We start from the raw sequence: 72089 nt of genomic DNA, 5'->3' as shown, positions 1-72089 counted from the left end.
TAGAAAGAGTGTCATTCTATCACTATCTATGAGTTGCAGGAGTAAAGGCACTGTGGGTCTACCTTGTCTACGAATCCCAGGAGCATGTAAGATGTCAGCTACCCTTCCTGGCTAGCATTCAGGCAAGACACAGAGAGTTGAAGAAGCATGGCATGCTCTGGGGCCAAAAAAAAAAAAAAAAAAAAAAATCTGGAATACAAAATTTAATCACATGGAAAATTAGTAAAAGAGAGTAGAAATTTTAACATAGAAGAGGGAGAGAATGAATAATCTTGAAAATAATTTTTAAAAATTGACATAAGATAAAAAAATATTTCTTTTCATTTTATAATTGATGGGAGATGAAGATAACGTGTTTATTTGAAAGAGAGATCCAGGGCTCGGATTATGAAAACTTCAGTGTATGTAACCCAATCTTGATTTTTTTTTCTTAATTTTTTTTTTTTTTAATGTTTAGTCTTGAGAAAGAGCATGAGTGGGGGAGGGGCAGAGGAAGAGGGAATCACAGAAGCAAAAGCAGGCTCCAGGTTCTGAGCTGTCAGCACAGAGCCGGAAGTGGGGCTCTAACTCACAAACAGTGAGATCAAGACCTGAACCGAAGTTGGAAGCTTAACCTACTGAGCCACCCAGGCGCCCCACCCAATCTTGATTTCTTAAAGCAATTGTCATTAAAGAGGTATAAAGTCTACATTTTATATTCAATATTAATCAACAAAATAAGTGAGGTATAAGTGAAAAGAAAGATAATTCTCAAGTCTTACCTTGATTTTTTTCTTTTAAAACTAACATATGCACACTATTGGAATCAATGTGGATAAGATTAAAGAAATAGCATTCACCCATAGTTACCTTACCTAAAGAGACCTATAATTAACATTTTAGTGTATTTATAATCTGCTATTTCTAAGCATTTTTTACATAGTTGAGTAGGCATTGTATGTACACATTGCTGCCCTGTTTTTTGCACTTAATAAATTTTGCACTCAATAAATAAATCTTAGATAAATAAAATAAATCAATCTTTGGTACGCTTTTATTGATACCAAGTGTCTACAACACAAAAGCACTTATGTTTAGAGGATACCTCTAATTTGTAAGTTTATTTAGATTTTTAGTTCATTTCGTATTAACAACACCCCCTTAAAATAGAGAAAGCAGAAATTATCTTCTTACTTTTCAGAACTGAGACCTTGGGAATCTGACCACTGCAGTGGTTGGAATCTAAGTCTCCTGAATCTTCATTGTGTGCTTTTTCCTCAACATTATGAGATATTTCACTGGTCATTAAATTATTAAAACTCTCTCGATGGGATCCAGATGGAACGTACCTCATATCAAAAAAATATATAATGCCAGAGTTTCGAATATGGATTTATACATTTGAATAGAAACAGTATAATGAGAAGGGAAAGGATTTTGGCTTAACATATAATTATTTGTTTCCAAAGTCTATAAATCCTGAGTGAATTTTGGTGTGTTTCAAAAACACCGATCAAATACTAATAAAATGTTTTGAACAACAGCAGCCAAAAAAGTTATTGACAGCTTTTCAGTGTTGACATCTTTCCAAGCAATTTACTCTCCTTGGCAGAACTCAGGAGGCAGTTCCACTCTTTGGTGACTAGCTAATGTTTTAAACATACATCTCAACCTTTTTCTTAACCCAGATGAAAATGAAAATAACTGCAATTTTGAAAAAGGGACAAAGTGCAGAAGAGCTAATTAAACTTTGGACAGAAAGCTCATAAAATGGTTGTTTCAAAGAGAAGAAGCAGGTTATCCACATTTAGCACACATTTTCATATTAAAAGAAAACTCTTTAAAGAAGCGTACCATCTGTCATGATGCCACAGATACAGTTGATAGGGACTTTAGGCACTGAAAAAAAAGTAGGACTGTTGCAATATGTTTTTGTATTATTTTAAAGTGATTCATTGATAATGTAATTGTAATGTGCTAAAATTATTGATACCTTTTATTAAAAAAAAGAGAAATCTTAATGATTTAATTGTTAAGACCATGATGTTAAATTTATTATTGCTTTGTTCCTACAAATGTTATTATGTCCTGCTTGTTCTAGGCCATAAAACACAAGAGTGTTAGCACAGAGCTGCATTGAGAAATAAGAATAATTGTCAGAAAATAAAGGGAAAACTATTGGCAGGATAATGGGAGGAAAAACATACAATGTTTAGTTTACTAAACTACGCAGGATTATGTCTTTTTCAGGGAGGAGTTACAATATCTATTACAGGTCTAACTCTCAATAAACATTGGTTAGAATGAATGAATGCATGTATTGATAATTCTGCATCCCAAGAATTTCTGGGATCCTGAATTGGTAGCGCTTACTATTGCTTTTCATCTTCATCAGGCATTTTTGTTTGTTTGATGTTCATGGAAGAAGCTAATGTTAGAGAGTAACCTAAATGAATCAGGAGAAATTCTTCCGATAAGGAAATGGAAGGGAAAGTTAGAGTTGAAAAGGGGAAATGAATGTGTGCGCAGTGGGGGAAAGTCTACTCTGAAAGCACGTGGAGACAAGTTACTAGACTAATCCACTTCCTATGTGTATCTTGTTCTGTTTTTCAAAATTAGTGTGGTTTACCAAAATTTATCTATGTGCTAAGCCACTGACACTACTCAGGGTATGGCTTTTTTCTTAAAATGTCTAAAAAGTATGCTATCATTTTTTATAGTAGGGATCTGTATGTCTAAATATAATTTATAGGTGTTGAATGCCAAAGATTTCTTTCAAGATTCTGTTAAAATGCAGGTGCAGTCTGTAGTGTTGAGAGAGAAAAAAAATCATATTGCTCATTCCTTGCATTCAAGCTGACTATGGTTCTTGTTGGTGGTGACACTGACTATTCCAAACAAGCAAACAAAAAACACTGAGTGTAAAAGATCAAGTGAGAATTCAGCCTTCCTGTCCATGATGTATTTTAATATCGAATTCCTTGAAGAAATCTTTGATGTATGAATGCCGTCTATTATCTTTTTTTAAAAACCCTGCCAACTTTATTAGCTTTTCTAGTAATAATGTTTCCTACAATGGTTCTATGTGAAGCAGTTTATAGAATTTTATCAAGCCAAAGGAGCTTATCACATAGAAGACTGAAAAGAAAAGATTACAATATGTGACTCCATGTATTAAGTGAAAACATGATCTGCTACTGAAGCACACCACCTAGGGAGACTTCTATTTCTCTGTCTGAATACAAGTGTCCATCATATTATTTAAAGATTTTGTATTTACCGTAGAGCATCATAAGTACTTTTCCAACATTTTAAGTCATTCTTAGCCATGATTTTGAGATAAGCCATGATTTTGAGTAATCAATTGCCACATTTCACATTGTAAAGCTCTACAAGTTTAATTATTAAGTATTTAAAAACAAAATGTAAAGGGGCGCCTGGGTGGCTCAGTTGGTTAAGCGTCCGACTTCAGCCTGGGTCACGATCTCGCGGTCTGTGAGTTCGAGCCCCGCGTCGGGCTCTGGGCTGATGGCTCAGAGCCTGGAGCCTGCTTCCGATTCTGTGTCTCCCTCTCTCTCTGCCCCTCCCCCATTCATGCTCTCTCTCTGTCTCAAAAATAAATAAACGTTAAAAAAAATTTAAAAACAAAATGTAAGATCTGGGGATAAGGAGAGGCATGAAGATCCGGGTAACAAAAAACAAGGTAATATTGCTCTAACCATGGAGTCCTGAACTACCCCAAATTCTAAGAATCATTGCTCTTATTTCATATTCTGGATATTTTTGAAATTTGGGACTAATCAAAGGGAGATACAGTGTTTTCAAAAAATTGAAAAAACAAAACAAAACAGTATTCTTGTGTTCAAATTCTAGTTCCACTACTAACTACATGAAACTTTGTAGTTGTGTTGGTCTACTGAATTGACTTATCTAAGTAAATATAATGGTATGACTTATACTATTTATCTCTTTGTTTTTTGTGAGTATTAAGTGAGATAATCTATATGAAGGAATTACTATAATATTTGGTCTAGAGTAAGAAATGAATTAATCTATAACAGCAGCCATTAATGTTGAAGGGAGAGAGGAGGATAATGATTAGAGAATTTCCCAAAGCACATTTCTTCTTGGAGGATATTTGATATAGAACAACAGGGCTGTCCTATCTGAAGACCAGGGCTCTTATGGTTATATTTCTGGAAGACCAATGCTGTACCAGGCAAAGTAAAAGCAGTAACCGATGTCAAAAATACATCATCAATTATTTTCTCTCTCTACTCAAGAAATTTGAATCAAAGTCCACATCACTGTACTTAATGTGACTGTATCTGGATGGCAGTCCCATTAGTGGTTACAAAGTTTTCACAAGAAGCTTAATGTAATTCTAAAAGACACATTATTTTGACTCATACTTGAATTTGAGAGATTACTGCAGCCAGAGAAATAAATGATATTTTAACCTTTGCATCACTGTCCTTTGCTGAGAGAGAAAACATAGATTATAACCATTATTTCACTATAATTCAATAGATGGAGTAAATAAAAGTCCACATCCTTTCTATGGCTCTGAATTGTTCTAGGCACTGGAACAATATCTATCCTGAAGAAAATTGGAATCAAGTAAGGGATTCCAAGAGTTAAATACATTATTAACACATATTATGAAATGTCAATTTAGTTTGTCCTTAGATAATCTGAAAAGCACATTAATTTTTATTTTTTAAAGTCTTAGTACTTTATTGGAAAACATTTGATGTTCCTTAGTCAAAAGGGTGCTCATTTCTCTATTTATCAAAATGAATGACTGGTCGAATGTAACTTTGATGAACAGTAAGCGTCATCTATGTATAAAACACTATGTTAAACAAAATTCTTTCCTTTGAGCACTTTAGAGTCTATTGAGGAAATAGATAAAAATAAAGCATTTGCTTTTCTTATAGAGATGAATATGCTATAGGAGTCTGTGGAGATTGATTTTTTTAGTGGTAGATTGGATTATGTATCTTAGGATACAAGAGATAGTTTTTAAAGGTTATTTACTTATTTTGAGAGAGGGAGAGAAAGAAAGAGAGAGAGAGGGAGGGAGGGAGAGAGAGAGAGAGAGAGAGCGAGCACGAGTGGGAGAGGAGCAGAGAGAGAGAGAGAGAGACTATGAGATCATGACCTGAGCCAAAAGCAAGAGTCAGATGCTTAACTGACTGAGCCATCCAGGCACCCCAGGATATGGGAGATTTTTCACTGTGACTTCAAGGAAGAATAGGAGTTCAACTCCTATATAGATCAGGTAGGACAATGGAGACTTGTAAATAGAGAACAGAGGCAATAAATGGCCAGAGATGTAAGAATACAGAATTAAAAATTTTTCTTTGTACCCACTAGCATGGTTAAAATAAAAAGGGACAGACAATAGTAAGTGTTGGTGAGAATGTGGAGATGTTGGAACCCTTCTCCATTACCAGTGGGATGGTAAAATGGTGTTTCCCCTTTGGAAAATAGTTTGGGAATTCCTCAAAATGTTAAGCACGGAGTTACCATGCCTTACTATTCTAGTCCTAGGTATATACCCCCAAAATATAAAATAAATGTGCACACAAAAACTTGTACATTAATTTATGGCAACATTATTCATAATAGTTTAGACTGGAAAGAACCAAGATGTTCATCAAGAGGTGAATGAAACTTATTTGACCATAAAAAGGCACCTAGTATTCACACTTGCTAAACCATGGATACACCTTGAAAACATTATGTTAAATGAAAGAAACACACACAGAAGACCAGATATTGGATGATTCCGTTTATATAAAAATGTTCATAAAGGCAAATCCAGAGAAACAGAAATTAGATTAAGAGTTGCTAAGGGCTGTTGGGCGCTAGTGAGTGGGAAGCAGAATGACTGCGAGTATGAGGTGTTTTTTTTTTTTTTTTTAATAGGATGATGAAAATGTTCCCAAATTAGGTCATTGTGATGGTTATTTAAATTTGTGAACATACTAAAAATTGCTACATTGTGCACTCTTAAATGTTAATTTTATGGTACGTGAATTCTGTTTCAATAAAACTGTATAGAAAATATAAACTGGTATTATAGTAAGAATATAGTATGTATAGTATTTATGTATAGTATGTATACTATGTAGTCTATACTTTAACATTTTTATTGAAATGTAGTTTGAGACCAATTTATGGAGATTCCATTCAGGAATCTCTGATTTATTCTCTATCCAGGAAAGAACAATTTCAGATTTTTAAGATATGATGCTAACACTAACAACTAACATTTTCTGAATGCTCAAAAATTGCCAGGCTCTTATATAAGCGTCTCATATGAACTAGCTCTTAATCTCAACTGTCCTGTGGGATAGCTCCATTATTATTCCCAATCATTAAGAGGGAAATTGAACCGTAGTTGGTTTCAAACACATTGGTAATAGGAAGAAACATCAAGATCTGAACTCCCCATCTTACTACCTATATTACAATGCCTTTTGACATTATCAGAGTTGCATTTTATAAAGAAGGCTCTATTTGGAGTGCTTTGGCTGACTTTAAGGAAGAAGAGACCAGAGGCCAGGCAGCTCTTACAAGAGTCCAAATGAAAGATATCATCCATACTATCACAATGATAGTAGAAGAGTTCTTTCAAATAGTTGAATTTGGGTCCAATTTTTTGGTGAAGCAAAAACATTGATCCCAAACAGACCTACTATTCACAGACACAGATATGCTTGAAATGTAAAAATAAGTCCAGAGGAACCGTATGATTTAAATTCGTTTGTCTCATAAGTAACAAAAAATTTTTACAGTGTCAAGATTTCTAGAGCATGGCTAATTTAGAAAAAAACTGACTACTGGTGGCTAACTATTAAAGAAAATATGTTTTGCCATTAACTATTCATAGACAAAGGAGCGATCCTATTTTGCATCCTGAACCGTAGTGCTCCTAGTAATTACAGATCCACCCATTTTTGCGCTACCCTGTCCTCTGTGGATTGTTTTAAATGCTTTTCTTAGTAGGGTGGAAAGCTCATAAGCTTTAAACTATGGCTTTGTAATGACACAAATGTTTTCTGAGTCTTTAAAATGCTTTGGGGAACTCTTAAAATTGCATCATTGCCTGTTTGAAAAACCAACCTGGTGCTAATTGTGAATGTGCTATTTCACATTGCGGCTTCATGTAATACTGCCCTTAAATAAACACCCCCAATTACTAATCAAGTTGGATTATGGATATACTGTGCCTTTTTCTGTAAAGCATCACAATACTAGAAAGCTTCAAATATCTTAGGTATGTGTCCCAGTTTTCAAGCTGAGATGGTATCAATACCAAAGAATCCTCTGAGTAAGATCATTGCAATACCATTTTTTACTGCAAACATTACTGCCTTACTGGATTAGTTTCTGTTGTGAGGGAGATCTTAGGAGAATAAAGACTCATCTCTCCATTAATGGTTTATGGCTTTTACCTTTTTATTTCTTGATATAATATCCTCTCTTCCTAATACATAAGTCCAAAATGCCTCTTAATTTGATAAACAAAACAGGGCATTGGACATTGTTTTAGTAAGATATTAGAGTAGAATGTAAGATATTTGGAAGTAAAATGAAGACTAATTTATGCTTTGGCAGGATGATTATTTCTGCCATTTTAGTGCAGTGACAACCTTTTACCCCATTAAATCCCAGGTGACTGCCTGGTCTGGGGTGTGCCTGGATGGCTTTTAGTTTTTATTCCTCCTTGTAGAAATATTAAAAATATACTTGATTTAGAATTTTTTGAAATTACTGGTAATTACTGTTTAAACAAAGTTGGTAAGGTAAGTCAGAAGTGGGGAACCAATTTCAAAGTAATACAAAGAAAAAGTTTATTTCATATTTAAAACAATAGGTTAAATAATTGTGGTATTCTGAAATTCTCAGTATTTTCCTGTTTATTGGATGGAAAACTTTGGAAAATACAATCAATTTATTAATTTGTGTTGGCATGTTAATAGACATTCCTATTTAATGAAGTTTATATTTTATGTAGCTATGCTCAATTTCTCTTTTAGAAAAAGTTACACTTTGCACTTTAATCACTTCAGTAATTAAGTACTCTACATTTGAAGTGTCTTTAGTGTCCCATTAAAGACATTCTGTAAGTTTCCAACGAGTCACTTAACCTCGTAAAGCTTCATTTTCTTTATCTGAAGTGTAACTGAGATCTTATAAGTCTTTGGTAAAGATTAGAGGCAATGTATGTATGTCACATAGCCTAATGCTCACCATGTAATAATTTGTACAATAAATATGTATGTGGAATATTATTAAAATAAGTGTATTATTATTATAGCTTAAGGAAAAATAAAATAATATTATATGTCTTGAAAAGTCTAAAGAGGTGCTGGGGAATAAGATATTTTGGTCGGCTATCATAGTAAGTTTTGTTTTTCTACCCAAAGATGGCTAAAACAACATAGTGGTAAGCATAATGACGAAAAACTCTTACATAAAAGATGAATCAATTGACTTTATGTTTGCTTTACCTTACTTTTTCGTGATTTATTATTTACTTCCTGTTTTTTTTTTCCTGAGTAAGATAAATTACTTATCTGCCTGCCTGCACTTACCCAGTGACTCCTTTGATCAACAGCACATATGTCTAAGATAATAGACAAAAGTGAGTTCTTTGTGAGTTAGGCATTGAAAAGAGCAAAGAAGATATAAGGCTAGGTATGAGAAGGGCCTCCCTTTAGCACATGTAGAAGGCAGTAGAAGCTGAATCATGTGGAACATGATTGAGTTTATTAGTAGTCCTGTGATTTAACCAGGTTATTTTATGACAAAGTACTGTTATCTTGGCTGTATTTCACAGTCTTCCTTGAGCATGGCACGTTCAAAGACAATCAGAAGGAGAAATCCTGCAGTTCACGGCAACGTGTATTATATTATTAGGAATGCCTCCGTGTAACGCAATTAAATATGGCATATCTAAGGGGTCTGCCTGATAAATCCAGAATAAGTACAGATTCCGAAGCAGAAGAACCTCCAGGGGACATAACAAAAAGTAATAGCAGTTATTTCCCACTTTACATGAGCATAACATCCATCACAAGGAGAGAAAACAGCCACCAAGGCCTTTTTAATGAACTGTCTCCAAGAAAAATGTCTGATACATAGTTACAAAGCAAAAAAGTCACAACAAAACATTCTGGGTTTCTTCTGGGCTCCCATCACAAGATAATGTCACAAGGGTGTAGCTTTGAGAATCTTTAGCTGATATCATTGTCTCTTAAACACAAAAACTAAATTTGGGAATACTAAGAGCTTGTCTAAGCAATGAGATGTTTTTTTACAGTCATGTCGTAAAGTTATTCCGTAGTCGCTCTGACAGCATGAAATACCACATTTTTTAAAAAAGCAAAATCAAATAAAGGAAAAATGAGAGCATATAACAAAGATCCAAATTCCCAGAGAAATAAAAGAATAAAAATATAAAATTATATTCAGTAGGTTTACCAATTTGCATAGGTTTCCATACAGTATTTGTATAATGATATTAACAGATATTGACGGATCAATGTTGCATTCAGTGGCTTCTAAGGAGCATCATGGGAGCTATAAAAAGATATAGCACTAATTTCCCTGCATCTGTTTTCTTTTCAGTGTATTCCAAATCATATGCTTTGTCCTTTGCAAGTGTTCTCTCATTAGGTTGGAGTTCATGTTTCCCAAGGGTTTTGATAAATCTGTTTGCTGTATGTGCTAAAATATTCATATTGTCGTGTTTACACTTCGTGATATTTACTTAAATAAAGAGTAACCTCAGTGTTGCATTTCAGCCATATCTTTTCTTTCACTTAAATATCTTGAAAATGACATAAAATTTTCTTTCTTAAATAATTGGCTAAATCAAGTGTAAATCTACTTGTAATGGGTCTACACTAAATTGTCTCCATGCAATATATACCTTTAACATTCCCTGTATTTCTAGGAAATTGAAGAATTTTGTATATAAAGAATATATTTGATCAAACAATAGGCAATTTTAAAAGATAAAATTGTGTTGAGTGTACATTTTAGATTTATTTCATATTAACACTTTAAACGTTTAGTTTATGTTGATTTTATTAAAAATGAAATGTATTAGGAATTTGTTATCTAGATATCCAGTGCATAACACATCATGAGAGATTAATGGGACATTTCAGTTTTCAATTAAAATCTACTTAAGCTCATTTGTTGCTGTAATACATTAACATAGTGTTATTACAGAATTGTAATTATTACAATGTTAACCCAATATTGACTATTGTAGTAGTCAACTTTCAAGATAATAACAAAGTATGAAAGTTATAATTGTATTCCTTTTAGATTTTTTGTTCTTATCCAATTATTTCCCATTCATTTGTGTGTGTGTGTGTGTGTGTGTGTGTGTGTGTGTGTGCATGTGTGTGGATTGGGGAATTGTAGTGAGCTCACAAATCCAAATACTTATCTTATTTCTTTCTTTACAATTTCCCTGATGTTTGTATTCTTAAATTATTTCTTTCTCACAATGAATTAAGTTTATTTCAGTCTCCCACCTCATATCATAAGTATCTCCTTGTCTCTTAATGTCTTATTTAATTCCTCTCTCTTCACTCTTTTGTCTCCTCCCTATCTTCACTCTTGATATATATCAGCCACATTATTCAAATTGTACCCTTGCTTTTATTATTTCTGGTACCTTTCTTTCCACTCTGAGTCCAGATATGGTTTCTGTTTCCTCCTGTTGCTGTTTTACTCCATTTGCTGATGTTCAGCAGCACTGTCTTCCAAATACAGTAAAACCTTGGATTGTGAGTGATTTGTTTTGTGAGTGTTCTATAGGATGAGCAAGAATTTCTAATAAATTTTAACTTGATAAATGAGCAGTGTCTTATAATATGATAGTACGTGATGCCGAAAGTCACATGATCACAACTGAGCCAATGGTTTTTGAAATTTGCTTTGATATACTAATGCTTTGGATTACAAGCTTGTTCTGGAACTAACGAATTATGCTCCCAAACCAAAGTTTTACTGTATTTTGTATCCAGTCTCTTTGACACCAATTCTCCATGCCTGAAAAAGTAATCTACCTACCTGAGGCACCTTTAAAAATAGAATGTGTTAGGAAGGAATCTAACAAGTAGACTTGAGAAATAACAAATTCTGCCTTCAGTTCAGTAGCTTCTAAGTCCGGATTGTCCAGTAGGATAACCAAGAGCTTAATGTGGCTACTGAACACTTGAAATAAAAATTAGATGAAATGAAAATTTCATATCTAAATACACTTGGACTATATCCAGTAAAATTAGTATCTGAATTAAGATGTGCTGAAACTATAAAATACATGCCACATTTTGAAGATTTAGTACAAAAAATAGAATGGGAATGATCTCAGTAAATTTTTTATTAAGCATATGTTTAAGTGGCAATATTTATAGATTTTGGATAAAATAATATTATTACCGTTTTTCACCTTTTTCATTCTGCCTTTTGAAATGTAGTGACTGGGAAATTTAAAATTACTTATGTGGCTTATATCATTGTCAGATAGTGCTGTCCTAGGAACATATAGTTAATTCCTTATCTATAAATAAAAGCAATTAATAGAATGATTATTTACTACTAATACTTTTGACAACTTACTTGGAGCAATTAAAATATTTAATGAAAGTCATGAAATATGTCCAGTGTCATATATTCTGTATACTTTTATAATCTTCTGAATCTCAGAAGTCATTTTGCTTTAGAACCCCCCTCTACTCTAGAAAAATTTTCTGAGGGAAGACATAACCTTTGTTAAGAAGTATTTATGTGGAACTACTAAGTGAAATTGAAGAAAAAGATCTAAATGATAGATAAATTGACAGAGCGATAATTACATTTGTATCAATGGCACTTTACAAAGCACATTCTGGTGTACTATCCCACATAATTTTTACCGTGATACTAAATAGAAGTTAAACATTGTAAAAGAATAACACATTTGTGTGCTGTGTGTATATATGTGTTTAGGCAAGGTTACTTCTAATTTTTTTTTTAAATTTATCAACATATACACTTTTTAGAAAGGAAAGGGATTATATTGGAAGAAAATTCTACTTCAGGCATGTTTCACCTTGGCTGTTCCATGTTGCCCATTTGGACTTGAAGGGCAAGAGGAACTAATGTAAATATGAAGCCAGTGCTGAGTGCTGTGAGTAATAAAATACTTTGTCCCTGACTCAGTTGTCTCATGTCCTCTTCCACCATTCATGAAATTGTATTGTGTCAGGCTAACTTGTTAACTTGCAAGTAGAGTAAGATTTCAGACCCTCTGAAGCTCTGGAGAAAAAAATCTAAAGAATAAAAGTTGGTTAGGGGCACACGAGTGGCTCAGTTGGTTAAGCATCTGACTCTTGATTTCACCTCCAGTCATGATCTCACAGTTCATGAGATGGAGCCCACACCAGGCTCAGTGCTGAAGTATAGAGCCTGCTTAATATTCTCTCTCTCCCTCTCTCTTTGCCCCTCCCCCACTCATTCTCTCTCTCTCTCTCTCTCTCTCTCTCTCTAAGAAATAAATAAACTTAAAAAACCTTATTTGAAAAAAAGAATAAAAGTTGATTAGGAATAGTTTTTAAGCTCAGAAAAGGGTAATAGATGACAGCAAAAAGTAAGGGGCAAAGGAATTATTGGGGATTCAGGACAAAATGCGGAGCAAATATCCATATTATTTATGATCATATAAAGTATGTAAAAGATATGTAAAAATAGACAATTGACTTAATTTGAACATCCCTTGATTTTTGTAATTTATATGGAGAAATAATTCTGCTTAGGAAAAAAATAACTTTCTTGCTGCCTCAAAATGCAAGAAAGTTACTGTTCTCACCCCAAGAGTGGATGTGGTAACTGATATAAAACATACTATACAAACAGGAGAAGAGAAAGCTATTATTCTTAAGTTTCACCTGGGTAAAAATGAACAGAAAATGTGATGTTGGTTAGTGTATGTATATACTTATCTTACTTTAAATTTTTTTAAATGTTTATTTATTCTTGAGAGAGAGACAGAGACAGAGCATGAATGGCAGAAAGGTGGAGGGAGGAAGAAAAAGAATCCAAAGCAGTCTGAGGCTCTGAGCTGTCAGAGCCTGACGTGGGGCTCCAACCCACAAGCTGTGAGATCATTACCTGAGCCAAAGTTGGATGCTTAACCAACTGAGCCACCTAGATGCCCCAATACTTACCTTGCTTTTAAAATGCTGCAGTGTTCCAGTATCTGGCTCAATTTTCTTTTTTGTTAAAGGAAAGTATGCTTCATTTTCTATAGAAATCATAATTGTTAAGATTAAAAGATTTTTTTCCTACAAATTTAATTTCTTACTGTTATTTTGTATGGAGCTTTGAGCAAAATGTTCCTTATTTAGTCTTCTGAAGGGAAAGAAAATAACTTAGGGAACTACAAACATTTTAGTTTTATGCTGATGATTTTAGTTAGGAATTGCATTTGTATATATTTTAATATTGATATTTTGTTTCACTCTCACAATATATAAAATCTGTCCTATATAACATAATTTACTTGGTTAAATGCGAGTTTATGGATTTCAGCTATATTAGTGAAACAAAAGTTCACCATCTTCATAAAAATAAAACAAATGACATGAGATGAGATAATTTATTTGGTATTACAAGCAGAACCAGGCCTAGATGTAGAGTCACATTTTAATAACTAAAAGTTAGTAAAGTTATGAAGACAAAGGTTCTATGTTAACAAATATCTTCTGAGTTTTATCTTTAACCATAAAAATATACAAAATATATGATACTGAAAATGTTCTGTGATTATTAATTTTTTCATTGTTCCAAATATAGAATTTATGGAAAATTGGTAATGGTAATTTAGAATATATCCCCACTTTGATTGAGCCCCTGTACCCTTATTATTAATAGATACATATCTTTCTGGTGCTTTGAATGACCAATATTTGGGGTCTTTTACCAACATCAAATGAGATACTGCATTTCTTTTTTTGTTTGTTTTAATTTTTTAAATATTTATTTATTTTTGAGAGGGAGAGAGAGAAAGAAAGAGAGAGGAAGAGAAAGAGGGAGACATGGAATCTGAAGCAGGCTCCAGACTCCGAGCTGACAGCACAGAGCCAGATGTGGGGCCCGAACCCATGAATGACGAGATCATGACCTGAGCCAAAGTCCGAAGCTCAACTGACTAAGCTACCCAGACTCCCCTTTTTCTTTCTTTTTAAATTTTTGTTTTATTTTTTACTGTGAAAATAAAATGTTATTTTATAACTTTTAATAATTTTTCTAAATATCTTATATATGAATAATATGAATAAGCCCATCACTCTAGATATGAGCTGCTAATAGGTGAGCCAGATTCTAAGGCAACAAGTCTAAGTTATCTTTTGGTAATTGAGTGTTGGATTAGAAAGAACAAGAAAGCTTTACCCAAATCTCAATTTTGCCAATTTGAGAGAATAGGAAGAAAATTTATCCAAGGCAACAGAAAACTGAAATTAGCCATGACAATAACTCCTAAAATACTAAGAATTCAGTTTTAGTTTAAAGATTATGATTTTCTTTTCCGTGAGCTGTTAAGAAAAATATATGATCTTGCTGATAATGTTGTCTTTTTAGTGTGAAAATGAGTGAGACATACATGTCTATCAGACTTGGGAAATAAATTAAGACTTAGGAAATAAATATTGTCTTAGTCTACTTGGGCTTCAAATACCATAACACCCTAACAAAACACTATACAGTGAGTAGTTTAAATAACAGAAATTTATCTTCTCACAGTTCTGGGGGCTGGAAGTCCCAAGTCAAGATGACTGCTGATTCAGTTCCTGGTGAGAGCTCTCTTCCCAGCTTGTAGATGGCTGCCTTCTTGCTGTGTCCTCACATGGGTGCACAGAAATAGAGAGAATGATTTCAGGGTGCCTGGGTGGCTCAATAGGTTAAATGTCCAACTCTTAGTTTCAGCTCAAGTCATGATCTCATGGTTCATGGGTTCGAGCCTCTCTTTGGGCTCTGTGCTGACAATGCAGATTGAGAGACTTGGGATTCTCTCCCTCTCTCTGCCTCACGCCTACTTGTACTTTCACTTTCTCTCAAAAGTAATTAATTAATTTAATTAAATAAAAAGAGAGACAGAATGATCTTTCTCCCTTCTTCCCCTTATGAGGCCATCCACCCTACTGGATTAGGGTCCCATCTTTATGACCTCACTTAACTTTAATCACCTCCTAAAGACCCTATCTGCAAATGCAGTCACATTCGGGCTTAGGGCTTCAACATACGAATTATGGGTGGGTGGTACAATTCATCCATAGGAAATACTCTGACAACATATTCAATGACACAATTCAGTAATAATTCACTTCTTGATTATTTCTTTCAGCAAATACAGCCAGAGTATCTTCTCCAATGCTAAGTTTCTGGAAAGCATCAACATTATATAACTTAGCACCTGCCTTACATTAATTTGAGCAATTCAGCAGCTCTAAAAAGAGTTCATCTATTTTTTTTATACAGCTTTAAGTGTTAATATAGCTGACCCTATTTTTCAAGCAGAAAACTTTATCCTGGACCACAAGTTCTTTCTGGAATTGTTTTACCTGTGGATTAAACTCTTTATCCTAGACAATGTACTGAACCAGATAGCTTTCCATAAAGCTATCGTTCTTCAATGTGTATACCATAGTACCTATGTAATCTCTTCCTTTTTACTGTGTTCCATTCTCCCAAGTTAGAAGATATTGATAATGCTGGCAATAGTTCTTGCTGGCCACATCAAAGACATGTCCATGTTTTCTATGAAAATACTCATATAAGCATTGATAGTCAATGATTTGTTTTACTTGGCCAGAGAGACCAACTTGAGTACAGTGTTCTCAGCCTTACAGAAAAGGTTGAAAGCAGGGCACCTGGTGGTTGAGTTAGGTAAGCGTCCGACTTCAGCTCAGGTCATGATCTCATAGTTTGTGAGTTGGAGCCTTGCATCGGGCTCTGTGTTAACAGCTCAGAGCCTGGAGCCTGCTTCAGATTCTGTGTCTCCCTCTCCTTCTGCCCCTCCCCTTTCACTCTCTGTCTCTCTCTCTCTCTCTCTCCAAAATAAATAAATATTAACAATTTTTTTTAAAAAAAGATTGAAAGCATGGGAACAATTCTAACTTTTATTTAGCTATTAGATGTTTTCCTGTTTCATAAAATAATGTGTAATTTGGATTCAATATAGCAAAACTGGCATTCTCTTTAGGAAACTTTCTCTAATTAAAAAATGAAAATGTAACTTTTCCTACATGTACAGAAACAGGGCCTTATATAAAAATGGAAGCTTCTGAGGAATTTGCTGAAAATCTTGTGTAGGACATTGGACAACCACAATGAGGAAATGACTTGGAAGTGGTTTGTGAAATAAGCCCATTCTACTTGGATTTTTAATGGTTGGGAGATCCCTAGATGATACCTGGAATACATTAATTTCATATAACTAAGCAAAGTATTCTATGTATAGTATTAGTATAATATTAGTATTTCTGCTAGTTGTATAATGAAAGTATACAATTCTTTGTAATATTTTAGTGTAAAATTCACTAAAAACAAAGATGAGCTGTGCTTGTAATTTTCTCTTTCATAAGTATAAAACTCTTTCACAAGTATAAAAACTTTCCCTACGTTAAATAGCAAGCAGCTTCCCTTGCCTAGAATGCTGTTACCATCTACAAGTCAACAATGTGACTGTATAGTCAGTTTATCCTATTTGTATTCAGACTTTATAAACTTTCTCTTGTGTTTTTTTAAAACCACCTTCCTATAATGAAGTTAACTAATACTGTATATTATTGGTCTTCAATACAGTATCTCCCCATCTAAACATGAATGAGGTAAATAACACATTTATAAGACTGATTTATTATTGCTGATTCTAAAGATTTGGAACCTAATCGCAGAGGCAGCAATGGAAGTGTTGAGGTTATATACATGAATTTCTGGGACTTGTGGAGAGGACTGTGCTTTCTTTAAAAATCCTCTCATTTCCAAAATTTGTTTTTCTTCAGGTTAACCAAGCATTAATCATTAATTACCAGATGGAAAATATGCCTGCCTGGTCCAGTCAGTAAAGCATGCTACTTGTGACCTTGGGGTTGTGAATTCGAGCCCCACATTGGGTGTAGAGATTACCTAAAAAAATAAAATCTTAAAAGAAAAAAAGAAAGAAAATATGACTTTGGCTCTACAGGTCACAGAAACTTTCAGTGAAAAGATAAGCAGCGCCCCCTGCCTGCAAGATCAGACATTTCTAACTCATCTTTAAATCCAGTGTACTGTTAATTGTAATAATGAAGTTTTAGCTAATGTCTCTGTGTAGAGTAATTAATTAATCCCTCTCTCCCTTCTACCCTCAATGGTAAGTCAGAAACTGAAAACCACGAGATGTTCCCCAACTTCAAACTACCAAGGCAGCCTTTCACCATTTCATAAATTAGAGCAGGAAACACAAGGCTTTGGGGTCCCATATACAAAAATATTTCTTACTGCAATCACAGTAGCCAGAGTTACATATTGTGCCTGTTTTCTAAGCCTCAATGGGATGAGGCTTAAGCCCACAATGGGATGAAAAGAAAGTTAGGTATTTGTTCCCCATACATGCAGAGTGGTTGGTGTGTTTCCCTCTATAACAGAGAAATTCTGAGATTAGGAAACCTCGGTCTTATTGAAGGGCTGCTGGAAAAATTGCCATCCTCCTCTATGGGGAGAGAATTATGTTTATCAAACTGGAGAGAAAGGATATCTACACTGAGGAGAGGGAGGCATCTCTATCTTTACTATCCTAGAATGTAAACAAACCTGGCGTGGGGGTGGGGGAGATATATCTCTCTTACTGAGGAATGTAGAAGACACTACCATTAATCAAAGGCTCCTTGCTTATAAGGACATTCTTGAAGAGGTAATCTGGAACAAATTGACTGTTAATGATATACAGAAATATGAATTATCTCCCATCAATCATATCTTGCAAGTGCCTTCTCTATTGAGAGAGAAAGATAGAGAGAGCCTGAGTGTGAGCCAGGGAGGGGCAGAGAGAGAGGGAGAAAGAGAGAATCCCAAGCAGGCTCCACTCTGTCAGCTTGGACCCCCAGCCCGGCTGGATCCCACGAACTTTGAAATCATGACCTGAGCCGAAATAAAGAGTGGGACACTTAACCTACTGAGCCACCCAGGTGCCCCGCAAATATCTTTTTTTATAACACTTTTTCACTTTTGTTGTAATAATCTACATTGTAATCAACATTGTAGATTTCACTTTTGTTGTAATAATCCACTTGTAGTAGACATTTTGTTAATGTGTTGTTAAGAAAATAGTGAATACAATTTTATTAAAAGAACTGAACATTTGTTATTTCTGCCATCAATACCACCCCAGGCCATGACCTCATACATGTACTAGTAAACATCTTTTTCACAGCCTTTATTCTTGTAAACATCTCTTCCAGTTATGATACGTTCTATACCATGTTGCTAGATTATTCATTGTAAACAAATTAATAATAATATGACCATAAAACCTATGGAATATAATAAAATTGTTTACTCTTAATCAAAACTATCATGTTTTTGTACTACTTTTACTCTAACCCAATTTTTGCCTATTATTATTCACTACAACCAAAGTGAATGACTCTATTCTCTCACCCATCCAGTATTTGTATTAACTGTCCTTCCACCGAGTCTGTATAAACTAAGGTGCTTCAAAATTTTTACATTATATACACTAGTGACTAATTCTTTTAGCTTTTCAATTTCTGAAAATGACTTTGCTTTCATTTTTGAAGAATATTTTCACTAGATACAGAATTCCAAAATGTTTGTTGTTGTTGTTCTCTCAACACTTTGAAGATGTTCTATTGACTTTTAGCTTGGTTTGTTTTGTATAAGAAGAAAGTGATTGTTTTCATTTTTTCTTCTCTTATGTAGTGTGTCTTTATCTTGCTTCAAATATTTTATCTTTGTCATTAGTTTTCAAAATTTTGAATATGAGATATTTTGGTATAGTTTTCTTTGTGTTTATGCTTCTTGGAGTTTTTTTGAGTTTCTTCGTTCTGTGGGTTTATATTTTTCAATAAACCTGGAAGACATTTGGCATTATTTATTCAAATATTAAATTCCATATACTTCAGATTGCTTGATATGGTCTCAGAGATCACCCTGACTTTGTTCATATTTATCAGACTCTTCTATTCAAACTTATTATCCTCTTCTGCATTGTGTAACCTGCCAAGTCCATCCTCTGAAATATTTTACTTTACATTTCTTTTAAATTTTTGAGTATTTACAATAGATGTTTGATATACTTGTTGGCTAATTTCATGATTTCTGTCACTTTGTAATTGTATTAATTTTTATTCTGTGTTAGATTTCTTTTCCTGTTTTTTTGCATGTCTAGTCCGTTTTGATTGGGTGCCAAACAGTATGAATTTTATGAATGTTGAATTATTCAGTAGTACATGACTATTCCTAAATTTTCAGTTTTCTGGGTTCTCCTTTGAAAGTTTTGAGAAATTTAACATGTCCTTTAAATCCATGCTTGTCTCAACCCAATTTTAGTGTACAGAGTGAACATGATAATTTTTATACAAGGAATCATTAATTGAATTATAATTTTTCTGTTCTTCTAAAACAGTGTCAAAAGTCACACATAAGATTTAAATTCTATTAATACAAATATTCCAAAGTTACTTAATGAAGAAAGAATACATTAATTTGCTTTTTGAGGATTAAGGTAGGACAAAATAACATTCATAGGAAACAAGGAAGATCAGATGATTTTCTAAATACCAATTTGAAACACTTCAAAAGTAATGAAAACTTACCTTTTAAAAATCTTTTTATCTACTTACAGTAAGATTTGGTACTCAGTGTACAATTCTATGAAATTTAACAAACACGTAACTGACACTTAATTATAAACACAATCTAGGTACAGAACAGTTCCATCAATTCCAAAACAATCTGCTTTGATACACACACACACACACACATACACACTCTCTCTCTCTCTCTCTCTCTCTCTCTCTAGAAATTCAAAGTCCAAAGTCTCTCTCACTGGGCTAAAACAAGATGCTGGCAGAGTTTTTTGTTTTTTGTTTTTGTTTTCCTTCTGGAAATACTAGGAGAAAATCTTTTATCTTCCCTTTTTTTCAGTTTTTGGAGGCCTTTTTTTTTTTCTTCAGTTTTTACATTTCCTTGGTTCTTGGCTCTATTTCATTGTCTTTATTTTTTTATTTTAAAAAAAATTTTTTTAACGTTTATTTATTTTTGAGACAGAGAGAGACAGAGCATGAATGGGGGAGGGGCAGAGAGAGAGGGAGACACAGAATCGGAAGCAGGCTCCAGGCTCTGAGCCATCAGCCCAGAGCCCGATGCGGGGCTCGAACTCACGGACGACGAGATCGTGACCTGAGCTGAAGTCGGACGCTTAACCGACTGAGCCACCCAGGCGCCCCTATTCCATTGTCTTTAAAACTACCAAGATTGGACTGAGTCCTTTTCACATTACTACCTCTAATTCTGTTTCTTCTTTCTTTTTAATTATATAAGGGGCCTGGTAATTACATGGGGCCTACATAGATAACTCAGAATAAGCTCCATATTTTAATATCCTCAATTCAATTACATTGCAAAATTCCTTTATCACTAAGGTAAAATATTCCTAGGTTCTGGGGAGTAGGACATGGTTATATTTGGGGGACATTATTCTTCCTATCACAGCATAGTTTACATACTCTGGCTTTATGGAAGTATAATACTTTTGGTGTCTTCTTTGATGTTCTCCTGGCCTATCATTATGAAGAATGATATTGTCTGTAATTCTACTGATTTGAAGGTACAAATTGAATGCTCACCTTGTAGGCTTATATTATTTATAAAACATTTTTGGCAGAGGTTGAGATTTAAGGAAAATGATTTGATCCAAAGTTTATTTCCATATATATAATAATGAACTCAGCTATGATGGAATGCTAATATATTTATGAAGTATGTAGTTGTATCTTAAAGCCATTTCAAAGAAGCACTGTAACATAGTAGAAATAATCTGGTACCTGAGTTGAAATAAGCTATTAGTTCCTTATACTACTAATGAGGCTAGAATGCTGAATTTCCCCTTAAAATATATAGTATTCTTATTTAATTTCAAGATGTTTTCTTCTCACTTTCATTTTGTCTAATCTGTGACAAATCTACAGAGCCAGAGACCTAGTTCATGTTATTTTAAACATTACCATCTTATATTTCCTGCATTGATATCCTTAGAGTTCTATTTGTGTCGTTGAGTTCAGAAAAGAAGTAAGTCCCTGTGACCCCTGAACAATTTGTACCCAGATGAAAAAAAATTAAAAATAAAAAAAGGAATCCAAGTTTGTGCTCAGCTTACATGACCCTGAGAAAATTATTTAGATTTGTTTAGTTATCTGTCTACTTAATTTTATGTCTTTTTATAGACATTATTTTGTGACAGTGTTAGAATTGTATTATAATTATGACTTTTAGCTCTTTCGAGTTATTATTTCAGATATGCACACCTACATGAAAGGCTGCTAAATATATTATGAATTGGTACAATCAAGGTTACACTATCATGTTGTAGTCTTTGAAGAAAAATACCAATTTATTTTAGCTTAGCATCCAAGGAATATTAGGATACATATTCTCACATTGATATTTTCTCTTATTTTAATATAAGCACACATATATACAACCCATATTTTAATGGATCTCATAAATTAGCTAGCTGAAGTAGAAGAGAAAAATAATAAAAACTAGATATTATGCTGGCAAGACACTCCAAATGTGAAGCTATTTTTGTTTAAACGAGAGGTATTTAACTGGATCGGTGTTTGAAATTTCTTTTCTTCTATCAGTTCCTTAAGTATGAATTTGATTTAAAATACGTGATAATATATATGAACATTAGTTCTGGGCAGATGACTATGCTTAGCATATCTTTGAGATATTTTGAGATAATTTCTCCTGCAGTCTGCATTGCCTGACACATCTCTTTGAAATTTTTTCTGAAAGAAAAATTTTATGCCTCACACAAAAAAACTGTTTTTGATTTATCATTTCTTATTTTGCAGAATCTTGTTTGAGATCAAAATTTTGAGTAACTTGGAGCTTAACTTTAAAATATTCTCTGTGAAGTATTTGAGTCATAAAGGCTAATGTGAGAGTATTGTTTTCAGCTATATTTCAGATTTATAAGTGTATTTTTTTTAAATCACAGAAATCTTAAAGGACTTTTAAAATAATATTTGATTTCAAATTATGGGACTTTAAAAAAAGATTTCATTAGTTATATCTAATTATATAGTTACAGTTATTGGTAATCTGTCTAAACATAGGGATGTGAATCATCTCTATTCCCACAACATATATTCCGACAGGCTACTGAGACTGTTTTATGTTCATTGTAATTTAATTTATGATGTTGATTATTTAATTCAGTTACTTTAGTTGAAATGTGACAGAGTCTGATAATTCTTGTTTTCACAAATTGTAGCTATAAATTTTACCTTAATTTTATTTTAAAAGCTCTATCTATAGAAATACTAATCACATTTTGAATTGCTTTACTATGCCACAAATAGGGAGACATTTAATCACTTTAAAATAAAGTGTAACCATCTGTATCTTCTGTGTGAAGCTCATTGCTACCTGAGACTAGCATCAATGTTTTTTTCTATTCCAAAGGAAAATTAAACAAAATATTTGGGTTATTTTCCAAATAGTTGTTGTTTGGTAATTACTTTCATAGCACACAGGTTTGAAAATAAAGTTCAAAATATAGATAATAAATAAACTACAATCAATTCTATTATCCATGGTAGTTATGCATTGTAAAATCTCTAAAAACACTGAATTAGCAAACATTGAATCGTTGCTCCTAGAGAACAGGATTTATCGATTGATTATAATCTTAAATCATAAAACAACACATCCTGGTAGATTTTATTTCATTTTACAAAGAGAAAACACAGATCCAGAAGTAAATTACTTTTCTGAGGTCTCCCACTAACAGGTGCCAGAGTTGGGATTTGTGATTCGAACCCCATCCAACTAACCCTAGAGTGAGAGCTTCTTGCACAACACTACACTGCCCCCTACCATCCTTTGGCAGCATCTGTATGAGAGCAGTGCAATTCAGGTAGGAACATGGCGCTGGGCAAATCAAACCCTCCACCTCCACTGCCCTTTGCTCTATGCATGTCAGTGAATTACCCTGAAGCAGTTGGAGTATTGATTTAGGGGTTACAAATAAATTTTAGCCACTAGGCAAACTGGAATATACAGCATCTGTGAATAATGAGTATTGGTTGACTCTTCTTTTTGGTATTCCTTCCTAGGTTATACAAATAAAAATACTTGTATTTAGGAAAAAATAAGGAACTCTTGGGGCCAAGATGGCAGAGCAGCATAGAAGTTCTCTGCTATTGTCATCCCCAAAATGCAACTAGATCAGCACCAAACCATTTTTCACACCTAGAAAATTGATCTGAGGATTAACACAACAGTTTGCATAACTTGAGCCACAGAACTCCACAGGTATGCAATGTGGAGAGGTGAACTGTGGAGAGAGAAGCTGCAGAGGGTAGGGAGCTGTTTTTGCAGAAAAAAGACAGAGAAAATGGGAAGAGTACAGGAAAAGCACTCCCCCAAAAAGTAGCTGGAGAGAGAGAGAGAAAGAGTGGAAACACCCACAAGTGATTGAACAAGAAAGGGTGAAAGGAGAAAGGAAAGGGGAGAGCACAGTCACAAATTCTATAGCTTAATACCTGGCAGTGCTCTGGTGGGAAGGATGAATCCCCAGGAGCAGTGAGGTCCAAAGGGTCCATGGGCCACATGGGAAGAAGTGGTTCCCCTGCTGGGAAGGCATTTGTTAGAGTCCTTGTGGCCTTCCCACAGATCCTAGTGGGCCCTGGAGAACAGCCATGTTTGCTGGTATTGAAACAAAGACACTAGGGTGCAGTGAAACCTGGTGCTGGTTGTGTGTTGTGATTTACCATAATCTCTGAACCTCTGCTGCTACATGCTCACGTGAACTTTTTCTGTGGCAAGCCAGCACCTGGCCACAATCTCTGAGTCTCTACAGCAACACCATCATGTGAGCATTCCCTGGGGGCAAGCCAGTACCCAGCAATTGCCCAGCAAGATCCTCCCCCACAGGGTTGGAGTGGGTCCAAACCCCAGAGCCCTCAGAAGTGAGGGGTTTGGAAACACAGTACCATGGGGCACCTGGGTGGCTCAGTTGGTTGAGTGTCCGACTTTGGCTCAGGTTATGATCTCATGGTTTGTGGGTTCAAGCCCCACATCAGGATCTGTGCTGACAGCTCAGAGGCTGGAGCCTGCTTCTGATTCTGTGTCTCCCTCTCTCTCTCTGCCCCACCCCCAATCATGCTCTGTCTCTCAAAAAAAAAGTAAATGTTAAAAAAAATTAAAAAGGAAACACAGCCCATCTGAGATAAAATTCATGAAGGCGGTGCCACCTGGCAGGCTGATGACTTGGACACAGACAGTGTAGAAGTGGGGAGTAGATGGAAGCCGGAAACAAAGAAGGGATGCTTGATTGCTTGACGGTGAGAGTGCAGAGTTCTGGCACTAGAGACTGGGAAACTGAGTGATGCTATTTTCACCTCTCCCACACATGTGCATATATGCACACACGTGCCACAATGATCCACCCCAGTAAGCTAAGCAGTGCCACCTAGTGGAGAATGGAGCCATTACACCAAGCCCTGTCCAGTTGCGCCAAACAAGCCCTAGAGGACCACCACAAGTCTCTCTGCCTGCTTAGTGTACAGACTATAAAGTGCTTCATAGTTTGACTTCTAGGGGAAACTAGATATAATTTCCTTTGGATTTCTTTCTGTTCACTGGTTATCTATTCTTTTTTCTTTCCTTAGTCTTGGATACAGAAAGAGGAAAAAAATTGTTTTTATTTTCTGTTTTTGTAAAAAAATTTGTAAATTTTTTATTATATTTTTTTATTTTTTTGTAAGTTTTAAAATTCTATTTTACTTTTTTCATTTAATCTTATTCTATTTTATTGGATACATTTTTAAAAATTTTAAAACTTTTTCTTACTTTTTTCTCCTTTTTTTCTTTTGTTTTATTTCCCTTTATTCTCTATTCTAGCAAGCTTCTTTCAACAACCAACAAGCAAGAAATTTTAAGGGGGACTCTCTGAGAGGAAAAAAGATGAAACAAAAGAAAAAAGATCAAAACACAACTAGGATCTCGCTTACTTTATTTGATTTTTTGCGTTGTTTTTAATTTTTTATTTTCTATTTTCTGTTTTCTTTTTCTTCCTCCAAAATGAGGAAATGAAGGAATTCACCACAAAAGAAAGAACAGGAAGAAATGACAACCAGGGACTTAATCAACACATATATAAGCAAGATGTCTGAACTAGGATTTGAATCACGATAATAAGAATACTAACTAGGGTTGAGAAAGCATAGAATCCCTTTCTGTAGAGGTAAAAGAAGTAAAATCTAGTCAGGATGAAATTAAAAATGCATAACTGAGATGCAATCTTGAATGATTACTACAGTGGCAAGGATGGATGAATCAGAGCAGCGAATCAGCAATATGGAAGACAAAATTATGGACAATAATGAAGCAGAAAAAAAGAGGGAAACTAAAGCAAAAGAGCACCATATAAGAATTAGAGAACTCAGTAACTCATTAAAAAAGGAATAACATCTGAATCATAGGAGTTCCAGAAGATGAAGAGAGAGAAAAAGGGGCAGAAGGTTTATGTGAGCAAATCATAGCAGAAAAACTACCTAATGTGGGGAAAGATACAGACATCAAAATCCAAGAAGCACAGAGAACTCTCATTAGATTCAACAAAAACCGACCATCAACAAGACATACAATAGTCAAATTCAGAAAAAAAACAGACAAGGAAAGAATTATGAAAACAGCAAGGCTGTCATTCAAAATAGAAGGAGAGATAAAAAGTTTCCCAAGCAAAAATTAAAGGAGATTGTGATCACTAAACCAGCCCTGCAAGAAACTTAACGGGGACTCTCTGAGAGGAGAAAAGATGGGAAAAAAAAGACCAAAAGCAACAAAGACTAGAAAGGACCAGAAAACACCACCAGAAACTCCAACTCTATGGGCAACACAATGGCAATAAATTCTTATCTTTCAATACTCCCTCTAAATGTTAATGGACTAAATGCTCCTTCAATCGAAAGACATAGAATGTCTATGTCTAACAGAATGGATGATAAGAAAACAAGATCTATTTATATGCTGTTTACAAGAGGCCCATTTTAGACCTAAAGACACCTTCAGATTGAAAGTAAGGGGATAGAGAACCATCTACCATGCTAATGGTCACCAAAGGAAAGCCAGAGTAGCCGTACTTATATCATACTATCTAGGTTTTAAAATAAAGACTATAACAGGAGATGAAGAAGGGCATTATATCATAATTAAGGGATCTTTTCACCAAGAAGATCTAACAATTGTAAATGTTTATGCCCCAATGTGGCAGCAGCCAAATATATAAATCAATTAATTACAAACATACAGAAACTCATTGATAATAATCCCATAATAGTAGGGAACTTCAACACCCCACTTACAACAACAGACAGATCATCTAAGCAGAAAATCAACAAAGAAACAATGGCTTTGAATGACACGCTAGACTGGATGGACTTAACAGATATATTCAGAACATTTCATCCCAAAGTAGTGAAATACGCATTCTTCTTGAGTGCACACGGAACATTCTCCAGAATAGATCACATACTGGGAGACAAATCAGCCCTCAACAAGTACAAAAATATCGAGATCATACTGTGCATATTTTCAGACCACAATGCTATGAAACTCAAAATCAACCACAAGAAAAAACGTGGAAAGTCAGTGAATTCTTGGATAGTAAATAACGTAAGGGAAAGGAAGCAAAAAATAATATAGAAACAGGGAGGAGGACAAAACTTAAAGGACTCTTCAATAGAGAGAACAAAGTGAGAGTTGTTGGAGGGTTAGTGGGTAGCGGGATAACCTAAATGGGAGAAGGGGCATTAAGGAAGACACTTGTTGGAATGGTGTTATATGTAGGGAATGAATCACTGGATTCTACTCCTGATGTCATCATTGCACTATATGCTAACTTGGATGTAAATTTTAAAAAATTTAAATAAAATAAAATAAATAATTTAAAATAATGTTAATTTGACAGTCAGAAAAATTAAAGCAAGAGGCAATAAAGGGAAATAATAAAATTAATTCTCAGAATAGCATTAAACACCCGTACACACACACACACACAAAATCAATGTAGTCACAGTAAATATAATGATAATTTTGGAATGGTTCATAGGATTTCTCTGAGAATAATTGAGATAATTTCAGGGCTTCATTAATTTTTACTTTTATTATTGAAATTTTGGGGCAACAGATATAAAATATTTGCACTAAATATGTGCACTAAATATCTGTATTGTGCCACACAAGATGTCCTTGATGTTCACTATTTCATTTAATACTTGAGGCAAAACTTTGAAGCAAGCATAGCTATCGTTCAGTTAGGCAAACAGTTTCATACAAGTTAAATAACTTTTCTAAGATAAAAAAAAAAAAAAAACAAAACAAAACTAGAATGTGTCTGAGTGAGAATCCCGAAAGCAGTTGCTCACAACTCCAAAGCTCATGGTCTCTGCAGTCCACCACAGCTCCCTGGAGAAAATACTTTATGGGACATATCGCTTTTAATTAGATTTGTGTGTTTAACTGAATGTCCAATTTGCTTGAGTGAACATTCTGTGAAAGTATAACTGGCCGTCTGGCCCAATATTGTATCTCTGGTTCCTAGTAGCGTGTCTGCCACACATTAACAAGTTGTAAATATTTGTTGATGTTATACATGAAAACAAATGGATTAATGATATCCTAGTTATAAAAATTAGCTTCCAAAAATTTTTAGATAACTATATTATTCAGCTCAATTTTTTGTTGCTTTTTTTTTTTTTTCATTTTTGTTTGGGCTATGTACACTGTGCCAAAACTGAAAACCTAAATTTTATAATTAATGACTGCTCGTGTTACTTTCAGGTTTTTAGGATATTTCTGTATGCAGCACGGGGTTCTCTTTTGAACCATTTCCTGCCATTACTGTGCTCATTGATGACTCTTTATTCTACCTTCTAAGTCTACATTGTTGGCAAAGCTCTGGCTGAACACTGTGCCCATTCTTAAACAGCCATCTGCATGTGCCCAAGAAAAATAGCAAAGAACAGAAAAAACCCTGTCAGGCTCTTATTCTTTGCCAATTTCTTCATTCAGTTTTACTGTGTCCTATGAGTGCTAATATAAAATGGGTATTCTGATAGCTTCACTTCTCCTCAATGGTTTGTGTTTTAAAGAAGCAGGAAGAACAGAGGCACAGAAAAAAGGAAACAGCTAGAGCTGTCATTACAAAATACTGGATTAATATATATTATTATGAGATGTATGAGGGCAAAAAAATACTCTACAGAACATATTTTAATACATGTATCTGTAAATATATATAGTCATACTCAGGCTTAAATTTTGTTGTAAATACTTAGACATATGTAGAAATATCATAGAGAATAAATACAATCACTTAAATTCAGAGAAGTTGACATAGGAAAACTCTAAAAGAAGGAAAATTTGCTAAACAGTTTCTTACGTGAATGTGTTTTACTAAAACGCTACATATATTGATTAAGTTTAGAGCAAAAACAATGTTATGTACATAGTATTATCTTTATAATTAATAATTTTTTTCTTGTAATTCATCTATTAAGCACATGGCTACTAAGACATTCTTAGAAACATGTAGATTTTTTGTTTGTTATTGTTTTTGTTACATTTTAAAGAAAAGCATGTTTTGAGAGAGAGGATTCTGCTAGCGATGTCTTTTCATTTAGGCTTTCTGGCTCTATGTATTAAAGATAAAGTTTCTTAGAATGAACACTTTAATAACTGGAAAAATCCTTGTTACTCATAGGTGTAATGTTTTCAAATATGTCCCTTAGAGATGCACGTTCTTCAGGAGTGCCTCAGGGAAAAAGCTGAAGGTGACGAAGGAGAAACCAGACAATCTTGTATTGGTTTATAGTTCGGTATTTTAAATAAGAGTTTATGGGGCACCTGGGTGGCTCAGTTGGTTGAGCATCCAACTTTGGCTCAGATGATGAACTCACTGCTCATGAGTTCGAGCCCCAAGTCAGGCTCTATACTGACAGCTTACAAGCTGTAGCCTGGAGCCTGCTTCAGATTCTGTCTCCGTCTCCCCTGCTCCCACTCTGGGTCTCTCTCTCTCAAAAAAAAAAAAAGAAAAAGAAAAGAGTTATGTGCTTAGGGGCACCTGGGTGCCACAGCTGGCTAAGCATTTGACTTCAGCTCAGGTCTTGATCTCACATTTTGTGAGTTTGAGCCTCACATTGGGCACCATGCTGAGAATTCAGAGCCTGCTTGGGATTCTCATTCTCATTCTCTCTCTCTCTCTCTCTCTCTCTCTCTCTCTTCTCGTCCCCCACGTGTGTGCTCTCTTTCTCCTCTCTCTCTCTCTTTCAGAATAAATAAACTTAAAAAAAGAGTTTATGTGCTTAAAGGAATCTGTGCTAACAAAAGATGTGAGAGTCATTTATCTAGCCTAGCTTCCTTAGCACTAGATCAAACACCTGTAGAATGCTAAAAAGTACATAGTCTGGTAGATTACAAAGAATTTATGTTGGACACTATTTGGGGGAAATATTCTTACCTGTATTTTGTGGAGCACATGATTTGCAAAGATTCTAAACAGGATCCTCTCCTAATTTTCTTCATGAGACCTAAAATCCATACAGCACTGAATCTGACCAGTAATGTCGGTTTACTTTTTCATCTTGTGCCAGCGCGATGCCTGGCACATAATAGGATTTCAACCAGTATTTGTTAACAGAACAAGTACTTGCAGAAAGCATTTCTACACAGCAGATGTTCCAAGCCACATGAAATCTTTGGTCAGAGAATGCTTATTTCCTTACCATGTTTTTGTTTTTCATTTTTTTTTCCCACAAAGGAGAAGAAAGCTCAGGTCCTTTTCTCAAAGGAGAAATAACACAGAAATAACACTTATGGGCCATTTTTATACCATCTCACTCTATTCTCCCTTTAGGATGCTGAGTGGCTTATCTTATTTCTGAGTTTCACCTCTATTGGTTCCATTTTCAAAGTAACCATTGCTATCAGTGTGTTCTTACTGTATTTCCCTTTCACCTTCGAAGTGTCCTCTCCTCCTCTGATGTTTATCCTCTGGCCAAAACTTCCAGGTTGGGTGGAGAGGTGAGTGTGTTATGATGGAAGAGTGTTAAGTCATTCTTCGTCCTCTCTACCTGAATTAAATCAGGGTTGTGAGAGTCTGGTGGTCTGAGTCGCAAGTAGGATAGAAGGCTCCATCATATTTTCTACTCTAGCTTTACAAGTAAGAATTGATAACTGTGTATGAATTCCCATTTGAATGCTTTTGTCAGTTATCATTTGATCAGAACTTGAAAGGGGGAAAGAATGATTAATCAGCATGTTCAGACTACAAATATTATGTAATACTATCTCATACTTATTTAATGTATGTCAGATTCTTCTAAGAATTTTACATGAATTAATACATTTAGTCCCCACAGTAGCCATTTGAAGTATCAAGGATTGAGATGAGAAAACAGAGGCACAAAGACATCAGGTAACTTGTCTACAGTCACAGGGCTAGTTAAGTGGCAAAGAAAGATCTAGGTATCCCAGATTCAGAATACCTTAAACATCATGTTATACTGTTTCTCTAACATTATCTGGCCTTGTCTATGCACCTGCAATTAACTAGAAGTATCTTGAATTAGAAGTCTGAAGACCTGGGGCTAATTTGCTACGTATTTGACTTCCTGATCTCACAGTTAATGAGTTCGAGTCCCTCATTGGGGGTGAACACGAGCCCAGCATCAGGTGAGCTCAAGTCTTGCTTCCCTCATTTTCTCTCTGCTCCTTGTGAGATTCTCTTTCTCTGCCCCTCATTCAGTTGCTCTCTCTTTCTCTCTCTCAAACAAAAAAACAAGTCTGAAGATCTGGGCTCTGGTTTCTTTGAATCTACTATGACCTTGGAATTTTATTGTCAGTTGTAATGCTACACTTTTCTACAGGTTGAAAAAAAGTGCTGGTTTAATGGGAAGGAAATGATGAATTTGGCTTGAGATATATTTAATATAATGGCATAATGGTAGAATTCAACTGAATTGCAAACTTACATTGGGGACATGGGCTAGAATTCTTTTTTTGAAATAGATCTTTTGGAGTCATTTTGCTAAAAATGAAAACAGATAAAATTCTTCATTTATAAAAGAAATGGCAATTTGCAAGACTTTTTCTTTCACATCCAATGTCACATGTGCAAGTTATTCTGATTTCTATTTTATAGAATTTAGAAGACAAGCTCAAAAAGGGTAAATCAGTAGTGTAAGGCCACAAGTTTATGCTTACTCTCTCTAATTAGGGTCAGATAAAAAGCTTGGGTGATATTATATTTTAATTTAATATAATTTAATGTTTTATTGTTCTTATAAGTGAAATATTCTTTGACACAAAAATGGAGTGGGAGCTATATATGATAGAAAATTGTATAGCCATATAAAATTATAATAAGAAATATAAAAACATGAAGAAAGTTGCTTCTTTAGCCATTCACTCACATAAGCATACTTACTTTGAATCACAAATTTAGCTATCAATATGTTTTTTCACTTTTACAGGGAAGAATACGCATAAGTGCTTTCTGCATAAAAGCTGTCAGATTCCAGTGCATTCTTTATTTCAATGGTATTATATTAATGGTAATAGCTAACACTGATTGCGGTTTATGTGACAGGCTCTGTGGTTATTGTTTTACATACATCCTTGCACTTCCATCTTTAGACAAATTTTATAAAGTAGCTTCCATGCTGGCCGGCTGGGGTCAGAATTACCAGGTCACTAAGAGTTTGAGAAACTAACAACCAAACTACATGGCTCTTCTCTGTCAATAAATTTTAGGTGATTCTGGGCAACTGATGTCACCTCTCTGGACCCCATTTTCTTATCTCTGAAGGGGGAATAGTAATTGAGTTTGTAAGATTGATTGTTTTGAAGATGTGAACATTGCCTGGCAAAGAGTATCCTTCTGTAAGTATAAGCTACAAATGTCACTTTAAATAGGAAGAAAGCGAGGCTTAGGAGAGATGAGTGTCCAAAGCTAGCTACTGTAATGAATCTGTGTTTGAGGCATTCCTTAAAATAAATGTCCTTTCCAGCCTTCTAGGCCTTGATAGTTGGCTCGTTTGGATGCTTACCTTTTCATCCTCTCTAGTAAGGTCTGGTGTCCCTATCTATCAGTTCATTTTCTGTCTGCAGTGAGACTACTAGCCTTCCCTACAGGTTTGGAAATCCTTAACCTTACCCCACAGACCTTGAATAGCCACAACAACAATCACAGCACTAATTGTGTGATTTCTCTGGGAAAGATAATATATGAAATGCTTTTTATATTTTTATTTCATGATTATTATATTCATTTTGAAGATGTGGAATCTGAGATACAAAGTATTAGTAACTTGTCATAGGCCACATAGCTTCTACATTCCAGTTGGGATTTGAACTCAGATCTTCTGCATCTTGAGGCAAATATGTTAGCCTCTGTATTATAGACCTACCCTGGAAAACTAAATTGATAGGGATGTTCCCTGAGAACTTGTGAATCTATAATACTCAATTGTTGACTGCTTGTTTGGCTCAGACAGCTTATATAACATGGTCGTCAATGTCAAAATAGAGAGCAGGCCATTAGGAAGTAAGGAACATCAGCATTCCTTAGAAGTGCTGAAAAGCAGAGCACTAACAGATATGCTAAATCTGCACAACACTAAAGTAATAACTCAGCTAATGGAAAACATGAAACCATTAGATAATATAATAATGGGTTTGGAGAAAAGTTAGAAAAATGCATTCTTAGGAATTTTTGTGAATTTTGGTTAGATCTGAAGGTTGATACAGTATTCAGCAGAATACTCCTTCCTTGCTATTTAGTATGCAGCGGTTTGCAAATTATTAGTTTTCTTTGCTGATGCTTCTAATTTAGTTGCATTTCTTAGCTTGTTATGTTAAAGCACCTTTCCAGAGAATAACTCTTTGTGAAAACACTAGCCTAATTAAAGTAACTGGGTTCTACTCCTGGTTCTGATATTTTCCAAGGTTTGACCTCAGACCAAATACACATTCTCTGGGCCATTAGTACATTTGTCTCTAAAATAATGGAATTGGAAGTAATTACCAAGGCACCTGGATTTTTCAGTCTACATCTGGTGTTCCATTACTTTATAAATCTTTAAAAGTGATAACTTAAAAAAAAATTTTGTAATGTTTATTTTTAAGAGACACAGAGACAGAGCATGAGTAGGAGAGGGGCAGAGAGAGAGAGGGAGACACTGAATCCGAAGCAGGCTCCAGGTTCTGAGCCATCAGCACAGAGCTTGACTCAGGGCTTGAACCCATAAACTGTGAGATCATGACCTGAGCTGAAGTCAGACGCTTGAACAACTGAGTCACCCAGGAGACCCAAAAGAGATAACTTTTTAATGGATATATGTAGGAGGCACCATTTGTTTTCATTCCAGTACTCATCAGCTTTCTTTGGATAATATGTTGATTTTTCCCTGATAGGCCATCTCTGCTTCCACCCTTACACTAAGCTCAATTATTTTCATTAGATCTAGGGTTATGGTATGGCTCGAACTGGGCCCTTTTAACATTGTGTTACTCGACCACAGTGACTCATTGTGTTTTACTTTTGTATATGATAATGACGATACCGGAAAGGCTGCAGCAATGGCAACAATGAAGAGACAGTTCTGGCCATGGGGCATTGGACCTGGCACTCACCAATTGACTTGGTATTTTTGTTACAATTTATTATCCTATAAAGCTCAGTATTTTTTTCCATTTCTGTTCACACCCGAAGCAAGAAAATTTGGATGTGCAGTGTTTCTAATAGGGCCACTTCACCAATGCTGGAGACAAGAAAACTGAAGTTAAGCAAATAATAATAAAAAAGAGGTAACATTTATTGGGCACTTACATGTGCTAGGCAATGTTCTCAACACATTACATGTATTATCTTACTGTATTTAAAAGTAATAAAGTAATATGGTTCTTCTAGTTCCACCAAGTGGACATAATTACTCTGCTTATTAACTTTGGCTTTTTGAGCCAGAAGAAGAAATGGAATATAATCAGTAATGTATTTGCCATAAAGGCACATGACTTAATGAGGAAAAGGAGAGCCATATTGTGTCTTAAGAATGAATAGTAAGTGTGATGCATTAAAAGAAAATAAAGAATGAAAAAGTAAGTTGAGTTCAAAATGTGAAGGTGTAAATTAAGGAGTTTAGATTTCATTCTGTAAGAAAAAAAGAAACCAACATAACTTTTTAAGCAGCATTCTAGCATTACAGCATTTGGGGAGGGAGGGAACCCATTGCAAGAAGTGTGCAGATTTGCCTGGGATGGACTGCTTCCAATTTGTCTTCAGGATAATGGAGTTAGCAGCTTGTTCTATCTTACTGTTTGCTTTAGAAGTTAGGCAAAAGAGAAACAAAAATTAAATTCAAATAGTGCTATAAAATATGTATTATTATTATTAAAATGAAGGATTTAGAAAGTTATGGGACTTACCTTAGTCTTGTGATTGTCAATGGTAATGAAAGTGAACTTTGCTCAAGATTGAAAAACATTATAATAAAGGTAAAGCTTTCCTTTCTTCAGTTAACCTTAATGAGGGAAACTGGACAGGAACTGTTTTAAAAAGATGCAAGAGTTTATAGTTGATGCTTTTTGTATGTTCTGTTAAGAAAGGAAAACAAAGCATCAGAATCGGTGTTACAAATCTGGTTAGGAGAGGGGCTAAAAGAGACATACTGACTGATAAGATAAATAACGGTGACATTGATCAATTTATTGCCTCTCAGCTGTGCTATTTCTCCTTTGTGAGTTGAAATAATGTTAAGTTTTATCAGTAAAGTGCTTTGCCGGTAGAGATGCTGGAGGAGGAAGGGGCTTTCTCTTCCTGGTTCTGATGTGTTCCCCTTAGCTTGTAGCTTCTGTAGCTCCTGGCTCTGAAGTACAAGGCAGCCAGCAGCACTCAGCAACAAGCAGTTTTCCCTGGCATCCTTTTTGTTTGGTTCACAGCAAATTCTGAGAAGTGGCACCTCCCTGTGAGTGTCTTTGCCAGATACCCAGAGGACAGGTTCCTAGCAAATTCCAGAGCCCTGCACCAGCACAATGTCTCTGTCGTTGTGAGTCATGGCCATGCCTTCTCCAAGAGATCTGGATTCTGGCCCTGGCTGTGGGTCAGGGCAAGTAAGGAGGGAACACTACCCTGGGTGCTTTCTCTCAACCATTTGGGTAATAATTGTCTTAATCAGTCCAGGCTGTTTTGACAGACTATCATAGCTTGGGTGGCTTAATCAAGAGTGATTTTGTTTCTCCCAGTTCTAGAAGCTGGAAGTTTGAAATCAGGGTGCCAGCATGGTCAGGTTATGGCAAGGGCCTTCTTCCAGGTTGCCGGCTGATGACTTCTCCTTGCACCCATACCTGGCAGAGAGCAGAGAGGAGAAGCAAGCTTTCTCATGATTCTCATAAGGCACAAATTCCATTCATAAAACTTCACCCTCATGATCTCATCTAATTACCTCCCAAAGTCCCTACATCCTAATACCATCACATTGGGTGGTAAGGTTCTAACATAAGAGTTTGGGGGAAACTTGGGGGAAAACATTTAGTCCATAACAGTGGTTATTATGTATTATATGATATTATCTTTGCTATTATATTATTCATTGTATCTGTGACTCCTATGTTATTCACAATTCTCTTTATGTCTTATTAGCTAATCCCTTGTTATTCCAATCTCTTGCTACAATCAATAATTGTTTATGTTAATTTTTTTTCTGTTCAAATTACTGTGTTTTTATCTCCTAAATGAACTCTGATAAAGTAGATAAATGGGATAAAATGGTTATTTGTATTAAAGAGATAAATAATGTATAACTCTTTGCAGCTTCTGATTACTATAAAAATTTTGCTTTTAAAAATTTTTTTTAAAAAGGTAAAGCTTAGATTTAAAATATATTGCTTTGCACTTTGTTCAACTTATTTTATATTGCAGATTTTATATCTATGTTATGGAGTAAGTAGCTAACTGATGTAACTAACTTATATGGAACAAAAACTAAGAGCTAAGCAATCATACCCACGCCTTACCAATTTGTAAGCAACTTATTAAGTTGCTTATTAAGGAAGCAACTAGCACTGCTCCCAATTTTTCTGAATGACTTTTATATGAATCGTTAAAGATAAGTTACTCTACTGTGCTTTCGAGGTATACTCAATACCAATTCAAGTTATCTAAACAGAGCTCCCTATATGCCATTCTAAAAAGTGACTTTTTTTTTTTTTTATACCATAGCACTTTTCCATTTACTGTTTTATTTTATTCTAAGTGTTTATTTTTGTTCTGGTATGATAACCACCTAGTGGAGGTTTTCTTCAATAAGAAGAGGAACCAAAAATTGGGCCATTATAAAAACTCTTGGGGCTGAAAGAAGGAGAATGAGACACAATGATTGCAAATTGGACGGTTTCATGATTGGCTTTCATTGGTGAACAACTTAAAACATTTTTTTGTTACAAACACTGAAATCATGTGAAAATTAAACATTCAATAACAGTAATAATTTGATATAGCTTGTATTTAAGTATGAGAAGTCAGGAATAATATAGAAAATTCCTATGAAAAGTAAAAAAAAAATTGGATTTGATTACTTTGGGTTCTTTCCAATACTAATTACTTTAAGTCTATAATGCCTTTAGTTCTTATTTATAATATTATTCCTTTTTAATTTCTTATTATGAGTTGCTATGCAGATGCATGTGAAGTTATACATAATTATACCTTATAGTGATTCTAATATGTAATGTAAAAATTAAAAGCCATTACATATTTTTAGAATTCCAAATATGGATTATTTAAACATACTAATTTATAAAATCTTAATATTGTACATACATTTTAGAATTATTTTTTTCTTTTAAAAATGTGACTTTCAAAAGCATTATCTATTCTGATACCTTTCTAGTGAAATCAAAATAGTGTAACATATGCAGACATGTTAATACATAAGTGCTGAAAATTGCAGTGGAATAAATGAGTTTGAATTCATTGTCATCTCCAGCCAAATTCTTCACATCTAACCTAATATAAAGAGGCTATAAAATGTAATAGTCTTTAATTCTCCATATTTCAGCTTTAGCAACCTACATGTGGAGAAACATCTAATATTAGCTTTTCTGTTTACTGTGTAGTTGGTTGCTGTTTTTTAAAATAAGAATTGTAACTGCATTTTCTTTTGGCTTCAATTGAAATACTATGAAATGTTTTCATAAGCTCCCATTTAAAAGTATTTTCTTATTGCGTAATTGCAATATAATGGCCTGCAATTGCATTAAGCATTTGGAATGAATAGGAAAGAATCGAGTGAAAGCAAAATGAATCCATTAAGTCTTTGTGGAATAGAGACAGGTCAATAGACAGAAGCCCTAACTGAAAACATGTATTCATGTAACTATATGACATGTTCATTCCTAAACTTTCTAGGTAAGGCCAAAAGTGAGGTTATCTTTATACAACCTAAAAGATTATCCCCAGATTTCATGGGGGGATAAATGTTTGTCATGGTAGTCCCCTAGAAGGAGGTTATGATATCCTTCTCTAGTGTGACTCTGTTGGTATAATAGACTGGAGGGAGATGAGAATAAAGTCATGGAGATACTTGTGAATCCAGAAATCGACCCTGCCATCAGAGATCAATCCATACAACCCTTGATCAGATATAATCTAGTTCGAGTATGTCATTCAGATAGGATAGAGGAATGGAAGAGAATAGGGGAAATTTCACTCATGCCTTTGGAAAAAGACAAGAAAAAATATTTTAAAATTCTCTGATTGTTCTTCATTAAAATGGTAAAAAGAATACCATCTTGTAATGTCATGTTAACCAGGTATTAAATACCTTATCCCAGTTTCGGCACAGTTGAAGTTTCTTCATTTAAGCCTTCATTCCCTCAAGGCCAACATTTTAATTTTTCGTTAAACATTTTGGTCAGATTCTGGGTTTTGAGGGGTTCTAGTGCCACAATTTCTCCTGGAGTTTTTTTATATTTTAGTGTTTAGGCAGCCCTAGATTGTTGACTTAAAACAAACTTGTTTAACCACCCCACATGGAAATAGTTAGCAACTACTTTCAATATATGTCATTTCCTATCTCCAAATTATTTGGTAACCCTGGTAATGGTAACCAGTTATATAACTATTTGGGACCAATATATTTAGGTAAATGACTATACCCACCACATCCAAGTTGTTTACCTTGTGAAAAAATGATACGGCTCTTCTTGCATTATATATTTTCTGGACTCAGATAGATATTATAAAAACCTAGCAAGGATATACTCATTACTTGTCTTTCATGATCTCTCTATATAAAATTGGAAATATAACATTTGTCAGTAGCCTGTATTTTCATTTTTAGTCTTTTGCACAGAAAATACAAGATTGAATTTGCCTGGACATTTAAGCATTTTTCATATCAAAATGTCTTTTTGGTGGTTTTTAAGTTTCTTTAGACCTTCTCCAAAGCTCTCATTTTTAGTGTTAAATGTAAGTAGACAATTTTTATTTAAGAAATACTTATTGGTGAACACAATATGGTATGTCCTATAGGGATATAATACTGAATAAGATGTAATCTTCATCCTTATAAACATTGGATATAAAGGTAAGTGTATTTTAGGGCACCTGAGTAGCTCAGTCGGTTGAGTTTGACTCTTGGTTTTGGCTCAGGTCATGATCTCGGTTCGTGAGTTCGAGCCCCTCATTGAGCTCTGTGCTGACAGTTTGAAGCCTGCTTGGGATTTTCTCTTTCTCTCTCTGCCCTGCCTGCACTCATGCTCTCTTTCCCTCAAAATAAATAAATAAACTTAAAAAAAGGTAAATGAATTTTGACCTTTTTCATTTTGCAAGATACTATTCAAATGTCAATCATTTAAATAATGTTTTTGTAAATATATTAAACTTTTCAAACTCTTTTTAAATGGTGGGCATTTAAAAATATAGACTCTTCTTACTCTGACATAGTCATATGGCATTTTCTCTCATCCAGTTGGTAATATTTGTTATTTTTAGTATCAATTACCATACTTTTATTTTTCATATGCTCCTTGCTTAGTTGGGTTTCAAATCTACCGAAATATTCAATGGAATACACAAGATTAGTGTTTTTCTTAGCTATTCCAAGTTCTTTAGTTATTACATGCATAGTAATAACCACCTTGAAGCGGCTCATTCACTGGAGCCAGCTGCTAGGGTCATGTCCTAAATACAGCTTAAACAGCAGGCTCCAATCTGATGAAACCTGACCGGAAATCGTGGAGCAAACAGAAGCCCAGCGGTTGTTCATATTTAAGATTCAGCAGGCACACAAAGCTGAAAGCACCTCTTTGGCTTTGACATTATCAATAGGTCCAATCCTCCATATGCTGATTCTATCGTAATACATAAAATTGGTTAATTCCCTCTGGAAATTAGCAGGAAAAAAAAAAAGTCTCTCCTTGAATTGCTCTTGCTTCTTCTTTTGATTGGCTGATGCTATCTTTCCTTTACCTGAGGATAAAAGGAACATTTTTTTTTCAAAAAGGCTGTCCATTTATAAAACATATGCACACTCTCTGTATGTTTTCAGTGTACAACACGAGAACTGACGTGTGTAAATTAAGTAAGGTACATATTCTCCGAATCTAACTAGAATATGCTTAAAGAATTCATGAAGATTTTTAATTAATCCTTGTAGACATAGCTTTTTTATGACATGTGGTGTTTGACATTCGACTGCCAGGTGCGTTGAAGTGTGGGGTGCAGACTTCTGAATGCTCTGAGTAATTATTTCCTCCTTCTCAGGTTCACTGATGTAACATCCTTCTCTACAATAGAGGAGATGACACGGGGGTACACAAACAATACAGGATCCTGATTATGTCACACATCAGTTAAAATGTGATATAACACGGGGACGCCTGGGGGGCTCAGTCGGTTGAGTGTCCCATTTAAGCTCAGGTCATGATCTCACGGTTTATGAGTTCGAGCCCCCGTCGGGCTCCGTGCTGACAGCTCAGAGCCTGGAGCCCGTTTCAGATTCTGTGTCTCCTTCTCTCTCTGCTCCTCCCCTACTCACACCCTGTCTCTGTCTCTCAAAAAATGAATAAACGTTACAAAAAATTTTTTTATAAAAACAAATGTGATATAACACAGGCAACTAATCACATGAGAACTCATCATAGAAACATACAGAGAGAGATCTTTCTATCGTGATAATTCTGAAGGTGACAATTTTGAGATTTGTGGGTTGCTCAGTGTACCCTACCATGGCAACTTCCTCTGGCTTTTGCAAATGTGCTCAGATGATATCTATGAAATGTGCCACAATATATCTAATTACTGCAACCTTTAAAATCAGGATTAAATCAGTCTTGTGATGTAAGTGAACTGATGAATCTCTCCATTTAAAGGAACAATGAAAGAACTACTTTCCGTACAGAATCATTTAGAAATATGACGAATCCTCTTCTTTTTTTATATATTTTAAACCTAATGCGTATACGTTTCTTATTAATGTATTTGGTGAATGCTATTCCATTTGTCTTTCATACCAGATATACAGTTTTTCATCTCCTTTCCCATCCCCAGGGTAAGAATTGGTATATTTTAAGCTGCCTTGTTCACAATGCCCAACACTGAACCACCAGCCAATTTAGATGTGGATTTAATGAATGCTCTTGATTAAGATAATGATACTTATCTAGTTACTATTTACAGATCATTTAGCAACAGTGATCACTTTTCCGTTCTTCAGGATACCTTGAGGGTTGTATGCAAATTTGAAAGGTGTAAGTGCAATTTTTAAAAACTATTTTGATCTTAACCTTTGTGGTTTGGCTGCCCTCTTCACTGATTCTGGAGCCATTTCCTGGTCTTGGATGTCACCTAAAGTTTATATTAGATGAGTTTACACAGTTTGGAACTCAATTTCCTTCTTGCTGAGCAATTTATTCTTTTATTTTCACTGGTTTTCAATTAGAAACTCATGGCCATAGGGTAGAGAAAATAGAAGTTTCTTTAAGTGGCTCGGACATAAATTTTATCTATTGTCACCATTCCAAGTTGTCATGCTTAGTACAGTAGACAGTGTTCACTAAGGTTGGTTTTAATTTTTTTTTTTATTAAATAATGGGTTTCTAGTGAACTTATTTCCGTAATACACTTTAACTACCTGCCTCTAGTAATCAAACTTACACATATCACTCTCTTAAAACAATGGTGATGCAAAGTCTAGAATGTGCTATTATTAGTACAATAGCTCATCGTTCAGGTATGATAGAAATAAATCTCAAAAGTAATAAAATACTATTACTGCCATCACTACAATCAGTTGAGTATTAGCTATTATGCATCAAATATTTACTCTGAATCTTATACACCTCATTCCAGTTAAGGCAGTCCTTTTATTTATTTATGAGGTAGATATTTACTGTTACTGAGGTAGATATTTACCTAATTTTACAAATAAGCAAATTGAGGTTTAAAAGTTTGAGAAAATTGGCAAATTAAAGCTATTAAATGACAAGCCTGGCATTCAAGTCCAGGTATGAAAAATCCAAATGTAATTCTCTTAGCCTCTGTATTTTACCCTGTATGTGAACATGGGGCAAAAGTTTGAACAGAACAAAGTTTCACATATCTGGTAGCTAAGCTTTAAAATGCATTTTTAGAGAGCCCTAATTATCTAATGCCATTCTTTCTGACTGGCTATTGCTTGAGGGTGACTAGAGGCAACCGTGAGATTTTTGGGAAGTAAAAAAAATTCTGTCCACACATTTCTTAAACTCAACCCAGTGAGAACTCATTGTCAGAAACAGTAATGTCTGGCTATGCAATCTGAATTCTTCAAATAGCTAATGCAGATTCGGGATTGTAGAGACAGGAGTTTAAAAGAGAACACGGAAAACTTCCAGTCTGTTGGAGTTGAAGCTTACCCGAATCAATGTATCCTTTGCTCTAGTAATAATTCACAATTAATATGGATTCCTAATTAAGTTTGAAAAATTAAAATTATGTATAATAGCCTAGCATATGATTTCAATCTTTTCAAAATCAGAATCAATTTCATAGCACCATACCTAGATTGTAGTCAATACTTTTTCATAAAAATCCCCATATACATGTCCCAAATAATTTGAGGACCAGCTTCTGATCTTACTGCAGCATATTATTCACAAGAAAACTACAGATAATTTAAAATGTGTAGTTTCTATACTAAATAGTTAAGGGAATTTCACCCCTTACAGATAATGCCCCAAACTTCCCCCCTAATATATAAGAAACTATTTTCAGAAAAAAATTTTTGTAGGTAAATCTTAAATTTCCATTTATGGAAATTAAGCTTCATTTATGAGGCTCCATGTCTATCTAGTTCCACTCTACCTTTCCCAGGGATATAAAATCTTTCTTCTTAAGAAAAAACATTTTTTTTTTTACCTGATCTGAACTTTGTCAAGAAGATACAGGTTTTAAAAGGGACTTACCTAAAAGCTAAGAGAAAATAAGATAAATAAAAAAAATACAATATTGATCATTTTTTAAATAAAACAAACTTCCTGAATAAATACAGTCAGTGAAAAAAATCGTAAATATATGTAAAAGTAAAACTTGTTAGTTTAAAACACACCCAAGATTCCTTCAAAAAAGATAAAATTGACATTATTGGCCACATGGTGTTGGAACTGGATTCAGATCCCGGCTAATACACTACCTAGCCGCTTGACTGCTACCTGGTTACCAGTGTTAATTTTCTGTATGATGTCAATTCTCTCAATCACTCTAACATTCATTTTTCTCTTTCTACATCCTTGATTGATATTTTCAAATTGGTTTTGTTCATACACGGAAATACTTTGCTCAGAAGAACCCAGCTGCCATTTTGTTCCACTTCTTTAACAGAGATTTTTAATGAAATGTTTATACTGAAGAAATTAACACTTGTATAAATGTTTACTGGAAAAAAATATATATATTGGTTTTTAAGTTTTGTTTAAGGAATTGTGTAGTATGTAGACATTTAAATATTATGAACACATATATCAGTAATTTCCTTTGCAATGTTTTCATTGCTTAAGAATGAAATGAAAGTCCTTTTTCCAATGATTCCATGTATTATAGTCATCATAATTTCTCTTTATTTTGATTTTTTCTATTACATCTTTTATTTCATTATTTTATTTGTAATGTGTAACATATAATTTGAGTTGAAGATCCAAAATTTACTTTTTGTTCAAATTGAAATTGATTTAACATCATCTGTGATATCTTCTTCATCATAAGTTAGATTTTAATATGAGAATCTGTTATTGAAAACTTTATGACTTTCCACCATTCTCTATAACAAATGGCTGTAGTTGCATTCATATTTTTCTCTTTCTTTATCTTAATACTCAAAAGGATGTTCCTCTTACTGTATAATGACAATTATGCCATGTGTATTCTGTGGAAGCCTTGTGAATATCACCATAGTTGTGGCTCTTTAACATATTACTTCCTTTTGTTTCCCCCAGATCTTTAATTTTTCTCCCTCTACCTACTCTTTCCCACAAGTACATAAATGCTCCAAAGATTAACAATGCCAGCAAAATAAAAACAAACCACGATCTCCTTTCAACACCCCACTCTAACTACATATTATTGATTTTCACATTGTACCTTCTTTTTACCTGTGACTTATAGCCAAACTTCTTGCAAGAGTTACATTCATCCTTTCTCCTGTCCCTACTTTGTATTATTCTTTATTGTACTGTACTGTTTCGGCCCCTGCTATTTCCTTAAAGCTTTTCTTCCAGAATCACCTATGACATTGAATTGCATTACCACCTTTCCTCTCATTCAGCTTCTGGATTTGTCAAGTTAAGTCCATTGTACTTTCTAAATATCTTTCTGCCTGGATTACTGCAAAAATAAGAGAGATTAATACACAGTAAAACATTCCTGGTGAAATTATGGAGTTGAGAAGCAGGATAGTTTCAAAGAAGGAGGAAAAGGTCTAACATAAGAGAATGATGCAGACTTTGGTATCAGGAAGATTATAGAGTTCTGATTTGATGGCTGCTATTTTATTTGGAGTCACTGTCTTAGGATTGTTGATCAGATTTCAAATTGCTACTGTGCAATGGATAAGAGTGAGAGAGTCCATGAGGGGTTGATAACCTAGAGTATGTTTGCTCTCTATTGTTTATATGTGACTTTTTCTAAGAAAATTGGGATTCCTGGTGCAGACAAGAAGAAATCAAATGGTTGAGTTTATTGAGTTTATTTTTTAACCTCTTCTTGGGGCATTTATATCTCTGGACTTCTAATACTGGAATGCATGTTTTATCAGTAGAATACATCAATAATCTTCTGACTGGTCCTCCTTTTCTTAACTCCTTCTTCTAATGCATCAACACAGCAAATGCAGATTGCATAGAGCCTTGTAAACCATACTACTCTTCTGCTTAAAATCTTCAAATGCTTTTGTTTCACTTATAAAATGATCAGAATCTTTAATAAGGCTTGCAAGACCCCACATCAACTGATATCAGATATCTTTCAACAACCTATCCCAACTTCTCTCTTACATTAGTTAGGCAACATGTACGTACTTTCTCTTCTTTTCCAAAATCCCCACATAGGTAGCTCATTATTAGCCCTTTCAAATATTATTTACTCAAGAAGGCTATCCCAGATTATCTTGTACTATTCACTCTTTATGACCTTGTCCTGTTTATTATTTTACAGAATTTACCCTAAATGATTGATTATAACTTATGTTTTTAATTATCTATTTACTATACTGCAGATTTCAAAAGAACAAGACTTTGTTCACCACTGTATTTCTAAATCCTAAATTTGCAAATGTTGCATGAATGATCACAATGCCATTGGGATGTCAGGTGCACCTCTGCAAATAAGAAAAGATTACGTACAGATATTTTTATGTCAGGAGCTTTATATTTAGTGTTTTAGTTGGTTGTAAGAACAGTTTGCAAGAAGTATTGTCTTCAGTTTCTAAAGTAGGAAAATAACATTTAGAAAAACTGTCATTTATCTTTGTCATACAGCTAGCCAGTCACAGAGAAAGGATATAACCCCAAATATAACAACATATTCAGCACTTTTTGAACCACACTGACTTGGATCTAAGCATCCAATTATTATATATGAAATTAACACTGGCTGTATTATTAGATGGCATAGCAGAAAGGGTGAGAAGATTTCTATTTGAGCCATTGATGACCATTAGCTGTTAGCCCAATTTATCCAAAGGATGTAAAACACTGAAATTTAGTTTTTATTGTTTACCCAGTGACTTACAGCATCATAGTTAAAATGACAATTCAATGTAATTTACTTGGTTGATCATACTTTCTACAAGAAACTAGTAAAAGAGTATTTCAACTAATAATTTTGATATAGAATGCTTTTCATTTCTTTTAATAATGCTGTTCTGAAGCATGTTTCTTCACACACACACACACACACACACACACACACACACACACCATCCATAATCCCTTCCTTAAATGTACAAGTGTTTTGTTTTAATTTCTAAAAAAGTATAGCTTTATAGTTCTTAAATTTACAAAAATATAAGGAATGGGTTGTTTTTGCTATAATTTTGCTACTGTGATATGCACATTATTCTATAACCTTTGTATTATGTTTATACTTAGCATTATACATAGTCATTAAGATTGTTTGTTAACTAAAAATTGCAGCTAAATTATAAGTCACTTTAAGGGGGTGCTTTTTATACACAGTAATGAAAGGCTTGTGAAGACAATGCAGGAACATGCATTCTGTACAAACACTTAGTGTTGGTACAAATTTCCATCACAATATAATGGTCTGCTGAAGTGTAAATGTACAATTAAGATGACATTATTCATCAATGAGGACAGATAGTTATAGCCTGATCTCTAGTTTATTCTATGTATAAGCCTGTAACTTATGTCATTTAGAAGTTTTCCTTTGATTTGGATCTGTATCTCCAACTAGGTATAAGATAATCAGTTAACCAAAATACCCTAATTTCTAAAATCCAAATTTCTTGATATCAGAGTACATCTTCTCCCATAATAAATAGACTTAACTTGGGAAAACTTACATTGCTCTTCTTTTCTAATTCTCATGCACACACATATAGATACAAAATATCCTAGATAAAATTATGACATAGATGATGTTTGTTATTAAAAACAAAAGGGTATATATATGATATATATGATATATATGAATATATATATCATATATATATGATATATATATATATATATATATATATATATATATATATATATATATCTTAAATTCCAAATTTCCAAGAATAAAGATGTTTCACTTTAGGTCATTTTTCCACCTATATTCAGTCACCTGCATCCGGGGAAGTAGAATCGTAGAAAAAAACCACACTGATACAAGGAACCAAACCTGTGGATGGGAAACTCTCAGTAAAGTCTGAACTGACACTCAAATTGGTGCCCAGTGCAATTATCTCCTTTATGCTATTACATTATTAGCTAGCAAGTTTTGATTCTGAAATAACTTGACTACCATCTTCTCATGCTCTATATGTAATTTTGGGAGAACAGTAATGATATTCCAGGAAGTATTCAAAGTTGTGAAGTAAACCTGGTACGTAATACAGGAATGCTAAATTTCTTTTACGCCAATAATTTAGTGTGGTTATATTTCAACTAAAAATACAGGATCCACAAAAGAGCTAACCAACTTTAGTGAAAGTGTTATCTCAATATACTATACATGTAGAAAAGGAAACAAATGCTAAGTGTAAAACTTGATAAATCATTAAAAAGTGAACCATCTATTTAACTCGTATGGGACAGAACCTTACCCATCATCCACAGTGGCCCTATTGTCTCTCGAAAGGTAAGCAGTACCTTACTTCTCAAACCATTGGTTACTTTCCCTCTTTTGTTTTTATTTAAATAGAATACATGAGTGTATATTCTTTTATGACTGACCTCTTTCACTTGAAATCATATTTAGAGGTTCATGTAAGTCACCGAATATAAATATAGTTATGTTTATTGGTATTATTTTATAATAACAGCCCATTGTGTGTGAGCATACCATCTTTTATTTATTTATTCATTATGTTGTGAATGGATATTTGAGTAATTTTAAAGTTTTGGGTTGTTATGAATAATAATGTTATATGCATTCTGGACCCATTTTGGAATGAATTATCTTGGGTGTATACTAACAGTTACTAGGTCATAGGACACGCACGTTTTTATTTTTAGTAGATATCACTAACTTCCCATCTTATTCTCACATCAGCAATGAATGAGAGTTCCAGTTGCTTTACATCCTCACTTAATACCTGACTTGGTATATCTATTTTTGCATTTGTGAGTGTAGAGTGAGATCAGAAAGTGCAATATGAAAGCATATTTCCCCATGAGTTGTAACATACTTTAATTTGTTTTTCATTTGAATATCTTTTTATTTGAAATGTCTTTTCATATATTCATTTTTTATAGCATTTTTATTTTTGTGGACATAGGGAGTACTGTATACATTCTCAGTATTAAAATACTTTGTAGTATATATGAATTAATTCTTTTTCTACTCTGTGGCTGGATTTTTCACTTTTTAATAATATCTTTTGATAAGCAGAATTTTATAAATTTTAATGCAGCCCAGTTTATCATATGATTTTTCTTTATAGTTACAAAAGTTGTGATATTTGGAGGTACACACATTCTTTAAAACTCATAACACTGTACATCTAAAAAGATAAATTTTCCTATATGTGAATTATACCATAATAAAACTGATATCCTCACCCTCAGTGTACGTTTATTTTGTACACCCATTTATTATTCTTTTATTTGTTATTGATGTTTTCTAGGAGCGTAATGCTCTACCTCTCAATTTTATATATGCTATTTACATATAATTGATTTTCTGTGTGTTGATGGTATGAGTTACGTATCAATGGACATATATTCCATTGGTCCAATACAATTTATTATCAAAATTGTCCTATTGTCATGAAATGCCATATTTGACGTAAATTAAATATTGTGGTCCATTAATTTATTTGGCTTCTCCTAGCACCAATAAAGCACATTCCTAATTACCAAAGCTTTAAAATAAATTTTGATATTCTAACTTTATTCATTGTACCATTAACTGCTATTTTGATTTACTTATTTTTTGCAGGCTAAACATTTATTCTTTATCTTATTCTTTTAATTTAAATTGAAGTTAGTTAACATACAATGCAGCATTGGGTCCAGGAGTAGAACCCAATGATTCATCACTTACGCGCAATATCCAATATGCATCCCAACAAGTGTCCTCTTCAGTGCCCATCACTCAGAAAATGTGGTAGATGTATACAATGGAATACTACTTGGTGATCAACTGCTACTAAGAAAAAAAACTACTTTGCAGATAAATTAGTCCAAGATTTGATTGGTAGCATCACCTTTTAGCTACTTTCAGTGTTTTGGGAACATTTTTGTTCATTCTTTAGGTGAGATGATATTTCAGGATCATCTTGTTCTTTCCCTTCCCCGGTTCTGGAATTAGTCAGTTCTCCAAGGAATTCTAGTCCCTTTTAGTCCCTTCATGATGTGGGTCACAACGTAAAGACTAGACCTGTTAGCAAACTAATGAAAATGCAGCTACCACTTTTTCTCAGTTTCAGGCATTCAGTTCTTTTAATGAATGAGTCAACAACTGGCTTCTCAAGCACTATTTAAAATAAAAAGGAGATGCAGTAGTTACTGTTGTTTGGCTTTTATTGCACTTTGAAAAGAACAAGAATGCTTGCTTTTTAGGATAGTGTGTGTATGCATGTGCATGTGTTTGTGTGTGTGTGTGCATCTGCAGACTAGTTAGTAGTAGAAGTTTATGGATACTAAGAGAGGGGAGGGAGAGACCGAGTGACTTGTTACTCTGTATACTGTGTATTTGATAATGTCAGGCATTCCTTTATTTATTTTAATATGAAATTTGTTGTCAAATTGGTTTCCATACAACACCCACTGCTCATCCCAAAAGGTGCCCTCCTCAATGCCCATCACCCTCCCCCCCTCCCTCCCACCCCCCATCAACCCTCAGTTTGTTCTCAGTTTTTAAGAGTCTCTTATGGTTTGCCTCCCTCCCTCTATAACCTTTTTTTCCCTTCCCCTCCCCCTTCTGTTAAGTTTTTCAGGATCCACATAAGAGTAAAACATACGGTATCTGCCTTTCTCTGTATGACTTATTTCACTTAGCATAACACTCTCCAGTCCCATCCATATTGCTACAAAAGGCCATATTTCATTCTTTCTCATTGCCATGTAGTATTCCATTGTGTATATAAACGACAATTTCTTTATCCATTCATCAGTTGATGGGCATTTAGGCTCTTTCCATGGTTTGGCTATTGTTTTTAAGAAATTTTTTTTTAATGTTTACTATTTTTGAGAGAGAGGCAGAGACAGAGACAGAGAGCAAGCAGGGGAGGGGCAGAGACAGAGGGAGACACAGAATCGGAAGCAGGCTCCAGGTCCTGAGCTGCCAGCACAGAGCCTGATGCGGGGTGGAACTCACAGACTGCGAGATCATGACCTGAGCGGAAGTTGGCCACTCAACCGACTGAGCCACCCAGGCACCCCTTTTTAAAAAACTTTTTTTTTCATGTTTATTATTTTTGAGAGAGAGAGAGGCAGAGACAGAGAGCAAGCAGGGGAGGGGCAGAGAGAGAGGGAGACACAGAATTGGAAGCAGGCTTATAATTTGGCTATTGTTGAAAGTGCTGCTATAAACATTGGGGTACAAGTGCCCCTATGCATCAGCACTCCTGTATCCCTTGGGTAAATTCCAGCTATTGATGGGTCATAGGGTAGGTCTATTTTTAATTTTTTGAGGAACCTCCACACTGTTTTCCAGAGCAGCTGCACCAGTTTGCATTCCCACCAACAGTGCAAGGGGGTTCCCATTTCTCCACATCCTCGCCAGCATCTGTAGTCTCCTGATTTGTTCATTTTAGCCAGTCTTACTGGCGTGAGGTGATATCTGAGTGTGGTTTTGATTTGTATTTCCCTGATGAGGAGAGATGTTGAGCATCTTTTCCTGTGCCTGTTAACCATCTGGATGTCTTTAGAGAAGTGTCTATTCATGTTTTCTGCCCATTTCTTCACTGGATTATTTGTTTTTCGGGTGTGGAGTTTGGTGAGCTCTTTATAGATTTTGGATACTAGCCCTTTGTCTGATATGTCATTTGTAAATATCTTTACCCATTCTGTTGGTTGCCTTTTAGGTTTGTTGATTGTTTTCTTTGCAGTGCAGAAGCTTTTTATCTTCATGAGGTCCCAATAGTTCATTTTTGCTTTTAATTCCCTTGCCTTTGGGGATGTGTCAAGTAACAAATTGCTGTGACTGAGGTCAGAGAGGTTTGTTCCTGCATTCTCCTCTAGGGTTTTGATGATTTCCTGTCTCACATTCAGGTCCTTTATCCATTTTGGGTTTATTTTTGTGAATGGTGTAAGAATATGGTCTAGTTTCAACAACAGTTTCAACTGCTGTCCATTTCTCCCAGCACCATTTGTTGAAGAGACTTTTTTCCATTGGATATTCTTTCCTGCTTTGTCAAAGATGAGTTGGCCATACTTTTGTGGGTCTAGTTCTGGGGTTTCTATTCTATTCCAATGGTCTCTGTGTCTGTTTTTGTGCCAATACCATGCTGTCTTGATGATTACAGCTTTGTAGTAGAGGCTAAAGTCTGGGATTGTGATGCCTCCTGCTTTGGTCTTCTTCTTCAATATTACTTTGGCTATTCGGGGTCTTTTGTGGTTCCATACAACTTTTAGGATTGCTTGTTCCAGCTTCAAGAAGAATGCTGGTGCAATTTTGATTGGGATTGCATTGAATGTGTAGATAGCTTTGGGTAGTATTGACATTTTGACAATATTTATTCTTCCAATCCATTAGCATGGAATGTTTTTCCATTTCTTTATATTTTCTTCAATTTCCTTCATAAGCTTTCTATAGTTTTCAGCATACAGATCTTTTTCATCTTTGGTTAGGTTTATTCCTAGGTATTTTATGCTTCTTGGTGCAATTGTGAATGGGATCAGTTTCTTTATTTGTCTTTCTGTTGCTTCATTATTAGTGTATAAGAATGCAACTGATTTCTGTACATTGATTTTGTATCCTGCGACTTCTCTGAATTCATGTATCAGTTCTAGCAGACTTTAAATTAAAGGCTGTAACAAGAGATGAAGAAGGGCATTATATAATAATTACAGGGTTTGTCCATCAGGAAGAGCTAACAATTACAAATGTCTATGCACCGAATATGGGTGCCCCCAAATATTTAAAACAATTAATGGCAAACATAAGCAACCTTATTGATAAGAATGTGGTAATTGCAGGGGACTTTATTACTCTACTTACAACAGTAGATAGATCATCTAGACAAGGGATCAATAAAGAAACAAGGGCCCTGAATGATACATTGGATCAGGTGGACTTGACAGATACACTTAGAACTCTGCCTCCCAAAGCAACAGAATATACTTTCTTCTCAAGTGCACGTGGAAGATTCTCCAACATAGTTCACATACGGGTCACAAAACAGCCCTTCATAAGTGTAAAAGAATTGCGATCATAGTATGAACACTTTCAGACCACAATGCTATGAAACTTGAAATCAACCACAGGAAAAAGTCTGGAAAACCTCCAAAAGCATGGAGGTTAAAGAACACCCTACTAAAGAATGAATGGGTCAGCCAGACAATTAGAGAAGAAACTAAAAAATATATGGAAACAAATGAAAATGAAAATACAACCATCCAAACACTTTGGGATGCAGCGAAGTCAGTCCTGAGAGGAAAATACATTGCAATCCAGGCCTATCTCAAGAAACAAGAAAAATCCCAAATACAAAATCTAACAGCACACCTAAAGGAACTAGAAGCAGAACAGCAAAGACACCCCAAGCCCAGCAGAAGAAGAGAAATAATAAAGATCAGAGCAGATCTAAAAAAAAAACTGTAGAGCAGACCAATGAAACCAAATGTTGGTTTTTTGAAAAAATAAACAAAAGTGATAAATCTCTAGCCAGGCTTCTCAAAAAGAAAAGGGAGATGACCCAAATAGATAAAATCATGAATGAAAATGGAATTATTACAACTCATCCTTCAGAAATACAAATAATTATCAGGGGATACTATGAAAAATTATATGCCAACAAACTGGACAACCTGGCAGAAATGGACAAATTCCTAAGTACCCACACACTTCCAAAGCTCAAACAGGAAGAGATAGAAAACTTGAACAGACCCATAACCAGCAAAGAAATTGAATCAGTTATCAAAAATCTCCCAATAAATAAGAGTCCAGGACCAGATGGCTTCCCTGGGGAATTCTACCAGATGTTTAAAGCAGAGATAATACCTATCCTTTTCAAGCTGTTCCAAAAAATTGAAAGGGAAGGAAAACTTCCAGACTCATTCTATGAAGCCAGCATGACTTTGATTCCTAAACCAGACAAAGACCCAGCAAAAAAAGAGTACTACAGGCCAATATCCCTGATGAATATGGATGCAGCTATTCTCAATAAGATACTAGCAAATCGAATTCAGCAGCATATAAAAAGAATTATTCACCATGATCAAGTGGGATTCATTCCTGGGCTGCAGGGCTGGTTCAACATTCGCAAATCAATCAATGTGATACATCACATTAATAAAAGAAAAGATAAGAACCATATGATCCTGTCCATCGATGCAGAAAAAGCACTTGGCAAAATACAGCATCCTTTCTTAATAAAAACCCTCGAGAAAGTCGGGATAGAAGGAACGTACTTAAACGTCATAAAAGCCATTTATGAAAAGCCCACAGCTAATATCATCCTCAATGGGGAAAAACTGAGAGCTTTCCCCCTGAGATCAAGAACACAACAGGGATGTCCACTGTAACCGTTGTTGTTTAACATAGTGTTGGAAGTACTGGCATCAGCAGACAGCAAAAGGAAATCTAAGGCATCAAAATTGGCAAAGATGAAGTCAAGCTTTCACTGTTTGCAGATGAAATGATACTGTACATGGAAAACCCGATAGACTCCACCAAATGACAGGCATTCCTTTAAAAGAACAAAAACTATCAAGGCTTTAGTTAGGGTTAAATGACTCAAAGAAACCTGAGTTCAAATGTTTGTTCAGCTGTGTCTCCTTGGCAACTACTTTTCTTGTGAGAATGATTATAATATCAACTTCCCAGAACAACATATACATATTAAGTTAAAATATCCTTATTTCCAAGTTGACTTAGTTTCATTGAAAGTCACTGATATGAATGAGGAAGGAAATAATACAGAGTGTTTGTAACTACAGATAGAATTTAAGTTGTGAAATAAGTTGCATGGGTGGAAAATTTAAAGTGCTCTGAAAATTAGTCCTTTTCACTTTAATATTTTTGTCAAGGGTCAGCTTGGATTCTCTATGGGTTATGTGCATACTAATGGGGTACTTTGAATAAACAGAAAGTTTTTCAAGTCTCCACACAAATAAGAGTATTGAGGATAAAATCACATATTTTACATCTGTAATTTGGGCTAATGGGTTGGGTTAAATAAGAATACAAAGGAAACCAACTCTTCACTAACTTTTAGGCTTACTCTAGACAAACAGCAATGTCTCAGCATTTTGAACTATCTTTTTTGACTATGCCTTGATCCTAAATAAGTCTTTACCCAAGAAATTCAATTTGACCCTCACCCAAAATGCACAAAAACTATTAACCATTTCATACAAGATTTAAGCTTTTCAAAATAACACTGGAAAATCTTAAAATGCCAGTGATAAACTTCTAAATAGGATAAAAAAAACTGACATAATTTTCATCTAATTAGAGATATTAAAAACTACAAAACAATTATCTGATAAAAATGCATTTGGCATAATCTATAAATCTACCCTTAAAAGAGTAAAAATTACCATTGACTACTATAAATGAAAACGAAAAAATATTCACACCATTTAATCTGCTCAATCTAGCCAGAGATCTGACTTCAAATAAATAATGATAAATGTAATAGAAGTAAAAATTGTTGAAATTTTCATATAGACATAAATCCATGTATTCTTTTCAAAAGTATTCTTTGTCACAGAAAGTAATCTCTGAATAAAATAATTTTGACTCACAAAGAATGAGAATAGAAAATACTCAAGGGGTGCCTGAGCGGCTTAATCAGTTGAGTGACCAACTCTTGATTTTGGCTCAGGTCATGATCTAACAATTGTGAGATTGAGCCACATGTTGGGCTCCATGCTGAGTATGGAGCCTATTTAAGATTCTCTCTCTCTCTCTCTCTCTCTCTCTCTCTCTCTCTCTCTCTCTCCCCCTCTGCCTTTCCTCAGCTCATGTGAGCACACATTCTCTCTCTCTCTCTCTCTCTCTCTATATATATATATATATATATATATATAATTAAAAATAAATAAATAATAAAAAAGAAAATACTGAAAGTGTATTAAATATTTATTCTCTAGTGAATTTCATTTATTTGGCTTTTTTCCTCCTTTCTTTCTTTCTTCTTCTCTCCCTTCCTTCCTTCCTCTCTCTCTTTTTCTTTCTTTCTTTCTTCTTTCTTTCTTTCTTTCTTTCTTTCTTTCTTTCTTTCTTTCTTTCTTTTTGTCAGGGGGTGGTTCCACATATAAGTGAGATCATATGAGATTTGATTTTCTCTGTCTGACTTATTTCACTTGACATATTGTTATCAAGGTCCATCCATGTTGTCAAAATGACAAATTTTCATTTTTTATGGCTGAATAATATTCCACTGCATACATATACTACACTTTCTTTATCCATTCATCTATTGATGGACTCTTAGGTTGTTTCCATATCTTAGCTATGTAGGTAATGTTGCAATGAATGGGGGGGGGATACATATATCTTTTGAAGTTAGTGTTTTCACTTTCTTTGGATAAATACCCAGAAGTGGACTGCTGGATCATGTGGTAGTTCTATTTTTTAGTTTCTTGAGAAAACTTCATAATGTTTTCCACCTTGGCTGCACCAATTTAAACCCCCACCAGTAATGCATGTGGGCTCCCTTTATTCCACATCCTCACCAACTCTTGTTATTTCCAGGCTTTTTGATAATGGACATTCTAACAGCTGTGAGGTAATATCTCATTATGGTTTTATTTTTTCATTTCCTTGATGATGAGTGATGTTGAGGATCTTTTCATGTACCTGTTATCCATCTGTATGTCTTCATGGAAAAATGTCCATCCAGATTATCTGTTCACTTTTTAAAATCAGATTGGTTTTTTTGTTTGTTTTTGCTATTGAGTTGTATGAGTTTTTTAAAATATATTTTGGATATTCACCTCCTATCAGATATGTGATTTGCAAATATTTTCTCCAATGTAGTAGGTTGCTTTTTCATATTGTTGATGATTTCTTTGCTGTGCAAAAGGTTTTTAGTTTCATGTGGTCTCACTAATTGATTTTTGCTTTTGTTGCTTTTGGTTTTGGTGTCAAATCCAAGTAATCGGAGCCAAGACCAGTGTCACAGAGCTTACTGCCTGCGTTTTCTTTTAGGACTTTATGGTTTCAAGTGAAATATTTAAGCCTTTATTCTGTTTTTTAATTAATTAATTAATTTATTTATTTATTTATTTTTGAGAGACTGGGGGAAGGGCAGATAGTTGGAGAGAGAGAATCCCAAGCAGGCTCTGTGCTGTTAGTGCAGAGCCAGATGCAGGGCATTCCACACCTTTAATCCATTTTAAGTTAATTTTTGTATATAGTCCAGTTTCATTCTTTTGCATGTGTTCGTTCAGTTTTCCCAGCACCATTTATTGAAGAGACTGTCTTTGTCCCCACTGTATATTCTTGGTTCCTTTGTTGTAACTTAATTGACCATATATTTCTGGGCCCTCTGTTCAGTTCCATTGATCGATATGTCTGTTTTCTATCTCTCAGTTTCACATGGTTTTGATTACTATACTTCTGTAATATAGTTTGAAATCAGGGAGTGTGATACCTCCATATTTGTTCTTCTTTCTCAAGATTGCTTTGATTTTTCTGGGTTTTTTGTGGTTCCATATAAATTTTAGGATTGTGTGTTCTATTTCTGTGAAAAATGCTGCTGGGATTTTGATAGGAATTTCACTGAATCTATAGATTGCTTTGGGTAGCATAGACATTTTAATAATATTGATTTTTCCAATCTATGAGAATGGAATATCTTTTTATTTATGTGTGTTTCTCTATTTCATCACTGACATAATTTTAAGTGTATAACTCTTTCATCCCCTTGGTTAAATTTATTCCTAGGTATTTCGGTCTCTTATATGCAGTTGTAAATGAGATTATTTTCTTATTCTCTTCCTTATATTTTATTATTAATGTATGTAGACAAGATTTTTGTGCATTGAAGTTTCATCCTGTGACTTTGACGAGTTTATTTATTAGTTCCATAGTTTTTTGGTGGAGCCTTTAGGGTTTTCCATATATAATGCTGTGTAATCAGTGAAGAATAACAAATGAACTTGTTCCTTACTAAATTGGATGCCTTTCATTTCTTTTACTTGCCTAATAACCCTGGGTAGAACTTCCAATACTATGTTGAATAAAAGTGGCAAGTGTGGGGCATGCTTGTCTTGTACCTGATCTTAAAGGAAAGGTTTTCAACTTTTCACTATTGAGTACGGCGTTAGCTATGGGTTATCCTATATGGTCTTTATTATGTGGAAATGCATTTCCTATATACACATCTTGTTGAGAGTTTTTATCATAAATGGATGTTGAATTCTGTCAAAAGCTCTTTCAGAATTTATTAAGATGATCATGTGATTTTTATCCATCATTTTATTACTATAGTGTGTCACATAGTTTGATTTGTGGGGGTTGAACCATTATTACATCCCTGGAATCAACACCACTTGATCATGGTATATGATTCTTTTTATGTATTGTCAAATTTAGTTTACTAATATTTTGTTGAAGGTTTTCTCATCTATGTTTATCAGGGATATTTGCCTATAATTTTTTCTTTTGGTGTTCTTATCTGGTTTTGTTATCGGGATCATGCTGGCCTTGTAAAATATATTCCTTCCCCTTTTATTTTTGGGAGAATTTGAGAATTGGTGCTAATTCTTCTTTGAATGCTTGGTAGAATTCACCAATGAAGCTACCTGGTCCTAGACTGTGTGTTTTGCTTATTGAACCAATCTCCTTACTAGTAATCAGTCTGTCTAGATTTTCTATCTCTTCATAATTCAGTCTTGAAAACTTGAATGTTTCTAGAAATTTATTCATTTCTTGTAGGTTGTCCAATTTGTTGGCATGTAATTTTTCATAGTAGTCTTTTGATCTGTTGTATTTCTTTGGTATTGGATGGAATGTCTCTTCTTTTATTTCTGACTTTATTTATTTGAATCTTCTTTCTTTTCTTCTTATTAAGTCTAGCTAAAGGTTTGTCATTTTGTTGATCTTTTCTTTTAAAAATTTTTCAATGTTTATTCATTTTTGGGAGAGAGAGACAGAGCGTGAGCAGGGGAGGTGCAGAGAGAGAGGGAGATACAGAATCCAAAGCAGGCTCCAGGCTCCAAGCTGTCAGCACAGAGCCCAATGCAAGGCTCAAACTCACGGACAACAAGATCATGAGCTGAGCTAAAGTTGGCCACTTAACTGACTGAGACACCCAGGCATCCCTGTTTTTCTTTTCAAAGAACTGGCTCTTAATTTCATTGATATTTTCTGTTGTCATTTTAGTCTCTATTTCTGCTGTGATCTTTATTATTTCCTTCCTTCTACTACTAATTTTGGGTTTCATTTGTTCTTTTTCTAGTCTGTTCTGGTGTAAAGTCAGGTTGTTTGTCCGAGATTTTCTATTTTGAATGTTTTTCATGTTCACCATTTTACATATAGAAAACCTGACAGGTTAAGTTCTAGTGGAACCTGTAACTGGCTAATATCTGCTCTCTTAAAATGAAGTTATTTTTGCATCAAAATATGTAAAATCTATTTAGAATGACATCCTTCTCTCTAGAAATAGAAGAATAAGATGAGGTTTCTGGATTTTTATTAGCCTTTGTATTTAATGGCTAAGTCTCCTTGAACACCAAGGAAGATACAATGATTATAATAAAAAAAAAAGATTAGATCTATAAATACAAAGAAAAACATGTGAACCCAATTATAATTTCATGAAAAAAATAAAATCATCATATAATAGATTTTAATGAACTGTAGGATTTGTTGTCTTGCCAGCCTCAAGTATTATTACTCATTAAATGTATCTCTTAACTCAATGAGCAATGGCAAGAGATGGCTAAGATCAAATTAAACCCTGTTTTCTATGTCTTATAATTAACCTAATGTGTTGAACTGTCATCAGTAACTAAGTTATTCAAACTTACAAATATTATCCTGTAAAAGAAAGACATTAATGAATTCCTCTAGCCTGCTTCTATTCAGAAATACATAATGATAAGAGACATTCTTATGGGCAGTAATAGAAGCAAAAGGAAGGAACAGGCAATTAATCAAAATGTGAAATTTATTGAAAGACAGGACTGGCAGCAGTGTGACACTATTGGTACCCTAATTACTAATTATTTCCAGTATTTGCCTAATGAGTAAAAAGAATTCCAACTTACAAGCAACATGAGTAATCATTAGATTGCACAATGTGTGATACCATTTCTATGTTGGAAACATTTCATTCACAAAACAAAAGAAGGCAAGTTTTTATTTTTTATTTTTTTTTCCAAATGGTAACATTTTAAAGCCTTTAAAGCCATCAATACCATATAAGACTTTAATGTCTCTTTCAAATGTCTTTAAAACCTATTATAGGGGTGCCTGTGTGGCTCAGCCAGTTAAGCGTCAGACTTCGGCTCAGGTCGTGATCTCGCGGTCTGTGAGTTCAAACCCTGCGGCGTCGGGCTCTGTGCTGACAGCTCAGAGCCTGGAGCTTGCTTTGGATTCTGTGTCTCCCCCTCTCTGCCCTCCATCACTCATGCTCGCTCGCTCTCTCTCTCTCTCTCTCTCTCTCTCTCTCTGTCTTTCCATAATAAATAGACGTTAAAATAAATAAAACCTATTATTATGCATTAATGCTGCATGTTTATGCTGGTCCTGCATTTGGAGATATAACTGAAAATGAGATTGCACTGTGAAAGTGTTCAACACTTTTAGTAGCTCTTTTTCTTTGCACTTTGTTTCAGATTAAAGTTTTACTAAGTTGATATTAGTTTGTGCTCGTTGTTCTGCCTATGTCAATCCTTTTACTTAATATTTGATCTAAATTTTATTGGTTTCATAACTCAGTATGTACCATGAGAGTGAGAGATTATATTATATCCGTTCTGAGTTCAAAATAAAAAGTGACAAATGGGCTGTGTCTACTAGCACTGCTACCACCAAGAATTTGTAAATCTAAACGATCTCACAGTGAGCCCTGCAAACACTTTATTCCTCAGTAACCTTTCCTTGCCTGTATGTACAAGAGATAGAAGATGAATAGTATTTGTTTAGTGCCCTTAGGAGAAAATTAAATATTTATTAAAAGTGTGTTTTTTACTTTGATAACAAATCCAATAAACAAGTGCTTTGATTAATGAGTATTAGCATTTCTTATTGTAGGATGTATGGATTACTTACAGCTTGAAGGCAATTTTAGGCACAGCTTTGTGGTACAGAAAGTGACATTTGTTTGGTATTGAAAGTTTTAAGAAAATGTTTCTGGAACAGGTGTAAAAATGTTAGATTCTTGATCCAGCACTGGCATCTTTTGGCTAGGTGACCTTGGATAAGTCATTCAATGGCCTTAAACTCAGTTTCTTTTTTTTTTCAAAATTGGGATTAAAATAATACTTAAAATATTAATACTTAATGAATTCTGGCATTGTAGAATGCAAGGAAAAATATCCATACACCACATATCACATGTCATTATTATGTTTCAGATGCAAAATAAACAATGTTGGCTAAATGGTTTTGCTTGGGAACTGTTCTATGGCTTTAGCAGTGTGTATTTTCTCTCTCTTCTTTGATTTTGTATTTTACTTATGGACACATAACAATGTGTTTTGTAAGCATCTTGATTTGTTTTTAAATGTTCAAGTGAAAGACTATATATATCCATTAATATTATCAGAGCTTTGAGGAAGAGAGAGACTTTTATTTTATCTTTAACATCATCATTTCATCCTCAATTTTATAAAAAAAATATCAGGACTTTTAAAGAAATTACAATTTAAATCTTATCTCTAGGGGCGCCTGGGTGGCTCAGTCAGTTAAGCATCTGACTTTGGCTCAGGTCATGATATCACTGTTCTGAGTTTGAGCCCCGCGTCAAGCTCTGTGCTGACAGCTCAGTCTGGAGCCTGTTTTGGATTCTGTGTCTCCCTTTCTCTCTGCCCCTCTCCTGGTCATGCTCTGTCTCTGTCTCTCAAAAATAAATAAATGTTAAAAAAATTTAAAAAAAAAGTCTCCACCACTTACTGAAAATAGGACTTTGAGCAAGTTGTCAATTCTTTGCTCCACGTTTTGTATTATAAACAAAGGTAATGCCAATATTTTAGGGTGGATGTAAGGGTGATATGAGAAAATTTACCTTATATAATTCCTTCCAAGTTATCCTGAATAAATATGACGGTACTTTCCATTTGCATATTTCAGAAGTTTCTTTTAAGTCCAGATTTTCGATAAGAAGTTGAGAAAAAGGAAGTTTTTATTTTTCCTTCAATAAATCACCTAGAAGACTAAAAACTTTCTAATATACTGGCCTTCTTATTTCAAGGAATATGGAGATGAACTGAAAGAGATTAAGATAATAGTAGATGAATAATACTGTTTCATACTTGGAAGGAGGTAAAGATTAAAAAGTAGAGATTTCTGTTCCTGGAAAAACTCTTGCTGACTGTTTAAGAGTCTTTTTGTTAGTATATTTTAAAATTTGGAGTCCAAAGTCTTATGTCAATAAAATATTAGGAGGGTTCAATTTCAGAGTAGATTCATGAAAGAAGTGTTTTCACACATGCTGTTTTCACCGTGGGTTCTTTAGAGAGGCTGCAAGTATATTTTCCACAGTTCAAAGTTTTATTAAATGATATAATTGGGGTCTCAAGATTGCACTCTTTTAGTGAAAATATCCTATGTAGAACCATTTCCATGATGGATGTATAAAACTGGAGGCAGCTCAACTCTACCTGGGATCCTTGGCATACAGTGAATTTTTAATAGAATCTATGCATTTACATCTGCACATCATTTAGCGAAATCTCAAATGCCATGCACAATTATGTTTTCCACAAATTTATTAATATTAATTTTACTTTGGTAAATTAATTATACATATGTTAATAGCAGGGTTATTCAAGTTAAGGGTTAATTGTTAAAAAATATAAAATGAAGTATAACACCCACTGTATTATATAAAGTGTAATTGAGTTTTGGCTTAAGCTTGAGCTGCCATAGCGAAATACCACTGACTACCTTAAGAGAAATTTATTTTCTCACTATTTTGGAGGCTGGCAAATCTAAGTTTAAGTTGCTGGCCAATTTCGTTCCTGGTGAGAATTCTCTTCCTGGTTTGCGGAGAAGGCTGCTTTCTCACTGTATCCTCACATGGTAGAGGGACAGCTTGGGTGTCTTTTCTTCTTCCTATAGGGCATCAGCGTATCTGATTAGAGCCCCACCCTTATGTCCTCATTAACCCTTTATCACTTTCTCTCCAAATACAGTCCAGTAACATTGGAGCTAGGGCCTCGACATATGGATATGAGGTGAGGGGAGCACAAACATTCAGTCCGTAATGGATATCAAGATTTCTTTGTGACCCTACACACTAGTAAAGTGTGTCAGCTGATATCTATGTACTTTAATTTGAACATTTTGGGTTTTATTCTTATTTCATCAGTTATTTGTTTAGTGCTAAATATTCAGTCTCCATACTAGACAGGAGAGGACAGAGATTGAGAAATGCTACCCACATCTCAAGGAACTCCCGATCAACATTGTTCTGTAAGATACAAATATGGACGGTTCTGTGAGAATGCAGATTGGCATATGCATCATACATGGAGCAGAGTGGGATTCAAACCGCTGAAGCAGAGGTGAGGAGTGGCCTGGATAGGAGACAGCATTCTCAGAGGTACAGAAAGTGATGGCACAATGAGGAAAATGTTATGACTGCAGAAGAATGATAAAAAGTTGTTATCGATATAATAGGGCAGGGCCATTTGATGAGGAGAGTTATCTGCTGAATTTAAAAAAACAAATTTTATTTGTTTATTTTGGAAGAGAGAGACAGAGAGAGTGAGTGGGGGAGGGGCAGAGAGAGAGGGAGAGACCAAATCCCAAGCAGCCTCTGCACTATCAGTGCGGAGCCCGTCACAGGGCTAGAACTCAGGAATTGTGATATCATGACCTGAGCTATAACCAGGGTCTGATGCTTCACTGACTAGGCCACCAGGGGCCCCTCTGCTAAGTTTCTAAGACCGACGTGGAAAGCCATTTGTCTTGAAATTTAGCACCCAAACAAAAGAATTGTTGTTATTTTAAATGATCATTCATTTAAAAAGCTGTCATTATAATAATTGAAAAACGATGCCATATTATAAGGTGTCTAATTTATCAGCCAATAGTAAAATTGCTAATTAAATAATCATCACAATTTTCTGGTGTTAAGGGTGTAGTAAGATGGAGGCCATTGTGGCTAAAAGGACAATTTTATTAATTCTGAGAAAACCTGAAATTATTGAGCTGGGTTTCTAGGTGTAAGACACTGTGTTCAATGAATTACATATATTATCTCATCCCGGGCTTGCCATAACTCTGTGAGACAGATACTGTTATCTCCATTTAACAGATGAGGAATTTAAGCCTCAGTAAGATTCAAGAATTTAACCAAATTCCCTCAGCTAATAAGTGAGATTCCAGTCACATGTATCTGACTTTAAAGTCCACTCACTTTCCATTATTTTACCCTGCTCCTCTTGAGAAAGTAACTTAGATTATATTAACTTGCAATATGTAATTGATTGAGGATTTTCGCTCAGTGGCCCTCAGTGGAGAGATTTAGGCGACACCAGCCTGGGACACTAGAAGAGCGTCAGTGTAAAGAGAGTTGGCAAAATGGGCAAGGTATTAGCTGCAGTTCTTCTTTAGTCTTCTAAAGAAACGAACCACAATGAGTCACTAACAAACTTTCAGGTTCTTTCTTGCTTTTATAGTGTGATTTATGTTTGGGTGAACTCAAAAGAATTAATTTTCTCTCTAACATTATAACTTTCGATCATATTACATGTAAGATATTTTACTTTAAAGCAATGTATTATTATCATTGTGAGTATTATCTTTCCTTTAAAAAAGTACACTAAAATCCAATTTCCTTAAATATTATTAAAATTCACATTGTATACTATTTGTAAAAATTATATACACATTAAAACTTTATTGAAAACATCCTTGAATGTTTTAAAATATCTGCAACCTTATGGGCTCAGTGTTTGGGAGACTGTGGTAGACACACTCGAAGGAGATTCTCAATTAGGCCCCGGGTGAGTCCCAGTGGAACATGTGATTTGCTTTTTAACCAATCAAAACTGCCAGCCACTAAATCTATCACATCTATTATAAACCTTGTGGCAGGATTTAATCTGATCTGTTTTATTGTTTGTTTTTGTTTGTTTGTTTGCCATCTAGAATGTAATTTCCATGAAAGAGGACATTTGTGTGTTTTGCTCACTTTTATTCTTCTTGCTTTTATAGCAATGCCCGGAATGTTGTTGGAGCTCAATAAATCTTTGCTGAATAAATTATTTATTTACATATCGTTTACTTGGTTGGCTTTTCTATCTAAACCTAATGTAGTTCTTTTTTCATTTTTTTAAAACTTAACAGACTTCTTTTTTTTTTTTTAACGTTTATTTATTTTTGAGACAGAGAGAGACAGAGCGTGAACAGGGGAGGGGCAGAGAGAGAGGGAGACACAGAATCTGAAACAGGCTCCAGGCTCTGAGCTGTCAGCACAGAGCCTGATGTGGGGCTCGAACTCATGAACTGCAAGACCATGACCTGAGCCGAAGTCAGACACTCAACCAACTGAGCCATCCAGGCGCCCCATAAACTTAACAGACTTCTTAATGAATACTCCCTGAGAGCAGGAAAATTATCATCTGTCCTTTGCTCTTCTACATTAAATATATTGAGTAGTATTTAGTACATAATAAATAATAATTAAAATTTATTCAATAAATACTACTTAATGATAATAATATTTATACATCACTTTACATATTAATATATTGTAACATACAAATTTGCCAATATATTTACATAAAGGGCTATTCATATAATCTGACCATACAAAGTTCATTTCTATCTGATTTGTTTCTCACAGTAACCCGAAAAGGTAAATATTACTACTTTGGGAAAACTATAGACTGTAATAGCTTTAAGCAATGGAAGAATAGACTTGAGGGCAATTGATCTTAGAAAATGAAGACTTTTAAATGAAGAAAGACATAGTTACTTTTGTTTGTAGTCTTGTGCATAACCTGGGCTCATTTTCCATCATCATAGCCTTGAAATGATTCTTGCATCTTATCACGAAGCCTCATTACATATAGGATGCGGCCTTAACTCGATGTACCCAAAGGTACATCTGCTTCTCAGCTAATGACCTACCACATTCATCTATTTTCTTAGTTCAAGTCCCTGGAATAATCCTTAATTTGACCTTTTCCTTTACCCCTCCCATCCATCTCATCAGTGAGTGCTGGCAGCTCTCCTCTATGTTCACCATCTCCTCTGTTACCATTTAGGACAAACCACCACTAATTGTCAATGGACACTTCTGATATCTGTCTGGCTAGTTTCCCTATTCCATACATTCTCATTCACAGTTCAGTCAGCTGCTAACTTCTGTTTTAAACATGTAATTAGGACCGTATTACTTTATTTTTAAATATCAACCAATAGATTCCCATTCTTAAAATGAAATGGTAATCTTTTCCATGTCTTATGCTATGACACTGTACCTGAGCTGTTTAACTTTTAGATCTCGAGTTGTATAACTTTTATTCTCATACAATTTGGTGTGTCCATGTTGGCTTTCATTCCGTTCCTCTAACATGCCTACCTCTTCCTCCAGTTCTTGGTGCTTGTTCTTTCTCTGGCTCCAGCCCTTTGAGTGGTGAATTCCTTCCCTTCATTCTGGTCTCAAGTCTGATATTTCTTCTTAGCAAGATCTTCATTTACTGTGCTATTTAGTGTTGCCAACTGTTGACCACACCCATCAATCACACTGTATCACTTAATTATACTTACTCTTTTCATGATATTATCACTATCTAAAATCTTATTACCTATTTGTTGACTTGTTTATTGCCAAATCGTCCTGCTGGATTGTCAGTTCCATGAAAAAGATTGCTTTTTGTATTGTTCACCTTGTTATTCTGAGCATTTTGAGCAGTATCTGGCACATATAACAACAAATATTTGTCAAATAAGTGAACATATGAACTTAACCTAATGAATGTACAATACCTTTTTTAAAATGCAATCTGATAATGTCACTACCTGTTTAAAATCCTACAGTGGCTCCCCATCACTGGTAGAACCATTCTTTAGTTTTAGATATGCTGTCTCTCATTATTCTTGAATACGCTTCCTTTGAAGAGAGACTGATTAAATTCCTAACTGAATATTTACCAGGTCCTCAGTCTGTAGCAGTATAAAACCTGAGGAATTTATAAACCCTTCAGGTATGGCTGACATTTCTGAGTTGTTTTTATTTAAATTTTTTTTCATTGCCACACCCCAACTTGTTTTTGGGGAGGGGGTTATTCTCAAATTTTTCTTCTATTACTGCAATTAACTATTTTATAATTTTTTTTAACATTTATTTATCCTTGAGAGACAGAGAGAGGCAGAGCATGAGCAGGGGAGGGGGAGAGAGAGATACAGAATCTGAAGCAGGCTTCAGGCTCTGAGCTATTTGTCAGCACAGAGCCTGACGTGGGGCTCAAGCTCACGAACTGCAAGACCATGACCTGAGCCGAAGTTAGACACTCAACCAACTGAGCCACCCAGGCGCCCCCTGCAATTAACTATTTTAGAAGTTGCTTTTCTTTATCAGGAATATTTGGTTATTGCAAATAAATTTGAATAAAACCTGGGATCAACATTGTCCAAACTAAACTAACCCTTGTACTCAAAGGGAAACATAATCTAGAAACCAAAACTAATCAAAGGTAACTCAATCCTTATTTTATTCTTTAGTGAGAAATGTGTGTTCTTAAAACAAGTGTGGAGTCCAACCACAAGCCACTCCAACCTAGGCCACTTTGAAGATTATTTTGAGTTACAAAGCAATTGAAACCCAGCAGAATCAGGAAAAGCTCTTTACTTCCCCCTCCTCAACTGCCTGAAAAGAACTTAGAGAAACAGCTCCAGGAAGAGAGCTATCACCATACATAATAACAATATGGCATAAACTAGAGGTGGTAGACAGAAAGAAACCTAGCAAAACCTGTTTGACCAAAGTCCTCTATGTCCCATTGCTTCTGAGAGGACCAGCAAACATTTGTTTACCAAGTATTTACTTTTTCATCTTTCTGTGAAGTGCATTCCTTCCCTTTGAAGTTCCAGACTCTACCCCCTTTTGAGTTCCGAAAGACATATATACCTCTTTTTGCATGACTGTCTTTAGAATTTCCATGTGAATTCTCCATGTATACAAGATTAAATTTTATTTTCTCCTGTTAATCTGTCTCATGTCAATTTGATTCTAAGCTCAGCTAGAAGCACCTTGAAGGGAATAGGAAATTTTTGCTCCCTAACACAAGCAAAGGTGTCTGATTAATACTTACTTTAATACCTTTCACATGGTGGCAGCTACTCTCTCTATAAAGTGCTATGTATGTAAAATACTATGTGCCATGCTTCATTGTATTCTAATCATTTTACATATATGAATAATCTAATTCTTGCAACTCCATGAATTAATTATTTTTATAATTCTTAACGCTAAACAAGCATTTATCTAGTACTTTTTTATTGTTGTCTTTTGGATTAAAAACAAAATAGAAGAAACAATTCATGACTTCAAAGATTTTAAAACTAGCTGGAAATGTTATAAAGCATACATATATCTATGTTCATTTTCTCACCATCCTATTTTGTAACCAAATATTGGATCTGATGTTACAGACTCAAAGGAATATGGTTGCTTGACATCATATGTCTAGGTGATATTTCTATAATTGGAATAGTGCCAGACATCAAGTCCCTTAAGGCAACAGGTGATAAACCTAACTCGGGCATGGGAGAAGAAACCTGAGTCTGGCAAATAGGCTCCTGTTCAGTTTCTGTCACAGACTTCCCAATCTGACTTAATTTATTAAGGACCCTGGATACTAATATCCAGCATTCTAACTCTTAGGAATTGTGTAGATACAAAATTGGCTTCAGTTACATCAGTGTACTAAGACCCAAACACCCAAGGCTACACCAGATGGTAGGTAGAACTTCTCTGGTCTTTACAAGGTGGTTAGAAATGTGATATGTGGAGAAGCAGTGTAGAAGGGTAGATAGAGCAATTGAACTGGTTTAGACATTATAGATAAAGGCATTTGAGGTATCAATGACGTATTAAATCTTTTTAAAGAAATCTTTGTTGGAAATGGTGGGAGTCTGTATGGCTATATTACCTACATCTTTCACTTTAGTGTACATATAAAATGCATTGTTTTGAAAGATACTACTGTAAGAAATTGTGTATTTAAGGTTGAAGATGTAGTTTTAAAATATTAAATTTTAATGTTTATAATAATCTCCTAATTATCTTTTAAATATCCTTAAACTTCATGTTAGCAGGCGTTATAAATTTCTATTGAAATTCTTCAGCAAAATAAAGTGTAGATATAGTCACATTGGAGTAGGTGCATTATGTTTTCTTTAAGTACATGAATATTAAATCCTTTTGAAATCTGATTATATGTAAATGACATGCAATTCTCCTAATTCTATCTTGGCAGCCATCAATATTGATAAGAAGAATAACTACATTAGACTTAAATAATATCTGAATCTGTAGTTACATTACAAGAGAAATATCAAAAGACAAATATAATCTTAATTTGTCTTAAAACTAATTTGCAAAAGCTAAATTAATACAAAGAATTTAACAATCTTACCTCTTTCCTTTTCTATGAAATAAGAATCATTTATTAAGTTAAATTGTTAGTGCATGAGTTAAAAATATTTAGTTTTAGAATGTTCCTGTTTGGGAGTTTATACATTCAAGACAGAGTGAATATAAGGAACATTGTTATGAAATATAAGTCATCCTATATTGACTTATAAGTTAAAAGAAAGTCAGTCCAGCTTCTATAAAAGTCTATGTGGGATGAAGACATACTAGAGTTTTAACAATAATCTTTTTAAATGCATACTAGTTTAGAAAATAACTATTAACGAAGGTATGATAAGTACATTGAGTAGTTCGTATTGTTGATATTTAAAAGCTATGTGTAGAGGTCCCATAATATCTAAGGCAATAACAATTATTATAGCATAAAAAAAGCACTAATGTGATATGATTAATTATTGTTTTCATTTAAACATATTCTAAACAGTGCATTTAGTTGAATCCAAAAAACCTCATTATAATGGCTATTTTTGGTTTCTTAGGACACACTGATTGCCATCTTCATGATTTTAAATGTGGAGTTCAACAGTTCTAATTAAAAATGCCATGAAGTAAAGTTGAAGAAAACTTTGAATTATAAATGAGTAATATATGTATTATGACAAGATTATAGTGTTCACTGTTTATGAATGTTTTATATTTGAAAAATACTCAATGTTTAGATTTCATTGCTTAATCAATACGTTTTACCATAAAGATTATTACATTGTTTTATTATGACTACAGTGAAATTTTGTTTATAAGAAATTTGTTTATAAGAAATCATATTTAATATTTATTATATACAACAGTTCTTAAAATTATAAAAGTTATTATTATATACTCTAACATAAACATTAGAAGCCTAAATATATTATTAGAAATTGCATTTTATTTATTATGTAAGCGTGATACAATAAGAAATGTATTTTTGGTCTTTGTCTTTAGTTCCTGACACAGAGTTTCTAAAATCCTAAAACAGAGTGACAGGAGTGCTGGGAGCATCTTTTGTTATTCATGATCCTTTTTCAACCATACTTGTGTTTATGCTAATAAGGTGATGCTTAGACTTTTAGAGGGCTCCTAGATAGCTTCAAGATGGGCGCTAGTCTGTGGAAAGACCAAGGCATGATTAGAGGGTTGAAACCTTTTAGTCTCATCCCTGGACTCTAGGGAGTGCAGAGGGGCTGAAGCCTGGTAGTCACCAATGGCCAGTGGTTTAACCAACCATGTCTATGTAATGAAATCTCTGTAAAAACCCTAAATGATGAGGATTGGAGAAGTTCTGAGTTGGTGAATACACTGATAGTGGGATGGTTATGGCTTCAAGTGGGCATAAAAGCTCCATGCCCTTACCCCATTCCTTGTGCTGTGCATCTCTTCCATTTGGTTTGTTCTGAGTTTTGTCCTTTACAATAAACTAGTAATAGTAAAGCACTTTCTTGAGTTCCAGGGGTCATTCTAACAAACTGTCAAATGGATTTATACCAATCGATCAGAAGTACAGGAGGCATGGGAGTTTCGATTGGCATCTGCAGTGCAAAGGCAGTTTTGTGGGACTGAATCCTCAACCTGTAGAGTCTGCATTAATTTTGGATAGTTAGTGTCAGAGTCAATTGAATTGCACATATGCACTTGGTGTCCAGAACATTGGAGAATTGGTTGATGTGAGGAAAAACCCACACATGTGATGACAAAAATGCTGTGAACCAAAAACAGTTCATAGCCTCTCACACTATATGCATGTAAATATGATACCTTTATCAAGAATTAGATGTAAAGAACTATTCTTGCTGTTGAAGATATTCTAAAGGAAAAAAAGGGCCTTGGCTTAAAAACTATCATGCAATCATGTTTTTAGAAGATGTACCAAAAGGCCAAAATCTAGTCCAAAAAGTCTTCATCCGTATGAGTAAGAAAAGTGTTTAGTTTGTACAGCTTACACTCCAAAAAAAGTCAAGCTATACAGACATAATAATTGCAAAATTACTAAAGTCATATCTCTTCTCTTTGCCAACATACGTTGTTTCATACCTAGGTCAATATACGATTTTTAGTTTCCATGTCCAGGATATTTTTTGTAATCTCTTGAGAAAGATGGTATTTTATAAATATTAAAGAAAATCACTATATGTATTATGAAAAAATTAAAAATATAAAAATTTAGTCATTTTAACATTTCTTGAAGGAGAATTTTAATCTTATTTAGCTTAGCTCAGAAGTATTATAATTTGAGAAAGGGCATCTCTCTGTAATCAAATGTTTTAAAAATAAGCTTATGAATGGTATTGATATAATGTGATTATATAATGTTAGAAGTCTTATGAAAATAAAATAAAGTATAAACAATAAAAAAAGTAAACATCTATTCAAAACCTCAAAAAAGATTTCTTGAGTTTATAATTAAAGTAGTTTTCGAGGCGCCTGGGTGGCTTAGTCAGACGTTAGCTCAGGTCATGTTCTCGAAGTTCATGAGTTTGAACCCTGCATCGGGCTCTGTGCTGACAGCTTAGAGTCTTAAGCCTGCTTTGGATTCTGTGTCTCCCTTGCTCTCTGCACCTTCCTCACTCACACTCTATCTTTCAGTCTCTCTCTCTCTCTCTCTTTCTCAAAAATAAATAAACATTAAAAATATTTATAATTAAAGCAGTATTTCAAATCAATGGGAAAAAGATGAATTCTTTAATAAGTGGTTTGGAAAATTGGCTGAATTTGAGAAAAAGAGCTTGATTCCCTCCTACATGCTGTACACAAAATTGAATTTTAGAGGAAATAAAGAGAAAAATAAACAATCTAAACTATAAAACTATTCATAAAAAATAAATGCAAATATCTTGAAAATTTTGGAGTAGAAAATGTTTTCTTAAGTAGACACAAATTAGAATTCATAATGTAAATGACTAATAAGGATAACTAATAATTTTTAGCTTATATTCATCAAAGATGGTATAAGCAATGCTAACAGATAAATTAAAGGCTAAAATAAGTAGAGTTGCTATTATTAACAAACAGTAAATATGCATGATATAAAAATTGCTTATAGTGCTATGCAAAAACCTAGAATTAACCTTGTATGAAAATGTATAAAAGTGGTATTAATGTGCAATTCTAAAAAAGTCCATAGATTCCGATTAAAATATAAAACAATCCACAATTTCACATATACTTATCAGTGAAAACAGTAGAGATACAGCATCCCACATTTAACTACGGGAAAAGTTAAAAAGAAAAAAAAAAGAAAAGAAAAAAGACAAAAAAATTCAGACTGCTCATTTTTTGCCAAGAACTGGATTGGGATTCCAACAAGTTACTCTCCTGGCACTATCAGAGAGAATGCAAAATTAGACTAACCTAAGGAAGTGCATTATTTTCACCTCAGCAATTTTTTTCCTTTCTCTTTTTCTTTTTCTGTTTTATATTTTAGTTAGTTAACATACAGTGCTTTATTGGTTTCAGAAGTAGAATTCAGTGATTCATCCCTTACATAAGACACCCAGCGCTCATCACAAGTGCCCTCCTTAATACTCATCACCCATCAGTTTGTTCTCTATAGTTAAGAGTCTGTTTTGGTTTGTTTCCCTTTCTTTTCTTCCCCCGCTTTTTATCTCA

Source organism: Panthera pardus, unplaced genomic scaffold (assembly GCF_024362965.1).
Source record: "Panthera pardus isolate Hobbes unplaced genomic scaffold, ASM2436296v1 HiC_scaffold_13, whole genome shotgun sequence".
NCBI lineage: Eukaryota > Metazoa > Chordata > Mammalia > Carnivora > Felidae > Panthera > Panthera pardus.
This window is presented reverse-complemented; position numbering follows the sequence as displayed.